Raw genomic sequence first — 72,089 nt, 5'->3', positions numbered from 1 at the left:
CGCACCCCTGGGTGACAGGAGAGCTTGGAACCGTGACAGAAGTCAAGGACCGCAGCCCTGGCCTCTGGTGGGACGTACAGTTTGTTCTTCGGACCGGTCCCCGGGTCCGGGCTCCGTGTCAGGGCCTCCCGGACGGTCTTCTCCACATCCCAGGTAAGGGCGGCCACGACAGTGGACTCGGGGATGATGGTGTCAGGGGGGTCTGACAGCTCGGTCTTGACCTCCTCTTCGTGCACCCGGGACAGGGCATCAGATCGTTGGTTCTTTGTCCCGGGGTGGTAGGTGATCCGGAAGTCAAAACGCCTGAAGAACAGCGACCAGCGAGCTTGCCTGGGGTTCAGACGCTTCGCGGTCCGGATGTACTCCAGGTTCCGATGGTCCGTGAAAACTGTAAATGGTACCGATGCTCCCTCCAACAGGTGTCTCCACTCTTCAAGAGCCTCCTTCACCGCAAGAAGTTCCCGATTGCCGACGTCATAGTTCCGTTCAGCTGGGGTCAACCTGCGGGAAAAGTAGGCACATGGATGGAGAACCTTGTCGGACTCCCCGCTCTGGGATAGCACGGCTCCTATCCCTGAGTCAGAGGCATCCACTTCAACAACAAACTGGCGCTTGGGATCGGGCTGCACCAGAACTGGTGCAGTTGAGAACCGGCGTTTCAATTCCCTAAACACGGCTTCGCACCGATCCGACCAGGTGAAGGGGACTTTTGTGGAGGTCAGGGCTGTCAGGGGGCTAACTACCTGACTGTAGCCCTTGATGAACCTCCGGTAGAAATTTGCAAAACCGAGGAACTGTTGTAGTTTCCTACGGTTCGTTGGTTGGGGCCAATCTCTCACCGCCGCAACCTTGGCCGGATCAGGGGCGATGGAGTTGGAGGAGATTATGAACCCCAAGAAGGACAAAGAAGTGCGGTGGAACTCACACTTCTCGCCCTTCACAAACAGCCGGTTCTCCAACAACCGCTGTAGGACCTGACGTACATGCTTAACATGGGTCTCAGGATCTGGAGAAAAAATGAGTATATCGTCTAGATATACGAAGACAAACCGATGCAGGAAGTCCCGCAAGATGTCATTAACCAATGCTTGGAACGTCGCAGGCGCATTGGTGAGGCCGAACGGCATGACCAGGTACTCAAAGTGACCTAATGGGGTGTTAAATGCCGTCTTCCACTCGTCTCCCTCCCGGATCCGAACCAGGTGATAAGCATTCCTAAGATCCAATTTCGTGAAAATTTGGGCTCCATGCAGGGGCGTGAACACTGAATCCAACAGAGGTAACGGGTATCGGTTTCGAACCGTGATCTCGTTCAGCCCTCTGTAATCAATGCATGGACGGAGTCCGCCGTCCTTCTTGCCCACAAAAAAGAAACCAGCACCCATCGGGGAGGTGGAGTTCCGGATCAACCCGGCAGCTAACGAGTCCCGGATGTAGGTCTCCATTGATTCGCGTTCCGGACGTGAGAGGTTGTACAGCCTGCTGGACGGGTACTCAGCGCCCGGTATCAAATCAATGGCACAATCGTACGGACGGTGCGGGGGCAGCGTGAGTGCCAGATCCTTGCTGAAGACGTCAGCAAGGTCGTGGTACTCGGCTGGCACCGCCGCCAGATTGGGGGGGACTAAAACATCCTCCTTAGCTGTCACACCGGGTGGAACCGAGGATCCTAAACACTCCCGGTGGCAGGTTTCGCTCCACTGAACCACAACCCCAGATGGCCAATCAATCCGGGGATTGTGTTTTAACACCCATGGAAAACCCAAAATCACTCGGGAGGTAGAAGGTGTTACATAAAACACAATCTCTTCCCTGTGATTCCCAGACACCACCAATGTCACTGGCTGAGTCTGGTGTGTGATTAGTGGAAGAAGGGTGCCATCTAGTGCCCGCACCGACAATGGTGACGGTAAGGCCACTAGAGGGAGCCCAACCTCCTTTGCCCATCTGCTATCCAGCAGATTTCCCTCCGACCCCGTGTCCTCCAGTGCTGGGGCGTGAAAGGCTAAATCCTCACTCAGGATCGTGACTGGGATTCGTGCAGATTTACGGGGTCTCCCCGCGTGGGTATTGTGACCCACCCTTAGCCCAGTCTCTAAGGACGAGTGCTGCTGTTTTGATCGTTTGGGGCATTCTCTCTGTGTGCTCAGTAGAGCTGCAGAGAAAACACTCTCCACGGATCAGCCTCCTTTGTCTCTGATCTGATCGTTTTTTGGCCCTGCTCGTTTCCATAGCAACGTCAGCAGGGGGAGCTGTTGTCACGTGGAGAGCCCTGGCAGTGGAGCGTGGGTAAGTCGGCTCCCTTTCAGACCCGGGAGGAAGAGGGACGGCTTGTGCCTGACCACGCCCTTCGTCTCGCTCCCGTCGGTGTTCTGTTAATCGGTTGTCTAACCGTATAACCAGGTCGATAAGCCCATCTAAATCCCGCGGCTCGTCCTTCGCCACCAGGTGCTCCTTGAGGACCAGAGACAGTCCGTTTACAAAGGCGGCGCGGAGCGCAACAGCATTCCAGCCAGCTTGCGCTGCCGCGATGCGGAAGTCAACTGCATACTTTGCTGCGCTCCAACGCCCCTGTCTTATCGACAGCAGCACACTTGAAGCGGTCTCGCCTCTATGAGGGTGGTCGAACACCTGTTGGAACTCCCTCACAAACTCAGTATAAACCGTTAGGAGCCGTGAATTCTGCTCCCAAAGCACCGTAGCCCAGGCGCGTGCCTCTCCTCGAAGCAAGTTTATAACGTAAGCCACCCGGCTGGCGTCTGACGCGTACATGACGGGACGCTGTGAAAAGACGAGCGAGCACTGCATCAAGAAGTCCGCGCACATCTCCACACAGCCTCCGTACGGCTCCGGAGGGCTTATGTATGCTTCAGGGGAAGCTGGGGGGGGGTCGTTGAACGACCAGCAGAATGTCTGTTTCTGGCACACGGTCAGCAGGAGGAGGTGCTGCAGCAGCGCCCTGAGCATGCGCTTCCACCTGGGCGGTGAGAGCCTCTATCCTGCGATTGAGAACACTGCTCTGCTCGGTAACTAAGTCCAACCGAGCGGCAAAGGCGGTTAAGATGTGCTGCAGCTCACCCAACACGCCTCCTGCCTGTGCACCTCGCTCTCCCATTGGCTGTTCAAGCGATGGTTGACGCCCCTCGGGATCCATGACGCTGGCCGAGAAATCCTGTTGTGAAAGTGACGTGACACGGACCCACAACAGGGGGCGTTAATGAACGGACAATGGATAAGCCAAAAAGTAACAATTTAATGTTGTGAATCGCACAACAACGTACAGACAATAACAATATGGTGGACTGTCAATCATACACCAGGTGACGTGTGGGCAGGCTCGACGATAGAAGACGCCTGGAGAGAGAAGAGCTGGATCCCCACACAGCTTCCACCACCAACGGAGCTGAAGAACACCGGAGCCGCCAAGCCCTGAGCCCCAGGTGGCCGCTGTCTTCAGCAGTCAGACCCGGTACTGCTGGCAGAGAACAGAGACAGTCCAGATGAGTGTGAGTTCGCACACTCAGTAATCCCACAGTCTGTATTAAGTAAAGGAGGGAAAACCTCCACCTCCAATCACACACACTCGTGCAGCTCCTGGTCAACCACTTATCTGAGTTGGGGTGTGAGGCGAAGCCGTCGCTGTCACACCAAACGCCAATCCTCCAGATAAGGCAATACTCCAGGAAAACGGCTGCAATAGAAGTTCAAGTTATTACACACACAGTGTTAGTCAGCAGAGAATTTACCTGAATGGTAGTTGATTTCTCGGCGAGGAGGTGGAGTTGCAGTCCGGTCTTTGTAGTGGTGGTGATGGGTGACAGCTTGTGTTGATTGATGACAGCTGTCACCTCCAGCAAAGCCGACGCCCTCTCGTGCTTGAAGCCCGCACTTCAAGCAGGGCGCCATCTTGTGGTGGTGGGCCAGCAGTACCTCCTCTTCAGCGGCCCACACAACAATTTTTCCCAAGAAATGATGCCGGTTTTAATCTTTAAATTTAACAAACTCTCACCTTGCTGTATATTCATAATTGAGTCAAAAGAGCACATTCTTGCCTTAAATTACTCACGGACCCCAAGTTTCTATTTGCTCAGTTGAAACACCTTTACCAGAATTGATGGCTGGTTTGACTTTTTAATGCAATGTAAATCCCCGTTGCTGTATTTTGGTAATTAATGGAGCTAGAGAGCAAATTTTGGTCTTAAATTGTTCAGGGACCCCAGGTTCCTAGCTGCTCCATTTAAACATTTTCCCAGAAATTATGCCGGTTTTGATCTTTAAATTGAACGAACTCTCACCTTGCTGTAGATTCATAAATAATGATTCAACAGAGCAAATTCTGGCCTCAAATTGCTCATGGACCCCAAGTTTCTATTTACTCAATTGAAACACTTCTACCAGAATTGATGCATGGTTTGCCTTTTGGATTCAGTGTAATCACCCCTTACTGTGTTTCAGTAATTAATGGTGCTAGAGAGCAAATTCTGGTCTTAAATTGCTCAGGGACCCCAAGTTTATAGTTGCTCTATTTAAACATTTTTCCCAAGAAATGATACTGGTTTTAATCTTTAAATTGAACAAACTCTCACCTTGCTGTATATTCATAATTGATTCAAGAGAGCACATTCTTGCCTTAAATTACTCAGGGACCCCAAGTTTATAGTTGCTCTTTTTAAACATTTTTCCCAAGAAATGATGCCGGTTTTAATCTGTAAATTGAACAAACTCTCACCTTGCTGTATATTCATAACTGAGTCAAGAGAGCACATTCTTGCCTTAAATTACTCAGGGACCCCAAGTTTATATTTGCTCAGTTGAAACACCTTTACCAGAAATGATGCCTGGTTTGACTTTTGAATGCAATGTAAATGCCCCTTACTGGATTTCAGTAATTAATGGAGCTAGAGAGCTAGAGAGCTTCTGATCTTAAATTGTTCAGGGACCCCAAGTTCCTGGCTACTCCATTTAAACATTTTTCCCAGAAATGGTGCCTGTTTTGAGCTTTAAATTGAAACAACTCATGCCTTGCTGTATTCTAAAAATGAATTAGGCTACAGACCAAAGTCTGGCCTTAATTTACTCAGGGACCCCAAGTTGCTATATGATCTGATTGAATATGTTCATGAAAATGACCTTCTTTGACTTTTTACCTCATTTAGCCATCAAGACACCTCGGACACTAATGTGGACCACAGCAAAGCTCCTTTTCTCCACTTGACCTCAAGCTCAGAAGGCCTACACGAATACCAAAAAAATGCTGAATTACAATGCTGCCCCCGTGTGGAGAAATTGAAGAAACACAACGGTGTCTTCAACATCTCAAAAAAAGTTCTCATGATTTTGAATGAACATTTGTCACACCAATAAGTCAGATGAACTGAATGGAAAAATTTAGACAGAAACATGTTGGTGCAAAACTTTAGCGGAAGTTACCACTAACAGCTAACTTTTAGTATTGACTGGGTTTAAGTTTAAGTGCCACAGGGGCTGCTGGGTAAATTCAAAGGCGGTCACAAACACACAATAACTAAAAATATAAATAATAAAGACAAAATAAAACCCCAAACACATCAACGTCATCATCTTTATCAAAAACAGTAAACTGCAGTATTAGAAGTCAGAGTTAATCTCCATTTTATATTTAGAAACTGCTAACGGTGTTTACGTTTGCAAACACAAAACAAATGCATGAAAATTAAATAAATAAAAATGCTGACTTTTGAGCTACTTACATACCGTTTTTGTCCACAGTGTAACTTCTTGTCTGTGTGCTTTGACCTGTGAACCGGAAGTGTTAGCTAGCAGGAACTAACATGTATGATTTTAGGGTTTGGAAATGTTTTTGACCATTTAATTTACTCACTTTACCAACAACAACAACAAAAAAAATGTTAGCAGACTGAAAGTTAGCGGAAGTAAATTTAGGGGAAGCTAATTGGTCTGCTGATGGTTTTCAAAGTTAGCTGAAAAGCTAATCTGCTAACGAAGACGTTAGCTTCGCTAATTAGTAGTTAGCAGATTAGCGAAACTGTGCCCACCACTGATTATATTAATTAATTTGATGAGTTTATGTTGTGTGTCCAAATGATTTTCTGAAAATAAAAGTAAAACCAGGGAGGGGGGCTGCACCCCCTTGCTCTCCCCCCCGCTTCCTCCGCCTATGTTTACTTTCCTTTCTTAATATCTCTACGTTGAATCGCTGCAGCACTAAGTCTAAAATGAACGTTCACATGTCGCGTGTTTTGGACGAGAACCATCTGCAGCTTATCTTCGGCGTGCACATTGCAGCATCCTGCATGCTGATTGGCAATTAAACACAGAAAGAAGCGACACATCTTTTTTGGTGGAATTATAGATGACTGCATTTGCTCACCACCCTCTGCTACAGTGGTAAGTTTTTAAAAAGCAATAATTCTAAAAAATAAAGTAAATTCTAATTTGTTTTCGGTTGGTGTTTTCTTTCCTCTTGTGCAGGACATGTATTCATGACAATTCTGTCAAGATAAACCTTTGTTGGAAATATGGTTTTTGGATGTAAATGTATTGTTTTTCTATGAATGCATGCATGCATGCATGCATGCATGCAAAAAAAAAATTTGCCTGCTTTCTGCGGTGTACATTTTTTTGCATTAAGTTGCAGCAAAACAAACTTTTGTTTTTTTTTATCTACTACTGAATTTAAAGAAATATTTACTACAACTTTTTTAAGGAGATCTTGTAGTTACTAACCCATGTTTAATTGCACACAAACTACTAATCTCCTGTTTCGTCTGCAACATTTTATTATGAATTGAATTTAGTAAGAGAGGGTAGTTGCGGTGACATCTTGCCCTGTTGCCGGCCTCTCCGGGGCACTTTGGCTTATTTTGATAAGGAGCCTGGTGGGTCTTCACTGACGTCACCTTATCTTTAAAGCCATTTAAAGATTAAAACTCCAAACTTGCATTTTCTCTTTAATTACTTACATTTTCATCAAACTAACTGGAAAAGATCTGTTGAAATACGCTCATGTAGGATGCGTTGGAAAATATGTTAATCAAATACACCCACTAAAAAGATTCCTTACAACATTTTCAATGGCAAAATATAATTTTACAAACTTTGCTACATTGTTACCAAATTAACAGAACTCCTATGTATACATTAAAGAACAAATATGTTAAATTTGCAGTGCGATTTTCTTAAAACAGGGTTAAAACTGTAAAAAAATGATCAAGTTGATTCTACTTAAGCACAACACAAAGAGTTAATTGATAAAAATGGTTTAATTAATGATCACTTACAACTTAACCTTTTGCAATAAAACAAAACTTATTCTGTAGTTGAATTTACTCGTGTTTTTAGCCAGCAAACTTTTAACTAGAACCAACTTAATCATATTTGCAGTGCACTTATATAGATTTAAATGTTATTTAATTTGTTAAAAATTGTGCCAAATAATGTTTTCAAAAATGTCAGCTACAAAATAGAGTTCTTCTAAGGTTACTAATAGTGAAAATAATAAGAACAAAAAAAATAACTTTTTTCATGTTGTCATTATGGGGTGTTGTGAGTAGAATTTTGAGGGGGAAAATGAATTTGTTCCATTTTGGAATAAGGCTGTAACATAAAAAAATGTGGAAAAAATGAAGGGTTGTGAACACTTTCTGAATGCACTGTAATTAATTAATTAATGTATCAACCTATAAATAACTAGACAAAATTATAAGGAATTAATTATTTGTCATTTTAATGGCAATAAAAAGAGGAATTATGAAAATAATTTACAAATACATTTTAAACCTTTGAGCCGTAGTTCAAATTGCAAATGAATTAAACCAAAACAATACTAAACTATTTATTTAAAATGCATAAATCAACTCATAAATAAATAATGAATTTAGAAACCTATTTGAAAATGTATTTTAAAAATAAAAATACATGACTGAATTCACAAACTGAATTATTGGGACTGCGCAATAGGCCCTGTGACCGACTGGCGTACACCGCCTTACGCCCTATGACTGCTGGGATAGGCTCCAGCCCCCCGTGACCCTTAAATGGCGTTCAAGATGAATGAGTGAGTGAGTGGACTGTGCAATAATCATGCTGCTTAATCGGCATCAGGTGGATGGATTATCATGGCAAAGATGAGACAATCACTCACATGGATTTTTAGCAAATGCGTGATAAAAATGTGAACATTTGTGTGCATCAAAGAAATCTTAGAACTTTTACTTCAACAAAAATGCAACAAAATGCAAAAATGCATTAAATGCAACAAAAATGTTGCATTTATGTTGTTGATGAGTGGATTTGTGTGTTTTTTTTTTTTTTTAAGGTAAATGTAGCTTGAAATAAACTTCATTTCCAACAGTCTACTTGTCTGCTGGAGCAGTGTCTATGTTGGGAAGCGGAGACTTTAAATGATAGCACACGGTACATGTGCAGGTAGCATTTGTGCATATGTGTGTCAGGAGTTCGTGAGGATGGCGGTTAATCTGTCGGACCGATACGGCGCGGAAGAAGTTACACTGAAAAAAGAACCAACTTAAAAATCTGTTTCAGTTGGTAACACCTGAATGAATTAAGTTGTTTGAACTTAAGGTAGTAAATTAGAGTTGATCTAACTTACTAACTTAAGATAAAACAACTTAATTCATTCAGGTGTTACCAGTTGAAACAATTCACTTAAGTTGGTTCAACTATTCTCTTTTTCAGTGTAAGAGGAGGGAAGGAATGCACGATCAGATGTCCCCCATGCAGCAACCTGCATTGTGGTGCTGCTCAGGATAGCTGCCCTAACTGGATTATAGGGCAGCACATGTCAGTGAAAGAGTGCCTGGATGCACATGTTCATCCAGAGAAGATTAGTCAGGAGTGTTCACCCCAAGCAAAGCGCTTAAAGCTAGCTTGACAGGCTCACAGAGACAGAAAGTGTTGGTGCATCTTTGACGTTTGTCAGCATTTCAGCTTCTTCTTCGACTCCTCTGATTGTGATCTATCTGCTAAATGACTGTTTGTTTCTTCCAGATCTCTCTTTTAGTCTGACTGGAGCATCAGGCAGTCAAGGAGATGGAATCCGACCCAAACGTTCCGGAGTCCGGGGCCCAACTCCCAGATAACTCCCAGCTGGAGGATCTGGAAACAACTGGGTTTGAGGTGACCGCTGAGCGTCTGGAGCAGCTGATGAAGAGCATGGAGGTGCTGCTGTCAGACGTGGAGCAGCTGAGGAGCCACTGCAGCCACCAAGCCACCGAGCTGATGCGAGTGGCGGTGGATCTGAGGCAGCAGCAGGAGGAGCTGAAGGAGAGTTACACCGAGCTGTCCAGGGAAATGCAGGAGATCATGGACACGGTAGATGACCTTTTCAGCACCAAGAGCGCCTTTGAAAGCAAAGAGAAGCAAGTGCAGAAACTTAATCGGCAGCTGTGAGTGGACAAAAACTTACCGTTTCACCTCAGAGAAAAGCAAGACTGTGGAAAAAAAAAAAAAAAAAAATGTGTGTACACTGGCGGAGCTAGGAGGTGGATTTTGGGTTAACCCCCCCCCCCAAATGATTTCGTACATCATGATTGAAGAAATGTGGCTTTTTGACACAAATTAACCACTCTATTTGAAAGCAGTTCAATAATTTGAAACACTTAAAAAAAACTAAATGAAATAATTTAAGAAAATGAAAACATTAAACAAATTACTGAAGAAAAATATGAACTGTTTCAAAATGCTGAAAAAATTAAATGCAACATATGCTGTAGAACCCAACTAACGTATTTCAAAGTTCTGAAAACTAGACTGCCTATACACTGCGAGTGGTGACATTGGCGTCCCAATGTTTTGATAGACAGGTACCATATTGTTTCCAACTCGAGCGTGATCGCACGTTGATCGTACTGCACATCAAAAACATTTCAAGGATGCCAGCTGTTGGATGCATTGTTTTACTCCAAAACATTTCAAAAACTGACAGGATGTTGCGCATATAGATGCAAAAACAATCTGAAATGGATAAACTGTATAGCGTTCCTACAGGTACAAAAAGGACAGAAATACTGAAAAATAAAATCAAAAGACTTGGATAAAATCAAGAGAATGCGATATCTCTGCCAGGCAGGTTCAAGTTTATAGATAGTGTATAGGCTCAACCCTTCATGATATAATTATCCGAAGCCATCAAATATGGCCATCAGGTATTGTGAAGGCTTTGCGTCGGTCTGTCTGTCCAGTCCTATTACTGCCACAGTGTTCCAATTAACAGGGAAAACTGTTGGGATACAAACCTTGGACAATTTCAAATATGGCTAACCTTGACGTATTTTAAGAGGTTTAAAAACTCACATTCTGTTTGAATCTGTTCAAGTTTATTTTTTGAGTGACGGGGGTTACAGCCAATCAGAGTAGAGCTGTACCTTGACGTCACAGTGTGGTTGCTAGCTAGAAACTCCATTTTGTTTGTGTGTAAATATAACCTCTTTGTCATATATTATGTAAAGGCTAGTGAGAAATAAACATTTCTAAAGCTAAAAATACTGTTTTTGGAACCTGATAACACTTTTGAAGTGATTTAAAAGATATTTTGCAGACGTTTGCTAACTCAAAGCTAACTTCCACTATTTTCAAAAGCTCATGTACATGTAAAAGCCAGGTACAAATAAACACTTCTAAAACTGAAAACAATGTTTTTGTAACCTGATAACACACCTATTTTAACATATTTTAACACACACACACACACACACACACACACACACACACACACACACACACACACACACACACACACACACACACACACACACACACACACACACACACACACACACACATATACATATATATATATATGAGAGAGAGAGAGAAAGAGAGAGGGGGGTTGCATCGCAATTGTACCTGTACAAAGTATACAAAAGACAATAGGGTCTTAATAATTACTGAAACAACTGCAAATTATAGAGAGCACAATGCTCATACGGCCGAGGGTATTTTAGCATTGTGTTATATTTTTTTTATATATTATGACTATAGCTGTCAAAATAATGAGTTCATTTAGGTAAAGTGATCATAGAGCCAAAACACATCAAAACACATGCCAGGTCAGAAATATATATATTTTTAATAGCATCAATGAAAAACAAGTAAGTTGGGGACAGAACTGTAAGATGTAACTGTAAGCCTGTCTTATTTTCACCAAAAGTTAACTTTTCAAATGAATAAACATTCAAGATCTGGCCTCACATTTGAGCAGATTTTGTCACCATCTAGTGGGCCATGTGAGCATTTCAGGGCTTGTGTACATTTCCTATTTGAAACCAAAATTTCAATAAAAAAAAGGCGCTTTTTTTTTGGTGAGTAGATCTTTGACCTTTGGATTTTAAGAGTTTTACAGTTCTTGAGTTTTAGGAAGTGGAAGACTTTGCCAAACAGACGGACTGAAGGACAGCAATTTCTCTTGGCAAGCAAAACTTACAGTTGTGAATAAGACCAAATATTATTCTGGAAGTGATTTTAGCACATCTGCAGAAAGGTGATGGATAAACAGCTCCATTTCTTTTCTGCTGCACTGCCGAACACACAAAATAAGACACACGTCAATTATTTTTTTTTAATATATAGAAATAACTTGCTTTAAAATGTCTAAAATGTGTTTTATTAGATGTGTGTCTATTCCATTTATAGTGGACTTTTGTGTTGAAACACTCTTTAATTAAATGCATCAAATGTGTAAACTTTGTAAAAATGTTTGATTCATGCTGTTTTTAATCCAGATTTTATTGTTAAGGGAGTGTTGGGAAAGTGTAGGAACACGGACCCACAACAGGGGGCGCAAATGAACGGACAATGGAATAGGTCAAATAACAACACTTTACTGTTGCGAACGTGCACAACAAAAACAACAAATTACAACAATGGACAAAGTTCAATTCACAAAGGTGTCGTGTGGGCAGGCTCGAAGATAGGAGACGCCTCTCCAAAGTAGAACCGGAACCACACGGTTTCCTCCGCCACAGGACCCCGGGAATACTGGAGCCGCCAAGTTCCGAACTCCCAGGTGGCCACTGCCTCCGCGTGTCGGACCTGGTACTGCTGGCGAGGAACAAGAACACAATTAAACGTGGGCGCGTTTGCACCCAGCAACCTGCATGGCAGGGAAGCTACCTCCACCTCTCGTTGGAGAAAAAAAGTCTGCAATCACTCACAAAAATTACAAAGGTTACTGTCAAGCAGTCAGCTGAGATTATTACCTTCCAGGTAGAACGATATCTCGGCGATGAGGTGGAGATGCCGTCCTGCTGATATACCCCAGTGATAATTGCCGTCAGCTGTCTCAGGTGATGGGTGACAGCTGTTACCGAGGCAGCTCCTGTGGGGCGGCGGCGCCCTCTGGTGCCTGGAGCCCGCACTCCAGGCAGGGCGCCCTCTGGTGGTGGTGGGCCAGCAGTACCTCCTCTTCAGCGGCCCACACAACAGGACCCCCCCCTCAACGGGCGCCTCCTGGCGCCCGACCGGGCTTGTCCGGGTGGCGACGGTAGAAGTCGGCCAGGAGGGCCGGGTCCAGGATGAAGCTCTTCTTCACCCAGGAGCGTTCTTCGGGACCATACCCCTCCCAGTCCACCAGATATTGAAAGCCCCGGCCCATCCGACGGACGTCCAACAACCGGCGCACTGTCCAAGCCGGCTCGCCATCGATGATCCGGGCAGGAGGTGGTGCCGGACCGGGTGTACAGAGGGGCGAGGTGTGATGGGGCTTGAGCTGCGACACATGAAACACAGGATGGATCCGCAGTGAGGCTGGAAGCTGAAGCCTCACTGCGGCGGGATTGATGACCTTGAGGATTTTAAACGGTCCTATGTACCTGTCCTGTAGTTTAGGGGAGGCCACTTGTAGTGGGATGTCCTTTGTGGACAACCACACTTCCTGCCCGGGGCGATACGTAGGGGCCGGGGTCCGCCGCCGGTCTGCATGGGTCTTCGCCCTCATCCGGGCCTTCAACAAAGCAGAACGGGCGGCGCGCCACACCCGACGGCACTTCCGCAGGTGGGCCTGGACCGAGGGCACACCGACCTCCCCCTCAACCACCGGGAACAACGGGGGCTGATACCCCAAACACACCTCAAAGGGGGAGAGGCCGGTGGCTGATGACACTTGACTGTTGTGGGCGTACTCGATCCAGGCCAGATGAGTACTCCAGGCCGCCGGGTGCGCGGCTGTCACACAACGCAGTGTTTGCTCCATTTCTTGATTGGCCCGCTCTGCTTGCCCATTGGTCTGGGGGTGATACCCGGACGAGAGACTGACCGTGGCCCCCAGTTCCCGGCAAAAGCTCCTCCAGACATGCGAGGAGAACTGGGGACCGCGATCGGAGACGATGTCTGATGGTATCCCATGCAGGCGGACGACGTGGTGGACCAGGAGGTCCGCTGTCTCCTGGGCCGTAGGGAGCTTCGGGAGGGCCACGAAGTGGGCCGCCTTGGAGAATCGGTCCACTATCGTGAGGATCACGGTGTTTCCCTGGGACGGCGGGAGGCCCGTGACAAAATCCAGGCCGATGTGGGACCAGGGGCGATGAGGCACGGGCAGCGGCTGTAGCAGTCCCGGAGCCTTGCGATGGTCGGCCTTGCCCCTGGCTCAGGTGGTACAGGCCTGGATATAGTCCCGGACGTCGGCCTCCAGGGACGCCCACCAGAAGCGCTGCCGGACAACTGCCACGGTTCTTCGCACCCCTGGATGACAGGAGAGCTTAGAGCCGTGACAGAAGTCCAGGACTGCAGCCCTTGCCTCTGGTGGGACGTAAAGTCTGTTCTGTGGTCCAGTCCCGGGGTCCGGGCTTCGTGCCAGGGCCTCCCGGACGGTTCTCTCTACGTCCCAGGTGAGGGTGGCCACGATAGTGGACTCCGGGATGATGGGTTCCGGTGGATCCGACAACTCCGCTTTGACCTCGTCTTCGTGTACCCGGGACAAGGCATCCGACTTCTGGTTCTTGGTCCCGGGCCGGTAGGTGATGCGGAAGTCAAAACGGCCGAAGAACAGTGACCAGCGGGCTTGCCTGGGATTCAGCCGCTTGGCGGTCCTGATATATTCCAGGTTCCGGTGGTCAGTGAAAACCGTGAATGGCACGGACGTTCCCTCCAACAGGTGTCTCCACTCTTCAAGAGCCTCTTTCACCGCAAGGAGTTCTCGGTTGCCGACGTCATAGTTCCGTTCAGCCGGGGTCAACCTGCGGGAAAAATAGGCACACGGATGAAGGACCTTATCGGTCTTCCCACTCTGGGACAGCACAGCTCCTATCCCTGAGTCCGAGGCATCCACTTCAACCACTAACTGGCGACTAGGATCGGGCTGCACCAGAACGGGTGCAGATGAGAAGCGCCGTTTCAACTCCTTGAACGCGGCATCGCAACGATCCGACCAGGTGAAGGGGACTTTTGGTGAGGTCAGGGCTGTCAGGGGGCTAGCAACCTGGCTGTAGCCCTTAATGAACCTCCTGTAGAAATTCGCAAAGCCGAGGAACTGTTGCAGCTTCCTACGGCTTGTGGGTTGGGGCCAGTCTCTCACCGCTGCAACCTTGGCCGGATCAGGAGCGACGGAGTTGGGGGAGATGATGAACCCCAGGAAGGACAAAGAGGTGCGGTGAAACTCACACTTCTCGCCCTTAACAAACAGCCGGTTCTCCAATAACCGCTGCAGGACCTGACGTACATGTCGGACATGGGTCTCAGGATCCGGAGAAAAGATGAGTATGTCGTCTAAATATACGAAGACGAATCGGTGCAGGAAGTCCCGCAAGACATCATTAACCAATGCTTGGAACGTCGCGGGAGCATTTGTAAGACCGAACGGCATGACCAGGTACTCAAAATGACCTAACGGGGTGTTAAATGCCGTCTTCCACTCGTCTCCCTTCCGGATCCGAACCAGGTGATACGCATTCCTAAGATCAAGCTTGGTGAATATCTTGGCTCCATGCAGGGGCGTGAACACCGAATCCAACAAGGGTAAGGGGTATCGGTTACGAACCGTGATTTCGTTCAGCCCCCTGTAATCAATGCATGGACGTAATCCGCCATCCTTTTTCCCCACAAAAAAGAAACCCGCACCCATCGGGGAGGTGGAATTCCGGATCAACCCGGCAGCCAAAGAGTCCCGGATGTAGGTCTCCATTGATTCGCGTTCAGGTCGTGAGAGGTTGTACAGCCTGCTGGACGGGAACTCAACGCCTGGAACCAAATCAATGGCACAATCATACGGGCGGTGCGGGGGAAGGGTGAGTGCTAGATCCTTGCTGAACACCTCCGCAAGGTCATGGTACTGCACCGGCACCGTCCCTAGATTGGGCGGGGCTCTGACCTCCTCCCTGGCCTGGGAACCGGGAGGAACCGAGGAACCTAAACATACCCGATGGCAGGTCTCGCTCCACTGGACCACTACCCCGGACGGCCAATCGATCCGGGGATTGTGTTTCAACATCCAGGGAAAACCTAAAATCACACGGGAGGTGGCCGGAGTTACAAAAAACTCGATCTCCTCCCGGTGATTCCCCACCAGTAACTCTGGTGGTGTCTTGTGGGTGATTGGAGGGAGTAGGGAGCCATCTAGTGCCCGTACCTGCACAGGCGAGGTAAGCGCCACCAGAGGGAACCCTATCTCCCTGGCCCATTTGCTATCAAGCAAATTCCCTTCTGAGCCCGTGTCCACCAGTGCTGGGGCCTTCAGGGTTAAATCCTCATAAAGGATTGTAACTGGGAGTCGTGTGGCGATGTGGGTGTGTCCCACGTGAACGTCTCGGCCCCCCCCTAGCCCAGTGTCTAGGGGCGGCGTTGGTGTTTAACCGCTCGGGGCAGTCTCTTACCTGATGCTCAATCGAGCCACAAACAAAACACGCTCCGCGGGCCAGCCTCCTTTGTGTGACCGGTGCCCTAAATGTTGCCCTACTCGTGTCCATAGCTTCGTCAGCAGGGGGAGCTGTGATCGCACGGAGCGCAGGGGCCGTGGAGCGTGGGGAGGGCGGAACGCGGTTGGAACCGGAAGGGAGAGGGACGACGCGTGCCTGGTCACGCCCTTCGTCTCGTTCCCGACGGCGCTCATTTAACCGATTGTCTAATCGTATGACAAGATCGATAAGCCCATCCAAATCCCGCGGTTCGTCCTTAGCCACCAGGTGCTCCTTGAGGACCAATGACAGTCCGTTTACGAAGGCGGCGCGGAGGGCAGTGCTATTCCAGCCGGACCTCGCAGCCGCGATGCGGAAGTCGACTGCATAGGCAGCTGCGCTCCGGCGCCCCTGTCTCATTGACAGCAGCACGGCTGAAGCGGTCTCTCCTCTATTAGGGTGATCGAACACTGTTCTGAGCTCCCTCACAAACCCATCATATGTCAGAAGGAGCCGTGAACTTTGCTCCCAGAGCGCTGTAGCCCAAGCGCGTGCCTCACCACGAAGCAGATTTATCACATAAGCTACTTTGCTAGCGTCGGTCGCGTACATGACGGGACGCTGTGCGAAGACGAGCGAACACTGCATAAGGAAATCTGCGCACGTCTCCACACAGCCTCCGTACGGCTCTGGGGGGCTTATGTATGCTTCAGGGGACGGTGGGGGGGGTCGTTGGACAACCAGTGGAACGTCGCTGTCACGCACAGGGTCTACGGGAGGGAGAGCCGCAGCGGCGCCCGGAGGGCGCGCTTCCACCTGCGCGGCGAGAGCCTCCACCCTGCGGTTCAGGAGGGCGTTCTGCTCGGCCATCAAGTCTAACCGAGTCGTGAAAGCGGTGAGGATCCGCTGCAACTCACCGATTACCCCTCCTGCGGACGCCTGTGCGCCTTGTTCTTCCATTGGCCGTTCAACAGCCGGTTGACGCCCCTCGGGATCCATGACGCTGGCCGAGATATCCTGTTGGGAAAGTGTAGGAACACGGACCCACAACAGGGGGCGCAAATGAACGGACAATGGAATAGGTCAAATAACAACACTTTACTGTTGCGAACGTGCACAACAAAAACAACAAATTACAACAATGGACAAAGTTCAATTCACAAAGGTGTTGTGTGGGCAGGCTCGAAGATAGGAGACGCCTCTCCAAAGTAGAACCGGAACCACACGGTTTCCTCCGCCACAGGACCCCGGGAATACTGGAGCCGCCAAGTTCCGAACTCCCAGGTGGCCACTGCCTCCGCGTGTCGGACCTGGTACTGCTGGCGAGGAACAAGAACACAATTAAACGTGGGCGTGTTTGCACCCAGCAACCTGCACGGCAGGGAAGCTACCTCCACCTCTCGTTGGAGAAAAAAAGTCTGCAATCACTCACAAAAATCACAAAGGTTACTGTCAAGCAGTCAGCTGAGATTATTACCTTCCAGGTAGAACGATATCTCGGCGATGAGGTGGAGATGCCGTCCTGCTGATATACCCCAGTGATAATTGCCGTCAGCTGTCTCAGGTGATGGGTGACAGCTGTTACCGAGGCAGCTCCTGTGGGGCGGCGGCGCCCTCTGGTGCCTGGAGCCCGCACTCCAGGCAGGGCGCCCTCTGGTGGTGGTGGGCCAGCAGTACCTCCTCTTCAGCGGCCCACACAACAGGGAGCAGATATAGTGTCAAGTGATCTATATACATGCATGAATTCTATTCATGCGCATAAACAATAAATTAAAACTGGCAAATGCACTGTTTTGTCACAAATTACAAATAAAATTATGAAAATAATTTCAATTGTGTTTTCTTGATGATTTTGGAGTTTTTGTGCATAAATACAGTAAATGCAGCATGTCACCGCTCTCTATACAGTCACTCAAAATAATACAGTTGTGACATCTACTGGGCAAAGGGAATTCCTTGATTCTGAAAATTAATCGCTGCTTGGCATTGCAGAGGGGCAATTCATATTTTGGGACATGTCATCAAAACTTTCATGCCATTTGACTACAAATATACTGATTGATAAGAGCATCTCATCATCTCTCTTGCCATATTGATTGCAGCGATATCCTGGAAAATGCGTTTTTTGTATAATATTTTTGATGACTTTGACCTTCACCTTTGACTGATTTGTTCCAAAAGTTAATTATCTGGAAACCCTCACTCAAGGAATATTCCTACCAAATTTGGTGAAAATCTGCCCGCCCATTTCAGAGGCATTATTTTGTACACACACCTGCTCACCGACACGCAGGGAAATAACTGCTTCAGAAAATTGTTCACCGATTCAAAAGACCCGAAATGTTGAATGAATTAATTGCTGAAGGAAAAAAAAAAGATTCCTTATCAAAATGCTAAACGTAACAAATGAAACATACTTGAGAAAATTATTCAAAAATTTTTTTGAAGCTCCAAATTCCAAATGAAACAACTGCTTTAGAAATCATTTAATTGTTTCAAAATGGACAAAAGCAATATGATGGTGACATTGAATGAACAATAGGAATTCCTTGGTTCAGAGTATCATTCACTGCTTTGAAATGCTCTGAAAACTACTTAATAATTACTTTAGAAAATGGTTCACTGTTTCAAATGGGAACCAGTTGCTAAAAGAATACATTCACTGTTTCACTCTCAAAAATCTCTAAACTAAAAGAACAATTATCAAATTCACTACTTTGAAATGTTTTCTGGTTCAAAAAACTTGCAGAAATCATTACTTTATAAAATAATTTACTGTTTGAAACACTCACAATATGGACTTAACTGTTTCATAAAAAATTGACAACTTCAAAAATGTTCAAAACAGTATGACAGTGACATCTAGTGGAAAGTGGGGATTTCTTCAGAAAATTACTGTTTCACAACATTTTTTAAAAATGCTGTCTGACTGACATTTTCTCAGCTTCAAAATGCAAAGGGAAAATATTGTTTTAGAAAATAATCAAGATTAGCTCAGCCTCTAACATGTTAGCACTTTTTTAATCACTTGCATATTCACACAAAAACACATATTTAAAGGGTTCATATTGTCCAAGATTAATTTTCATCTCCCTTTTTGCCATTCAATATGCTCTACATTCCATACACATCCTTGAAATACCACAATTATCTGTGCATGTAAAAACTATTGAGCTTCTACCAAAATGTACGACTGAAACAGCAGATTTCATACTTTTGCAGCATAAGTCACAGACACCCATATATGAACTGGTCTTATTGGATGGACGTTTAAACGCGACATGCAGGGGAAAGCACTATGAAGAAACTGACTGAGGTGAAACTTTGGCATTGCTTCCCAATAGATCCATCTTGTTGTGTTCTTTATGTAATTATTGTGTGAATATTTTGATGTTACGTTTGAAACCATTAAAATGTGAGGTTGATGTACATCTGTGTGTGTATTTTTTGGTATGGCAAAATGCAATCAATGAGCTAGATTTGCATACAAAATAGAAATGGTTGTAAATTGTTTAAATCTGCTTTTGCCATTAAATATAGATGTCATCAAAGTCCCAGAATACTTTGCCTGTTCATGTAGAAATTTCCCTGATGTGAGCAAAATGTATTTAATTGAATTAATTTTTATGTCTTTCTTTTTTCCAAAGCAATTAGTTTGGATTGTATTTATGTCTAAACAGTATTATATGAATAATTTTGCTTTGAATACTACACCACAATAAACCCGTAAATCGTATTTTCCACTCCGGTACTGTAGGGGGCGCGCTGCGTTTTTCACGATGGTTAATTCATAAAGTTATACAGAAAAGGATTATCTATAATATAATATAATATAATATAATATAATATAATATAATATAATATAATAAATATAAGATAAGATAAGATAAGATAAGATAAGATAAGATAAGATAATATATTTTATGATATAGCCGTATGTGTTAATTCTACTTTTTTTAAGAGAAGCACTTCCTGTTTTTTCTCTGACATAACGCGAACGCTTCCATTTTACGGGTAGTTAAAACACAAAAACTCCAAGTTTTTGCAACTTTACACGTGAAAAGCACGGACAAAGCCTGTAATTACCATAGATATGGTAAGTGTGGCTTGCTTTACATTTATTGCAGTAACAGTTTGCAGGTTTTCCTCTATTTAATGCCATTGTGGGTAAGCTAACAAGCTACATGCTAACGCGGACTTTCCGTTCTTTTTCTTTTTACAGTCTCCGGTAATGACACGTTCGGATGGGTTTTTCTTTTTGTATCTGCGTGTAATTCGTAACGCTTTATTTGGAAAAACTTGGGTCAAACTGAACACATTAAAACACGTTGTTTTAAATTATTATTTTTCAGTCTCACACAATTTTGCTCGTCCAGCCAACAAAGAGACCTGAGGGCCGCACGTACGCTGATTATGAGTCAGTGAATGAATGCATGGAAGGTAAGTCAGTGGCTATTTTATATATATAAAAGTACTGGCTACAGGTACGGGAGACCGAATGTATCTGATTGGCTGGTTGTTGTCACGTGACAACTCCTGTGCTGTCTGATTCCACAGGATTGGAATCTGTAAGTTCTCTGTCATCCAGGTGAAGCTCAGGAAACGTTTAGTCACTCATCCAAGTGACAAGCATTTCCCAGTTAAACAACAAGACCAGTTTCCTTTACTTACGACGGAGTTTTAGGGCCACATTGAATTTCTTTTTTTGTTTTTGGACTTTGAGAATAAAGTCGTAATATTATGAGAATAAAGTCATAATATTATATTATGACTTTATTCACGTAATATTACGACTTTATTCTCATAATATTATGACTTTATTCTTGTAAAATTACGACTATTCGTGAAGTCTAAAAAAAAATTCTATGTGGCCCTAAAACGCTGTCGTATTTACTAAACTTCAAGTAGCTCACAAACATTTTTTGTAGTTCTTTACTACTGTACCTGTCAAATTGATGCTTTGGGACATGTCTCCGATACTTGTAACTTCTTAATTTTTAAATGATTATTGTCTTTACCAACCTACAGCCAGAAGAGTTTGGCAGTTATGTGAAGGTCCCAGACTGTTTTTGGTTGTTTTGTCTTATTTTTGCTCTGTTGTTGACAAGTGATGATTTTCGGCAGAAGGCTTTTACAAATACTGTTCATTGATTTTGACCCCAAAATCAATAGGCTTCTTGGGGTCACTGTATGTAATGGATCTCAAAGTAATCTCTGCATGACTGGCTGAAATTTAAGATACTGTTTGCCAGAAAGCAACTTGGGCCTACATTTGATCAATTTTCTTATGTAAATCCTTGTTTGCTACTGGATAAGGTGATTGTAATTAAAATATTGTGTGTGTGTGTGTTTGTATGTATGTGTGTGTGTATATATATATATATATATATATATATATATAAACCGTCATCATATAAACCGGATCTTCACACTCCAATTGATTTTGAATGGTTCTCTGTGTAATAAACACCACATATAACAGATTTTATATAATGGATTTTTGCTCACATCAGACAAAAAGTCCCACCCCATCGTAATGCATTTCCATTGAAAAACCCCTTGCATGTACTGGACAGAGCAGTCTGGATGTGATTAGTAACAATGGTATGAAATGAAGTTCAGCACTGACGATCGCCGATTCGAGGGAAGTGGGTAGCGTATTTCCTTGCTTAAAAGACTGGACGTTTATTTTTTAAAATTGCTCTCAGACACGGAAACTAAATGAGGCAGGAAGGCCAGTGATTATTAACAAAATGCTGTTTGCTGCCTGCAGTGTAATATGGTGTTAGGTTCACACACATCCCTGAGTGTGACAAACCAAACCACTTTAGCTTAGAGAACTCTACTTGGCTGCGACCCCCCCCCCAATGACGTGCACCTGCTAAATGCTAAATGACTGAGACCGCAAAAGGCTGTGATTTCTCACTTTTACGTTTTCACTCCTTCCTCTCCCATCATATTTTAATAGATTTGGCAGTGCGTCTGCTGATGACCATGGATCAAATACGTTTGGCAGAAAAGTCCACAAATATAACCAACTTCACAAAACTGAGTTGGAAAACCCGCAATTCATGGAGGAAATTGTACGTACCATATCGTTGGTTTGGAGGTTGATGCGCACGTTAACATCATTGCATGGCCATGGAGTTACAGAGCTGGAGAAGCGTAAATCAGACTTTAGGATTTTAAGGAACCACGCTGCAACTGACTTAGAAAAAAAGAGTGGACCAAATGTAATCTTTTTAATGCACATAATGTCTGGCACTTATTTAAGGCAGGCATTCATTTTTTTCAGAAGTTTTGACCTGGCCATTAAATGAGGCAGTCCCCTATTCAAGGTCAGGCATTTAATCAAGGAAATACGTAAGCCTAATTGGTGCTGGGGATTCCCCATAGATCATTTGGCACCTCCTGACTGTAACTAATCTGTTACAAATATATAACGGATTTTGTCCATTTTGTATATACAGCAGATTTCGATTATAACAGACAAAATTCACTGTTCCAACTGAATCCATTATATGAGAGGTTTACCGAGTATATGTGAGTGTACGTATATGTAATGGATTTTTGTGTGCTTTTTCACAGATCTCTCATTTTGTCTGTCTCTCAGTAAGGTTAATAAAACTAAGAAACTGATATGATAGTCAGTACAAATATTGGTTGTTATGCAGTAAGAGAAAAAAACCTCATAGTTTTTGGCAGTGTGTTGATTACTTGATTACTGCTGACAGCCATCAAAGCAGAAAGAGACGATATGTGGTTTCCCTTGTCCATTTGTAGAAACAATATCTCAAACTAAAGTACAGTAAAATTCGCATATAATGGATTCAGGTGGACCATTGAATTTTGTTTGGTATAATCAAAATCAGGGCAGCACGGTGGTTTAGTGGTTAGCACTGTTGCCTCACAGCGAGAAGGTCGTGGGTTCAATTCCCGTGGCCTTTCTGTGTGGAGTTTGCATGTTCTCCCCATGTTTGCGTGGGTTTCCTCTGGGTGCTCCAAAGACATGCAGGTTAAGTGGATTGGACTCTTTAAAATTGTCCGTAGGTGTGGGTGTGTCTGTGTTTGTTTGTCTGTTTGTGGCCCTGCGACAGACTGGCATCCTGTCCTGGGTGTACTCCGCCTCGCGCTCTATGACTGCTGGGATAGGCTCCAGCCCCCCCGCGACCCTTGATTGGATTAAGCAGCAGAAGATGAATGACTGAATGAATAATCGAAATCACTGATGTAACATGCGTCGTGAAAAACAGTCATATTTGGTAACATTTTATTTCAAAAATAAACTTGTATGAAATTTATTTTTCCATCAGTAATCGAATGTTACAGAACATTTACATTGTTAAAGCCCCCCCCCCCCCCAATAAATTATAACAATTACCAACATTAATTAAAAAAAAAAAAAAAGGAAGGCACTTGTGTTTTACCACTGACAGTTTCAAGTCCAATTTGATTCAGGTTAAGATGTGTACAAATGTAGATCCGGTACCTGGTGGAATGTTTTTGCTGGGTATGAGCTCCACAAAGTGCTGCTCAATTTAAACTCATTTTGTCAAATAGATAGTCATAATTTTTGCTGACAACAATTTCATAAATCTTTTAATTGACCAACAAGACTAATCACTTTGTTTTAATAATTTTATTCCTAGTGATTATAAATCCTTTATATCATTTGTTACACTTGTTTTGAGCATTTTTATTAGTTGGTCTTATTTATTTGTTGGCGGTGCTATTTATAATCAGCATGACCTACCTGCATCTTTTGTTCCAGGTGTTTGCAAAATGTATGAGGAGCATTTGAAGAGGATAAACCCAAACAGTCCATCCATCACATATGACATCAGTCAGTTGTTTGACTTTATTGATGACCTCGCAGACCTGAGCTGTCTTGTGTAAGAGTCATTAACGTTGACGTCCTCATCGACTTGCATTAAATGTATTGATCACTTTAAATAAATGTTTGTTTTGCTCTATATAAAGTTACAGGGCTGACACCCAGACATATCAGCCGTACAACAAAGACTGGATCAAGGAGAAGATCTACGTGCTGCTGCGGCGTCAGGCTCAGCAAGCGGGGAGGTAAAGGAAAGACAAGAAGACTGTTCCTGTTACGCACCAGGAAGACATTCATTCGACACTCTATTTCCTGGTGTAGTTTGTGCAAGGAACATAGTGCAAGGAAGGGGCTGAAGCTGCAAATCTGCTGGGTAAAATGGAGTTCTGAGCAGCAAACTGTACATGGTTTATTATGTTACATCAGTGGTTGACAAACTGTGAAGTGTTAAGTCACTGAAGTTTATTCATGTGGTCCTTCTGAAATGTGAAATTGTCATGACTACACCTGGAAAGAACTGCTAACTTTTCTCTTCAATACTTCACCCATTAGAATTTACCAGAAATGATGGTGACATCTTCAATGTTTTTTATTTTTATCATTCTCTTCAGAAGTTCCAAAAGAGGAAATTTTTTTTTTCGTAAATTAGCAACAGTGGTTCTAGTGGCCACTGGGGGCACTGTGATTGGCAACAAAATTTCATAAATCGTGCAAACAAGCAACCTACTTTGCATGCACCTGCTTCAACAAGTCCAGACATGTCCCAGTGTGTCAACATTCTTACTAAACTTAAAGAACAACTGCACATTGTGTTTAAAAAAAAAAAAAATGGCCACGACGCAAAATATGTTTGCTGGTCCTCACATGTATCTGTCGGAATCCAAACTTTCAGCGTTGCTTGTGTCGGGTTTACGGAGTGACAAAGGTTTTGTGCACCCACTCGCTGACTAACTCCATTATTCCTGTGCTTCCCCAGCTAATCCCATTGAAAAAATACGACACTACTCCTCACTAAAAATAATTTTATGGTGCCTGATTGATTGATTGATTGTTTGGCTGTTTAGACAACTACTTATTTCAGCACTAACCAAGAAACAGTACCTTAGGAAATAGTTCATACACAACAAATTGGTTACTTTCATTTTACTGAAATTAAATTTAAAATTTTCTGTTAGTTATTTCCCTAAGATATACATTTTGGAAAGGGATTGTGCAGCCCCCCTCCCCCACAAGTTTTGAGAACCCCTGTACTGTTCTATGCTGAATCGAACTAGTCAGTTTGTAGTCAGTGATTCTTACTGAAAGATGTTTCCTGATTTTTGTGGTGCTTCAGTTAATACTTAAAAAAAATTTTTACTGAGCTTTTTGGTCTGACTAACATTTCTGTGAGATTTTAATACACATTTGTTGGGCTGTTGGAGTTGAATATTGTGACAGATTTTACACATCCTGTTATGTAAATTGAATTGATGTCCAAAGAATTCTACTGGCCTGTTGCTATTGGTCAGGAACCAGGTGTCGCATTTAAATAGAAGCTGTTGTTTTGGCACCTTTGGAAGGGTGCTATGTGCTTCTGGAATTGAGATGAGGGTCCAACTCGATGTCTCAGCTGCCTAGCAAGCTTGCAAATCATGTTTCGTTTAAGATGAGGCTTCAGTTCCTCAGAAATTTCACAAAATCTTTAAATTTGGTCGATGCTTCAGATCTGGGCCAATGTACGAAATTTGGAATTGCGCCGCTCCTACTCAGATCTCCAAAAGAGTCTGACACAATAGTCAGGTGACATTTATGCCTTTCGATTATGACCATCAGAGGGTGCTGCTCAAGTTGTTTTATTTAAAATCTTATGGTACCTGATGGAGTCTTGCTTTAGCCACAGCCCAAATCATTTTCCCCTCCAACACTGACCTGCTTCTATGACAGCTATGGCGCACGGAATACGTAGGCGCTCTCCACCCATTGTTCAGATTCAGTGGGTCTGTTGCCACTTAGCAATCAGTGAGTGGCTCCAGACCTTCTTTTTAGGTGACGGAGTTAGAAAAGGGGCTGGATGATGGAGACTGCGCACACACGACTTGTGTGGTCTTGCCAAAGTGGACCAGTTCCACTATTCTACAGAATACAAGCAGTGGGTAGCTACAGTTGGGAAGTTATTTGTTAACTTGTCCCTAATTCTGAATAAAAAAAAATGTCTGCAAAAGGTAAAGGGACAAAGGGAAAACCACAATCAACAGCAAGTGCAGTAAGCTACTTTGACTCCTAGCAGGCCACGTGCCTTTTTGGATCCAGGCCTCCCGCCAACCTGTTTGTTTTAGGCTGTTACTATTGATATGCCACCATATGCACACATCAAATTACTTACACTACCCTGTGTCACAGTTCATGCTCAACCCAAGGTTTTGAACTCGAAATTCATCAGTTGCCGCCTGTATAGCTTCGCCATTTTGGTGCAGTAATCGCAACGGTTTCTTACTGGATAGCATACGATATACTACATATGTGACTTGATTTGTAAATGTTTTGGTCTCGTGTCTGTTACTGTTTGATTTAAAACATGTTTTGACTCCACTGGTCGAACAATAAATGCTTTTTCCCCTCGACTTTCTGGTTTTTCCTGGTGTGTACTGTCTCTTTAAATGTGGCGAGCTGCCCGTGCCGTTGCTGCTTGCGAAACCCCGTAGCGACTCAGAAGGGACCCAAGATGGCGGAATACTCACGGGGGGGCAGTTGGCAATTATCTGAGCAATACGTCGCGAATGAATGGCAACTAGTGTTATAGAGTAAAGCATACACGCGAAGAGTTTTACGGTTCCAGTTTGTTGGTTTGCATCGTTTGTTGAGGATGCGGCAGCGCCAGTAGCGAGAGAGCGGTCTCTCCGCGGCCCCGAGCCAGAACATGGCGGAACACTTGGGGAAGATATAGCAGCTAATGCTAGTTGGCTAGCGACCGTGTTATTGAGCCGGTTTTAAACATTTTTGTCTGGAGTGAACGTGTCGTTTGGGGCTCCGCTGCTTTGAAACGATGTTGCCGATCCACAAATACTGCAGTTTCTCTGTGGAAGTGTCAACACTGAACCTATAAAGCGCTGGCTGCTAGCTGTTAGCCAGGCGAACGACTATCGATAAACAGGCGTAGTTTATTGCCAGCCAGCGATTGTAATTTTTATTTTCGTCCAAAAATATATATTCAAACTGCTCGCTTTGTACTGTCAGTCGGCTCTTGTTCTGGATTAACATGCTAATTTTGTGCCAGCGCCCTCCGTGCTGTAAATTAGCATTTCATCTTTGTTAGGATGCTCTTTGAGTGTCCTGTCGCTTTCATCATGGCTGTGATGAAGTTCAAGGTCAGCTGGCCAAAATAGTCAGATTTTGTAATTGTCGAATCGATCGGGATAATCGTCCGATTGACCCTTCAGACCAGGCCTTGCTGCCCCTGTGGTAAACAGGTGCATAGAGTCGAGTGGTGGTGTTACAAAGTGAAAGTCATCCTTAAAAAAAACAAACAAAAAAAAAAACGACAAAATCCCAGAGGAATATAAAACAAGTTACACCTGCCACGATGACGGACACTCGTCGACGAGTCAAAGTGTACACCCTCAATGAGGACAGACAGTGGGACGATCGTGGGACTGGACACGTCTCATCGGGCTACGTGGAGAGATTGAAAGGCACATCTCTGCTAGTGCGGGCTGAAAGTGATGGTAAGTTTAAACGAAAAAGTTAAAGGTCTGTCCGTGCTTTAGTCTTGTACCTGCCAGACACTGGGGAATTCATAGAATGAAAATTGACAAACTTGTTTTCATCTTCGTTGTTGAAATACATGCATGCATAGTGAGGCGTTTTGAATAGTTGAATAGTAGAGTTTTTCACGTTTAAACAGAATATCTGCTTGACCTTATTTGAGGATGAAAGTCTTTAGTCTTGCCATATCCTTGTTGTATAGTTGTGAGACCTAAGGCCTTAACTGTCTGTATAGGTCTACTAGGTCTAGGTCTTTTCAGAACATTCTTGGGTACTGCAGGAATGACTTGGCGTCAAATGAACAGTTACTTCAGGAGACTAAAATGAGTATTGCTGTGAGATAGTGCACCTGTAAGGTGTTGGCCATGTTGTGATCCAGCACACAAGTAAGTGGCTGAATGTTGAGGAACTTTGTGGCGAGAGAAGGTCAATGCCTGGCTCCGGCAGATTGATCTGAACATTTGTACTGGCATACTGTGTAGTAGGCAAAAGTAGACATAATCCACATTCTCAGTATGCATTTATTAGTAGTTAAATACAGTTTATCTAACTCAATAGTGCATGAGTTAGTGGATGATTACTATTACGTTGCAGCTGGAGCCTCATAACCCAAGAAGAACCTCCCTGGAAATTTTTTGCTGTCATTCCGAGTGAATACGCGTGATAATTTGAGGTAGAAAGTATTTGTAAATATACATATACCCAAAATCACTCATCTGTCGTACTACAATGGGGGGGAGCATCTCTTAAATAGTTTCTAGTTATTGCTACAGTAATAGTTGGGTATAATGTGGAATGCAGAGGTGGTTCCTTTCAAAAAGGGTGGATGTACCAGCTGTCAGCCTGGGTGGTTTTCATCCAGGACACGGCGGTTCGATAGTGGAGTGGATGCTTTGATGCATAACACTACTGCATGTCCCCAGAGCTGACCTGTCCAAATATTGGTACCCTTCAAGCACTTGCTTCTCTGGCCAGCTTGCCTACAAATACAGTCCTGCGTCGACCATTGAGAATTATAAATCAGTCTGGAGTAGGCACTTCTCAAAATCAGAGTGACTACGCAAGAAGGGCACTAGTGAGGGAAGCCACCAAGACACCCATGTCAACTTTCAAGTAGTTGTAGGGTTCTTTGACTATGATTGGAGAAAGTGTACAGAGTGCAACTTTTATCTGTTATACAGCATTCACAGAAGAGTGAAACACAAATGTTTTCATAAAACGGAGATGTAAAGTTTCAGCTGCAGTTTCCCAGAAGGCACTTTGTAGATTGTCTGAGATTTGAGCTGTTGTCTTTATAAAAATCCTATTTTCAACTCTAGCATGAAGCTCAAAGCAAACAAATCTTGCTCACAATGCAGTTTTATTGCTTTATCTTTTCTTTTTTTTTTGCTCTGATCCTGCCCGTGGTTTGATTTGTGCCGTCATTAATGCGGGTGATTGATTATGCAATTGCATTGTTTCTTCCCAACAGGTTCTTTACTGCTGGAGTCCAAAATCAACCCAAACACGGCCTACCAGAAGCAACAGGTCTGTAAATGGCTTGCTGCAGAATGCATTGTGTGCTTTTTTTTTTTTTTTGGCTCTTCTTTGTGATGATTGTGAATATGATTCTCGTTCCATTAGGACACGTTGATAGTATGGTCTGAGGCTGAAAATTATGACTTGGCTCTCAGCTTTCAGGAGAAGGCTGGCTGCGATGAAATCTGGGAGAAAATATGTCAGGTAAATGCAGTTTGCTTGGTCTAGTGTTTTGTATTTGGTGACAGTTTCTGTAACTCGTGACATCTTGTCTCTTATGTTTGCCTGATTATCAAGGTGCAGGGAAAGGACCCATCAGTGGACATCACGCAGGATGTGGTGGATGAGTCAGAGGAAGAGCGATTTGACGACATGTCATCACCAGGTTTGGAGTTACCGCCATGTGAACTTAACCGCTTGGAGGACCTAGCTGAGCTGGTGGCCTCCTCACTCCCATCACCACTGCGGCGTGAGAAACTGGCACTGGCGGTAGAGAATGAAGGCTACATTCGTAAGCTTTTGGAGCTCTTCCGAGTGTGTGAACATTTGGAGAACCAGGAGGGACTACACCACCTTTACGAAATCATTAAGGGCATCTTCCTGCTCAATCGTACTGCACTGTTTGAGGTCATGTTCTCTGATGAGTGCATCATGGACGTCATTGGCTGTTTGGAGTTTGACCCTGCACTCCCACAGCCGCGGCGGCATCGGGAATTTCTCACCAAGACGGCCCGCTTTAAAGAGGTGATCCCTATATCGGATCCTGAACTGCGTCAGAAAATACACCAGACGTATCGAGTGCAGTACATCCAGGACATGGTGCTACCCACGCCTTCTGTTTTTGAAGAAAACATGCTGTCTACACTGCACTCATTCATCTTCTTCAACAAGGTGGAGATTGTGGGCATGCTACAGGTGAGACCAGGCTGCTACTATGTATACTGCAAGGTTTGCCAGCATCAAAAAAAATAATAGTAATATATATTCAGCATCATTCAACTCCTCCCATTTTGAGATTGAAACATTTCTGAGATATTAATGTCCATCATACACAGGGGTTTTTTTAGGAAAATTTAGCAAGGGGGTGACACCAGATACGAGGGAGCGGAGCGACCGAAGGGGGGGGTCCTTCTGTGGTGTGGAGTGTTTGAAAATTTGAGGTCACAATGCAGCATTCTGGGGCTTCTTGAAGGACCACGATAGTGACTCAGTAAGTAAGGGCGAGTAACTGAAATTAAGTTATCACAGACACAGAACTCTGTAACACACGAGACTATGCGTTTCGCAATCAAAATGGTGGCGTGAAATAGTGAGGCAGATCGGAACAACGACAACAACAGAAATAGGACATGTTTACGCATTCTTACTGTCATTTTGCCACGATTTTAGTATTTTGGAAAAAATATGCTGTTTATGAACGGGCTTGCTATTTCCTGGCATAAATGTTATGTATCTACAGAAGAATCGAGCGCTGAGGGGAAGTTCCAAGTTTAGAAAAAACCTCAATACACACAAGTGTTGTGAACATGGTGAGAAGTGTTTTTCATACTAAAGAATACCCAAAGACTAGGTGCGTGTGCACCAACTTTTTTCTTAAAAGCTTAAATCCAGACACTCTGATAAAGCATGTCAGCAAAATGGAGACTAGGCAAATGTGGGGTACCAGTTAGTAACCCTCATACGCTGCACCACGGCAGACTTTCTGTCCTACAAACCGTCACCACCCACAAGAGTTACTGAGAATTTTATCACTTCAAATAGCGAGAGTGCGATTCATGAAAATGAAGTGGATTTGACGGGATTCACCAAGGTCTGAACACAGATGTGGCTACAATCCGTGTAGCTTGGGGAATATGGCATCATATTTCCTCACTACACTTGTGTGCTGACAGAATCCTTCACTGTGACGGCGTCCATTGCAGCTGCAACAGCGAGGACAGCAAGCAGCCTTCTTTCTCTGAGTTGCCTTCTTGCTAAGAGAGTCTGCCGAGTGCGCATACCCGCGTCGGAGCTCTGGCTGATCAGATGCCCAGTCTCACTGCACATCAGCTGACAAGGAACATGTTTAACCAAAGTGAAAAGGACTTGTACAGAACAAAACACACACAAACAGATATCAAAATTTTGTATGTGTTACTCATACGCTTACCCATTCTGTCATAGTGTGACTGACAGCTTAAAAGTTCAGTGATGTGTCATATCATGAAAAGCTTTCTATGGTACCTTGTGGCACATTTCACTTTAGATAATGAGGAAAATATGCAGATTAGGAAAACAGCTGTACATTCACATTGTTTCTGTTGATTGATTGTATTTTTAGCACAGCGTCAAGTATCAGCATAGTGGTTTCACTTACATTAGGAAAGACGGGTAAAAGACCTTTCACGCTTCCTTGTCAGTTTGAAAGTTTAGGAAATAGTTGCAAGTAGTGTAACGTTTGATCTTTTTCTTTTGGGTCCTCAAAAATCAACATGACTGGCCTGGTTCTGTAATAACCTTATGACACACATAAGAGTAATTGTTTAACGGTTGTAAGTAGTACGGTTGATATTAAAAGGAGTAGAAATAAACTTGTCAGATTGTAGAACAGTTTTATTTTGGTCAGATTGTTTTGTATCCAGTCTGAGTATATCTGCTAGTCTTTTATGGGCATGCAACCTTTGTGTTTTGTACTATGTCAACTCAGCAGTGTTTATGTATGGCTGTCTCCATAGAGATGGAGAAGTATTGTGCAAATCAGTTCGTGTGGTACAGGAAAACCACAACTAGCTGTGTTGTTGATTCTGGTACACTTTGCTGTGTGAGGTTAATAAGTCAAACACCACTGATAGGAAAAATGATTTATTTTTAACCAGCCTTGAGGCTGTCTGGCTAAGCCACATACTTGAGTCTTTACAGAGTAATAAATCAAGTGTTCATTTGAAGTAGAAGTTTGTCGGTGCTTAAATACAATTTAGAATTCTTTATCGTTGTGTCTTTAAAAATATTTATAATACATTCAGCAAAATCCATGACACTCTGTATATTTTGTACTAAAAATTGTTTACTAGTTTTAAATAGCTGTGAACAGAATGTAAATCTGCCAGGAATTATGCATTTTGCGTATCCTGGACTGTAGCATGAAGCGCTCCCAAAGTACAGAAATGGTAAGCAGAGGGATATGCCATTGGGTTTCCCTGCTGTTGTCAGAAGATCCAATCAAATTTATTTGTAAATACAAAAAAGTTAAGACAATGGATAAGCAGACAAGAACATGACAAATAGTTGAATCCATAAGTACACTAAGATTTGAAAGCAAATAAAACACTTTGTCAATTATAAATATCAGACAAGAAAGAATTCTTAACTATATTTAAACATTTTAACTAAAGTCCCCTATATTGGCTGGTAAATTATTTCATAAAGTATGAGCATAATAATTTGATTTATTTATTCAGCACAACATCACAACAAAAATCACCCCAATGTGCTGTACAGAAGCAAGGTTCAAAGCTTACCCACCTTGACAACAAGCACACCAGCAACAGTGGTAAGGAAAACTCCCTCAGGCATTTTTTTTTTATTATTATTATTATTATAGGTAGAAACCTCAAGCAGACCAGATGATGACAGTCAACCTGCTGCCTTTTACTTAAACCTAGGGTGAGCATGCCACAGGTTTAGGGCCCATGCTGACACTCATGGCACAACTAGTTCTGCAAGATGAGGAACACAACCACTTGTAGTTTAGTATGTTACAGTTAAGCCTTAATCTGCTGTCACATGGGGAGGTTGCTGGTTAGAAGACTCTAGCACCAGGGGTCTACGATTGAATTTCCTCTTCGTAGTCAAAACACGAACATCCAAATTCTAGATCACTTGAAGACTTCTACTACTACCACGTGATAAGAAAACAAGTAACAAAAAAGTAAAGTGTGTCTTTATCAGTGATAGATGGAATTGTTCTTTTCTGCAGTATTGCACAAATATATGAATGAAAACTGCACTGATCAAAAATGACATGGATTTTTAACTGTGACATTAGGTGGGTTTCATTTCCCTCCAACTTGAAAATATGAAGCTTTAGAAAACAAGTTGCTAATTACAAAATTACAAACTACGAAAACCTGTGTGTTTAAAAAAAAAAAACTCAAATAGCGCAAAAAAGTTTTTACACTCACGAGGTGGTTTTGCAGGCAATTTGAAAAAGCCGTAATTAAAAAAAAATAAATCACAGTGGAAGCCTTCTTTTGCTATTACAGGTCATATGACAGAAAATATGACATGCCATTCTGAAATACACAAAGCAGTATGTGTGGACAGACAAGGAGGAGAGCTTGCTAAACAGTATAAAAGATGATGTTACAGCAATATTAGACTAAGAAAAATGAATAAAGGATTATTAACCGAGTGAGAGGTTTGTACGGGGAAATATCTGACCGAGGTGTTGACAGTACGGACCCAGCGTCAATGAGGGCCGTGTGTAACACCAAGGTCTGATTTCCCTGTACAGACCGAGCAAACAAGGTTAATAATTCATTTATTATATGGCTGTAATACATATAAACACGCAAACTTACAGTATCACCTCAATATGCTGCTGATGGTGTTCAGCTTGTTCGCTTTCTTCACCTCCATGAAGAACTTGCTAATAGATGGTCCGGTCATTAGCTGGTTAGCTTTCACTCTGTGTGTTTTTTATGATGCCGTTTAGGTATTTATGGAGTATGTTTATGTCTGATTTGGTTTTTGTAATTGTGTTTTTGGGTTCCTGGTTTGTAACGAAAGTACGCGTTGTGGGCCAGTTGTCATGGTAACTGGTCCGGATATTGGAAAATATCCGACCGGTAATCAGCCAATCAGAGCACCCATAGTGTTGCAACCATATAATAAATGGCAATACTTAGTGTAAGAGTGTATGGTAACCCTGTAATGTTGCGATCCCTAAACTTTTGTGCAACTCTGTAATGGAAACCCAGTGAATGTTGAATTACACAGTTGTAGTGTGTCTTTCTGTAGCACTGCTGAGAACTGTCATCTCAGTTATGTCTGAATTCAAAAGTAGAAAATTGTATTATCTGTCTTGTCAGTCCAGTCCCACAGGTCTCCAGCTTTGTTGTGATCTGAGATAGGGTTGATTCAGGTAAACTGGACCTGTTTAGTTCCTTAACATAGTTTGCTGTTCATCCAGAAAACCTGATCACAACTGACATTGTGACCTGGATGATTGGGAATCTCGACAGACAGCTTTGCAGTGAGTTTCTTTACCTGCAAAAACATCTGTGTGTCATCAGCATAACAGTGAAAGTTGATTCCATGGTTATGAATAATCTGACCAAGCAGTGAACCCTGGGGTACCTCAGGGTTCACTGCTTGGTCAGGCTGACAGGTAAGATATCAAACATGGCAGTATTTGTTCAGAAATGCTCAATGAATTGTCAAGTCCCTCCAACAGTACAATGTGATAGAGTGCATCAAATTCAACACCCTGGTCTAATCGCAGTAGCACTGATGTGAAATCAGCATCTTTATGGGGCAACTGACTTTTACCATTTTGGTGGGCAGGGTTTCCATGGAATAGAGCACCCAAGATGAGAGGAGGTCCAAAAAGGCCTTTTTGTCTTAGAAATTGATCAGAAATTGATTTGAGACCACTTTATTAAGAATTTTTGATGCCTTAAGAAGTCTTGCCAGTTTAATGCAAAGCGAACAGCTTCAGTGGTGAACATTTATTTAGCAACATTGGCGATGGATCAAGAAAGCAAGTAGTGCATTTTTTAGAAGTACATAACTACGGTATCTTCTGTGGATGAAATCTGTAAAGGTACTTCTGATGATATTTCTGTGAACGTGCTTTACAATGAGATCACTTCAACATCAAAGCAGTGGCAACGGCAATTAAAACACATTTATGCAACTGTAAGAAAATTAACATGTTAGGGCACTGACTTGTTGTTGACTAATGGGACCAAAATGACAAATTTTTGTAAAACAGATTAAGAGATTATCAACTGGGATTTGTTGGGGAGAGTTCGTGTTATATTGCTCATCCAAAATTGCTAATATCTCAAGTGTGACAAAACATAATAAAGTAGAGTGGATCAAGTTGGCAATATATGTCTATCGGTATGTTGAAAACAGGTGCACACATGAAGTGTTGATGAATGCAGACATTTTTTCTGCAGTTTGTGAATTTACACTTTCATTAAGTGATGAAGATGACTAAAACTTTTGACTTTGTCTAACAGTGTTTGTACAGAATATGTTGCAGCTTGTATATGAGTAAATGTCTTGAATGCAAGAAACTGTGACTTTAGTGATCGCCAGGACCCTGAGATTTACAACAAGGCTTCACAAGGAACTTGATCTGTCAGTCTGTCTGTCCTTTGTTCATTTTAAAATCACCATTAAAAGGTACCAACATAACTAAAAATAAGAGGTTCGCTGGTCCTTGGCTATATCACAACTCAAAAATTCAGAGCCAGGCATGCAGTATTTTTATTTATTTATTTTTTTTAAATGGGGAATGTACATTTTGTGGACTCACTAAATGATTTGCTCATTGACTGGTTCCACTGATCATATGCTTACTTTGTTAATTGCAGCCAATCAATTTGACATCCTCTAATTGGTTAGTAGTGAAGCATGTGATGCCTCACATTTGTTAAAACAGTTTTAATATAATTTCGTAAGTAAGTCTGTTTTTCACTTGGGGTCACCAGAGCAAATCCATGGCGGATCTGCATATTGAATTGGCACAAGTTTTATGCCGGATGCCCTTTCTGACGCAACTCCACATTACACGGAGAAATGTGGCAGGGGTGGGGTTTGAATCGGGAACCTTCCACACTGAAACTAACTGCACTAACCACTTGGCCACCACCCCTTTTAATAGAATTTTGTAACAGAATAATTGTTAAATGACACTGAATGCACAATTACAGATTCACACATGCTCACTATTGGTTGCTATGGTGCTTAAATGTAGATGCTTGCCAAATATGTATGTGTTGGCAGGGTTGAAAATGTACTTTTTGGTTTCATGTTATTATTTATAGAATTGTTGGTTATTATAAATAGCTGGTATTGTGTTTATTTCCCTTGGTAATTTGGTATCAACCCAAAAATGATCTATTTCTGTATTTTTGCATCATTTAACTTCAGTTATTTCAGTGAAGTACCCAGCTGAACTTTGGTAAGTATCAGGGATGCAGCAAAAGTTCCAAAGCAGTATTCTGGTGTGGTCTTCACTCAGTTGATATGTCTGTTTATTAACTTGATAGAGTTTAGTGCCAATTTAAATCTTATGAATGTTTGTTGCACAGTCAGTTTCCATATACACAACCTGAAACTTTCTTGTCGGAGCAAAAAACAAAAGTGGAACAATGTCAAAAACCAGCTTCTTGCAGATTGATTTGGTTGTTGTGGTGTCCTCTGGTTTGTGCTACGCTCACATTAGTAGGACGCAGGAAGTGATGTCATAGTTGCTGCAGAGGGCTATGGCACGGTCTTTGAGGTGTATTTACTTGTGGATGGAATTCATGCTGCTTGTCACTGTCTTGTCCGCACAACCACTAAATAGTGGAAGCATTCACACTGTGTGCCTGTGTGACCAATACCATTTGTTCTTTTCATTGAATCATGCCATCCTACTGTGGATGTTCATTCATCATATTTCAGAAAGTTTGGTCATTCGAACGCCCCAAAACATGAATTCATAAAGATCATCATTTACTTTGCTGCATCCACTATATTCATTAAGGAATGTTTTTACTCTTGTAATTTTTTTCCTCTGTAAATTTGTTCTGGTCACTTTCTCCTATTTCATTGTCACTCCTGTTTCCCTCTTTTAATTTCAGGATGATGAGAAGTTTTTGACAGACCTCTTTGCACAGCTAACAGACGAGGCCACAGATGATGACAAAAGGCATGAATTGGTACGCTTCACTGTCAAACACTTTCCTAATCCCCCCCCCCCCCCCCCCCCCCCCCACGCCGAGTGATGGCGAGTCATTTTTTTTTTTTTTTTTTTTTTTTTTTTTTTTTTTTGTTTTGTTTTTTCGTCCTTACAGGTGAACTTCCTGAAGGAATTTTGTGCTTTCTCACAAACATTGCAACCTCAAAACAGAGACGCTTTTTTCAAGACGTTGTCAAACATGGGCATTCTACCAGCACTGGAAGTCATACTGGTGAGTGCAGCCGACAGAATGAACTCACTCATTCATTCGTTCATTTTCTGCTGCTTATCCGGGCAGTAGCCCAAGGAGCTTGACCCACACTTCCCTGTCCATCCTGAAAATTAACATAGGATTCAAATATAACGATTGTTTTTAACTATACAGTTTTATATTGTGTGGTTTGCAGTACATTGTGCGCTGGTAGTAAGATTACTTATGTTAATTACCTGTAGTAGGGATAAACTGGCTGTTGCAGGTGTAGTAGTATTCAGAGTGCAGTAGAAAATATAGCAGAAAAGATGAAGTCTGCAGTTTCAACAAAGCATATACACAGATTACCAAAACGCTGTATATTCAGATATATTATCACATTTACACCTATAACTCTGTAAACAGATATTTGCATTGTAATATATCACAGAAGAAAGAAAAATGAGTGCGTGTATAAAGTGGTGGTGGTTGTTTTTGTGTTTTTCACCTCAGATTATGCTGTAGTCTAGTGACTGATCTAATGTGCATTCATGAAACAGGGAATGGATGACGTGCAAGTGCGTGGGGCGGCCACAGATATCTTCTCTTATTTGGTGGAGTACAACCCATCCATGGTACGGGAGTTTGTAATGCAGGAGTCTCAACAGAATGATGACGTGAGTACATGAACAAAGGCAGCCAGATGTCTCGGTTGTTTTGTGAAGACATCAGTGCCTTAATACAATTAGATTTAAGTTTAACACAAATATATTGCATATGTTTAACCTAAATCTAACACAACCACAAAAAAATCAGTTTTACTTGTACCTGGTACTCACTTGGTTTTGAAACTAGTGAAATGGAGATCAGCTGTCTTTAGAGGTTTGTTCGTTTTTAGGCTTGAGGGTTAAATGAATGAAGCAAAGTACTCAAAATGCCTGATACAGTCTGCAAGAAATGTAAGATTCGGTCAAAGTTTTTATTCCAGCGAAACAACAACCCCAAAAATGAAGTCGCCTTCACAGTGATGTCTTAAAAACTGCGATGTTTGTGTCCTTGAGTGACCAGTTCAGAGGCCAACTCTCAGTCCTACTGAGGGTTTGTGGTCAGACTTGGAAATGGCTGTTGACTTGTGATCCACACACATCCTGATGCAGATTTGAGCAATTTTGCAGAAGAGAGTGGGGAAATTTCTGGTGTCCAGATGTGCAAAGCTGACAGATCAATCCACACCAACTAAAGGTGCACAAACATTTGGAGGGGATGAATATTTCTGTTTGTTTTGCATGGATTAATTTTTGGTTCCAGATAAAAGAACGTTGTTTGTAAAATTGTACCAAGAAGGGCAAATTATTACATAACAATATCACAACATTGAATAGGGATAAAAACCAAAATACCTTTCAGAGGCCTTGTACTTCAAACCATGTTAATAATTTGGCGTGATGGTTCAAGGTGTCTAATATTCTGACCGTGATGCATCAGAATGTTGCTTGACTAACACACAGGTAAACAAACCCTTATTCACTGTTGATGATGTTGATTTGTTGTTCTTTCAGGACATCCTGCTGATCAACCTGATCATAGAACACATGATCTGTGACACAGACCCAGAGCTGGGTGGGGCGGTGCAGCTGATGGGTCTGCTCCGGACTCTGGTGGACCCAGAGAACATGCTGGCTACTGCAAACGTGAGTGTGTACTCCTACACACGTGTTGATTATGACAGTGACTTCACAGTATGCCAGACCAAAGTGTCTGCTGGTTGGATCCGCAGTACTTACTGTACCCTGAAAGCATTAATCTATCAGAGTGATCAGATCAGGTTTGATTTATCGGAAAACAATGTATTTCAGAAAACTGAGAAGACAGAGTTCCTGAGCTTTTTCTACAAGCACTGTATGCACGTACTGTCTGCTCCACTACTGGCCAACACAACAGAGGAAAAACCTAGCAAAGGTAACAACTATCTGCATGCTGCTTGTCTACCTGTGTTCATGTTTTTATGCGTACATGATTCTAATGACCTTGTCTCGTTCTGGCAGATGATTTTCAAACATCACAGTTGCTGGCTCTGATTTTGGAACTGCTGACGTTCTGTGTTGAACATCACACATACCACATCAAGAACTACATCATCAACAAGGACATTCTCAGAAGGGTCCTGGTGCTCACTGCCTCTCAGCATGCCTTTTTGGCGCTATGTGAGTTCAGGGGTGATCCACAAAGACAGAACGCACTGCACTTGCATTATGACAACTAAATCTTAGTTATAATACTTGTTAACTTACTGAAATCATAGCTTTTGAACATGCACGTGCCTACTAGTTCTGCCTTTCTATCTTCCCAGGTGCCCTGCGATTCATGAGGAGGATCATTGGTCTAAAGGATGAATTCTACAATCGTTACATCATGAGAAACTTTCTGTTTGAGCCTGTCATCAAGGCCTTCCTCAACAACGGCTCACGCTACAATCTCATGAACTCAGCAATCATTGAGATGTTTGAGTATGTCCGTGTGGTGAGTATTTCCCCCTGTCATTTATTTTTCCTCCTTTCCACTATGGTTTCTTTTTTTCATTGTTTTAATGCTTAATATAATCCTGTTGTGCCAACAGAATAATTTGGGGCACCAGACTTTTATTTGACCAGTGCATTATTTGTCCACAGGTTTTCACTTGAAGCATGGTCAAATTCATTGTGCCCATGTTTCAAATTAATAGGTTAAAAGAATGAACGGTATTAGCAAAGTTATTTACATATAATGGTAGAGGAGTTGATGATGGCCCTTTGCCCACCTAAGGTGAGTAAAAGCATAAAACAGGGCTGTGAAAACTGCAGGATTCCACGGATTTCATCGTGGGGAGGGTGGGGGTGGGGGGGTGTTAGTGTTGTACTCTTTAATCGTGGTCGTTACTGTTTTTAAAATGCTTATCGAAAAGCGTTCTTTTTTTTACGACATCATGCAAGTTTTATAAGTCCGTGGACACTGATCTGTGTGTTACAGATACATATCAGTTTCCTCGGATCCGCGGAGTTTGAAGGAGAATAAATGCCACTCAAAAACTGGCTGTTACGACAGTTGTCATAAAGCGGGACTGGTTGGTTGCTGCAGTGACACTGTGGCTCCTGTGCGAAGCTTAGCTAAAAGTAGCATGTGGACATCGCAAACTTTTAGAACTTTCAAGTTTTTAAAAGAAGAACTTTGCAGCATGTCTGTGTCACGGAGCGACATCAGACAGAGCGAAGATGGCGAGAAAGATGGTTTGAAAAAGTGTGATAAGGACAAGAATCCATGGAATTGTTGCTGGCTTCATGAACACACCTGAAAGATAAACGGGAAAAGTGAACTGGTAAGAATTTTTTTTTTCTCTCTCTGGAAAATAAACATTGTCCTGTTCAAACAGGATTTCAGAAAGATTATGTGCCTTTTTTTTCTTTCATTAATCAAGACTTCTTTCATTGAGAAAAAAAGACAATGTACCTTTGAATGAATTTAGGCTTCATGAATTTACACAACAATGTAAATTAGTTTTTATTAATGTAGACTTTTTCATGGGAAAAAAGACACTGTGGCTTTGAGTGGATTTACAGGAATTTACACAAGAATGTGTGGCTTTTTTACTATAAGGTATGTTACTGATATTTTACCCTGATTTTTAAAATATTCTACAAGCTTTAGCTGTGGTTTTTGACATGGTTTAACAGTCTTTTCAGTCTTCATGAATTTTATGTAGTTTAATTGTTCTGAGTTAATGCATAATTTGGTTTACAATTAAAAGGAAAATCATTCCAGGTCCTGCTTCCACGTCGTATTCTGTTATTTCAACATGATCATTGATGGTTCAAATGAAAGGTTGAATCTAGGATAATTTAAATATGCACTAATTTTGAGATTTGTTCTTCCAGGAGATGTTGAAAATGTATCAGTAGATGAAAATTTTATTTGGTTTCTGGGGCCCCACAAGGCCCTAGACCCCTGGCTCCAGACCCCCTGCAAATTTTCCTCCGATTTCACAATTTGCATTTCACAGCCCTGATAAAAGATCCTCCATAACAGTGAAGTTTGCTGATAATGCCGTCACCAAAATATGCCAAATGTGCAGTGATACAGATGTAATTGTCCTTCGTGTTTTAGTGTGCGATTCCAGTGGAAGAATGCAGTATAAATATTCACAAATTTGCCATTTATCATTTGTTTGTGAACTGAAGTTAGTAATTTAATTCAGTGAGTTTGGTTTAACATTGCCAGAACCCCTCCAAGGAAACTTTGACAGTTAAGCAACAAGTCATTCAACATTAGGCATTGGCCTCCACTTGGTTTTGAAGAGTGGAGGAATATAATTGTTTCAGTTCTCCCTCTGCACAGTAACTTGAAATTTCAGAGTGGAGCAGCTTGTTGAACCTGTACAACATAAAACCTTGTATCCAGTTGTGTCTTAACTTTGTTGTGGTGACGGGTGTAAATTACTGTCGTATGTACAGTACAGTCATGAAGGCACAATGTGCGCTGTGTGTCTTAAAAATACAAGGCAACTCCACAACTATTTTGATCCAGAATCATGACATAACTTTGGGGACTGACTTTAAGACTCACCAGCTCTGGGCGTAACGTTAGAGAGACTACATTACATCTCTGTGACAGCAGCACAAACACGTTCCGTTCCACGCTTTTGGGAGTAGCAAGATGCTTTGTTAGAGGTCTGCTGGCCACGCGACTGGAAGGGATAGCATCCTTATTTAGGCTACAGTGTTTGTTGAAGCCCATTTCTAGATGCTGTGACAGCTGCTTTATGTGCAGTCTTTCTAGGAGGACTGGACAAAATGCTCCCATTTCTCCCTTAGAAATCTTGCCCTCAGGAAAACTGTGCACCTGATAGCCTCCAGGACGGGTGTTGCTGGACTCTCCCACAACACACCTATTCAGCATGAATATTTACCTAATTGCAACTGTAATAAATTGTGTTCTTGTGTTCTTACACCCCAAAATGGCTCTGGAGTGAGCCATTTTGGAGTACACATGCCAAAATGGCTCTGGAGTGAGGTCCCAAAGGTGATGGCATCCAAATCAGCATTTCTTGCAGGCTAACAAATCTTAGCATTTCAAATCAGGCTAATAGTCAGCTCATCTGACATTTCATTTGCCAGAGATATGCACTTTAAATTTATTTTTAAATACTGTCAAAGTTAATGAGTTGTGCGTGGGTTAAATATTAGAGAATATTTTGACCTACATTGTATTGGTTCATTTTAATTTGTTTGGTTTGATTTCTGTCTCTCTCTCTCCCCACCCATCATCCCCCCATTCCACACTCCATCCTCTGTTCCTCCCCTCTTCTCCCTGACCCCTTATACTCCCCTGTCTCCTCCCATTGCTCCCAGGAGGATGTGAAGTCTCTCACAGCTCATATAGTAGAGAACTACTGGAAAGCTCTGGAAGACGTGGACTATGTTCAGACATTCAAGGGCCTAAAGCTGCGTTACGAACAGCAGCGAGAGAGGCAGGACAACCCAAAACTCGACAGGTGAGAAAACACATATGACTCCAAATACGACAGTCTCCCTCACAGTTTTGTTCTTTCATGAGATACAGAAAAACAGTCAGTGTGAGATCTTCATTCCAACACCAGTGTTGCGTTTTACTCTGCTAGTTGGCCAAAACCAAATTCAGTCAGCTCTTCATATATGGAAGCAAGTAGATTTGATGAAGGGCTGTATACAGCTGATACTCTTTGATGCAGGTTAACCCCGTTCCACTGCTGTACTGAGTGAATTACTCTTGTCTGTGGACAAGTAGATCACTGTGATGTGTAAGAAAGATGGTCTCAGTTGGTATAAAAACAGATCCAAGTTGACTTGTAAAGACTGCTCTCGGTTTAAAAAAAAAATTGCATGAAGAATTAAGCCTTTGTTTGGCATCTCAGAATACGTGTTCTACTTGTGTGTGTGCGTTCTCCAGTATGCGGTCCATCTTGAGGAACCACCGTTTCCGGCGTGATGCTCGAACACTGGAGGATGAAGAGGAAATGTGGTTCAACACAGATGAGGATGACATTGAGGATGGCGAGGCAGTGGTTCCACCCTCTGACAAGATGAAGAGTGAGGATGACCTCATGGAGCCTATAAGCAAGTTCATGGAGAGAAAGAAGTGTACGTACAGGCAAACAGTTTGATCAGCTTTGAGCATAGATTTGTGGCCAAACTGTAGTTGCTGCAGGATTGTGTGATTGGTGTGTTTACAGGACAAACTCTAACTCAGAAACATAAGAAATGTTACGTTTGTTGGTCTTCCTCTGTTCCCCAGTGAAAGACACGGAGGATAAAGATGTGCTGGGGAAGTCGAGTTTGTCAGGCAGACAGAACCCCAGCTTTAAGCTTTCCTTTTCCGGCTCCACCAAAGCCAGCCTGTCCAGCCCTCCTTCATCTGCCTCATTGAACCCGGGTTCTCCGGGATCGCCAGGTTCGCCGGGATCACCAGGATCAGGGACGCGAAGCTCACCGCCTACCACCGCCATAACCACAAAGGTAGCTCTCACCATGATGTTTAATCTGACAGCTTCTTTACATGTGCAAATGCAGAAGGGAATTTTTAATTCTTAGCATTTTAATAGGGTCGAACTAAATTCAAGTATAGCAAAGAGCTTAAAATTGAGCTGTAATGATTTTCCCTGAGCCATTTTGCAACAGTTCGATCAGTAGACGGTGTAAATGACATACGTTCACTTGGTGTTATTCCCTTTCCTTTAATTTCACTGAATGGCACCAAGTCTCTCACCTCCATGAATTGAACTATTACACTTGTGGTAGCCAACTTGTTTTAGAAATTGTCCATCTGTGGTTACAGCTGACAAATTCACTTGTAAAAAGGAGGAAACTTACACTTAAACTTACAATTTAAAATTCTTTACTGGTACTACATATTAATTCTTCAGGAAAGCACGGTTACCTCATAGCAGTGAGATCATGGGATCGATTCCCACTTGTGGCCTTTCTGTGTGGAGTTTGCATGCCTCAATCCCTCTCATTAGTGACAATGAGGTGCAAACTGGCACTCTCAATGAACAGACCAAGTTTGACCCGCATCTGATCCATATTATGGATTTGGAAGAATTTTTTTATTTTCCCATCAAAAAGCCCTTTTGAGCTCTATTTAATGTTACATTTTAGCTTATGAAATCCACTTCTTACAGGACTTTGGCCTTGAAACTTTGTTTCAAGCTAAAAATTTGTACAATTGTAAACTAGTGCTGGTGGAGGTTTGCGCCCTAGTTTACGATGTAATCGTGCATCCCTAGTTGTTGATGACTTTGTATTGTCTCAACCAGATATTAAGCAGGATAACTAAATGATGGGTCCTTTCTGCTGCAGGGAGGTTTAGTGGGACTGGTGGACTACCCCGACGACGATGACGAGGAGGAGGATGAAGAGGATGGGGACAGTAAAGAGGACCCTCTGCCACCTTGTAAGAAGTCCAAACTGAGCTCGTAGAGAGGCGTGGGTGCCGCTGCGCTTTGTGAGTGTACGGACTGCACAGGAATGATGAAAACTTGTAAACAAATTGAATGAATGAAAACCACCCGTCGCCGTGGGCAGCGGAGCAGCAGACTGAGTGGATTCCAAATCTCCTCTGACTCGCCCGTTCATACAAGTGCCAATCAGGAGACCAGGAGTGAAACTCGACAAGAGCGAAGGGAAAAGATGGCCGTCGGACTCGGTTGAGGATGAATTGGAGGAAAAGACCACATAAAAAAAAAACACATACTGAAACCCCCCAGAGCCCACAGGCTCGGACCACAAACCCACTGCCCCACCCCACGCCCACCACCCCCCGCCCCCACTCAGGGAAGAACATCAGTGACCCAAGTAGGTCAGCCAATTCAGAACCAGAACCACCCCCCATGCCCTTCACAGAACCCTCTCTGTTCCTTTTCTGCTTTCTCTTTCTCTTCGTTTTGCTTCTTTCCTGATAAGCCCCGCCCTCTTTGAGTTAGTAAATAGGATCAGACGGGAAGCAGCAGGTGACACGGAGCTGTCCTTGTTGTCATTCTATGATGTCATCAGTGTCGTCATTCTTCAGTGGACGTTCTTTCTCTGAAGAGAGAAAAAAAAAAAAGCCAGCAGTTTCATCATTTTCTTTACATTCTTTGTCTCAATCCTTCACCTGTTTAAAGTTTCTTTTTGGGTAAATGACGACAACAAAACAAAAAAAACCTGCCTTTAAATGTTCAGGACGTTTTCAGTCACACTTGAACAGGTTTTTAAAGACCTCAGTAGGTGAGCTAGTTTTACCCTTCTTTTGCCCTTTGAAACTGCAGATTTTTTGGAGAATTTGTAATCCCGTCTTGATTAAAGATTTGAGTGGAATTCTAGATGTGACGAATTTTGTCATATCTTCTCTTTTTTTTTCTTTTACTTGAGTGTACACTTAGTTGTTGAGAATTTTGGGACCATTAAAATGTTCTTTGCTGTAAGTTGACCTTATACCCTTTGTCCTACTAACTTGCTTCATCTTACTGTTATTGATTGATCTGTCGCGGCTTTCCTGTCGCCATGAGAAAGAAAGTGACCCAGGTCTAAAAAATAACATTTCAGCCTACTATCAGGTCAACCGGTGGGGGACTGAATATAGAATGATGGAATGACCTGCAATTACCACTTAAATTAATTGGCATCAAGGACATTGCAGTTTGGGGAACTCAGCTGCTGTTATCTTTAGATTCCACCAGGTGGTGCCATTGGTCTACAGCAGAATTAACCTGAAGCCTGAATGCAGTTGGATTTGATGAATCTGTTTTTATGTATCTGCTGTGTCCTCATCTCATCACAGTCCTCATCTCAGTTTACTGTCCAACTTTTGGCACTTCTTTCTGCTTTTCTAGCAAAATGAAGTCATTGGTCATTGCCAATGATGGGCACAGCAAACCTAAATATTAGCTTCATTAGCTTATCTGCTCATTGAAAAGTTGGCTGTAATAATGGCATAAAGGTAAACCACTAAAAGATTTAGTTAAAGCTGCACATAACTGTTATCTTTTATTTAATTTAATCTTTGGCTTGCTTATTTTTCCCCCTCTAAGGTCCCGAGAAACGGGCCTAATGAGCTGATTTTAATAATGTATGTTGAAGTATAAACATGGAGGTCCTCAAAAGGGTTCCGTCTGCCAAGATCAAATGATCAAATAATCATATGAACAATTAATGTGTCAAAACCATGTCAAACACATCTGACTCCAGATCATTTCACCTGCGCTTACTCTATTAATTCTTGTCCATCCTCGTCACTTCCAGAGAAAATCACAGCATCTTGAGCTCTGCTTCCTATCTTTTTCCATAGTGCCACCACCTGCCAACAGTACAACACAGCTGGTCTCACTACTGTCTTGGGAACTTTCGCTTTCATTCTTGCAGATACCCTTCTGTCACAAATCACTCCCTGACATGTACATGGTCAGTCTTGCTGCTATTGACTTTCATTCCCCTTCTTTCCAGAGCATATCTCCACCCCTCCAGGCCAGTCTCAATCTGCTCTCTAATCACAAGGTCATCTGCCAACATCATACTCTATGGTGACAGCAGTCTGGTTTTGTCTATCGACATGTCCATTGTCATTGTAAACAAGAAAAGGCTCAGAGCCAATCCTTCATTCCAAAAATCTCACCTCCATGTCATCTGTAATGATGTTTCCCGGCATGAAACCATATTGTTGCTTGTAAGTCTTCACTTCTTTTCTAAGCCTGGTTGTCATTCCTTTCCCCACAACTTCATGCTGTTGCTGGTCGCCTTTATGCACCTGCAGTCCCTTACATTCTTAAAGACAGGTAGAAAAGACTTCTCCATGCCTCAGCCATCCTCTCACATTTTAAGAATTTATTAAACAATCTAGAGGATATATTTCTCACTGAAATATATCCATGCCTCCAAAGTTATGTCATCTGGCTCAACTGTCTTTAACCTGTTGATTCACATCATAGCTGTCCTCACTTTATCTTAACACAGTGGTCTCCAAACTATTCCAGAAAGGGCCGAGAGAGTGCAGGTTTTCTTTGCAGCCACTGACTCCAGCAGGTGATTTCACTAATTAACATCACTTTGAACAGGGGGGATGAGTTCATCAGTGAAATCACCTGCTGGAGTCAGTGGCTGCAACGAAAGCCTGCACCCTCTCGGCCCTTTCTGGAATAGTTTGGACACCACTGTCTTTTTTTTTTTTTTTTTTTTTTTTTTTTTGGCACTGATTAATCTCCCTATCATTTTCTTCATTCATGAGCACCTCAAATTACTCCCTCCACCTTCTCAATGATATCTCCTCACTTGTAAACAAGTAATATTAAGAAATAAAAGTACACATGGAAAGTAATTTCAGTTTAATTAACACATTTACTTTGGATTTACCTCCTGCTCCTCGAAGCGAGGCAACGCATCAATTTAGCTTATTTTATTAGTGTTTAAGCTCCAGCAGGAATTAACATATTACAGGGTTTGCAAATGTTTTTGACAGTTACATTTTATTTTTAAGACCAACGGTAAGAGACTTAAATTTAGCAGAACTAAAATTAGCAAAAGCTAATTGATTCCCTTATGGTCTCCATAGTTAGCTGAAAAGCTCATGTGCTAAGGAAAAAGTTAGCTTCACTAATAGCTGTTAGCTGAACTGCACCCACCATTGGTCAGTGCACTGGTTTAACAGGCACACTGAATGATTTGAAACTCTCAAAAGTTGCATGTATTTAAAAAATATATATACATTTCTAGCAATACAATAACCTCAAAAACAAGTCAAGATTGTCCTGGGTAAAAAAAAAAAAAAAAAAATCTTAATAGGGCATTTGTTTAGTAGCTTTGTGTGTGCATGTCTTTTTTTTTTTCTTTTTTTTTTTTGCAATTATGATTAATTTTGATGAACTCTGTTATAATACTCTTGCATTATTGTAACTGCACTCTGGCAGAGCCAAGTCAAAGTTTATGGATGTTGGTGCCTCCTGCCTCATGTGGTCACCCCAGCAGCTGTTCAAAAACCAACAGAATCAAGGCCACTGAAGAGTTGTGCCGTTATCCCTCCAAAGGCTTCAAGCATCGTTTATTAATTAAAACTCAACAGAAGATGATCACTCGGCGCTCAGTGTGTGGTGAGAACCATCGCACAATGCTTATTAAGGGTCCCATTTACATGAAAGTTATCTCCAGACAACGGGAGCTTTTCAAGCGCAGCCTTCCCCTGCCAGCCTCCACTTGCTCCTCGGCAGGAGCACCGTAGTGTGCGTTTCTGTGATCTCCCCCCATTTTACCGGGGGAATGGCCGGTTTGCTCCCAGTGCCAGCCACTGATCCGCCAGAACGTCGACTCCACTCGCAGTGCCAAGACATTCACCCGTCTCTGCGCGTCTGCCAGCCTGAAGAGTCTCCATCGGGGACACTGCCATCCAGCTTCCTGCTGGGTCAGTGAAAAGCCTCTTTGACAGCTCTCTTGATTGGCTCAGCTCCGTCAGCATCCAGTCTGTTGGGTATCAAAGACCTGGATTGAAAATGTTAGTTGGAAGCTATCAGTGGTGTCAAAAGTACACAGATTTGTTACTTAAGTAGAAGTATAGATACTGCAGTTTAAAAACACTCTGGTAAAAGTTGAAGTATCAACTTGACCTCTTTACTCAAGTAAAAGTGAAAAAGTATGTGCTCCAAAACCTACTTAAAGTATAAAGTAACCTTAAAAAAAAAAGGTAGATGCCACTATATGAATTGAAAGCTTAATTTAAAATCTGATTTGTTCTATATTTCAGACAAACTGCAGTGAGTGCAGCATCCATTTAGTGAAGGAAAAAAAAAAAAACTTTCCTTATTCAGATTCATTCCAGTAGTATTCTGCTCTTACTAGGATGCAGCAGTTTTCTAGTTTGGCAGAAAGTTTGGAGAAAATCACTGAAGAAATTAACAAATTGAAAATATGGTTTGACTGAAAAAAAAACTCATTAAATAAGACAGGGATGAAGTGGAGGTGTAAGAGTCACTAGGTGTTCACAGGAAACGTATGTATTTATGTATGTTCATTGTTAGTTGTTTTTATATTTTCTGTTGTGTTTCTATTCAGGTTCTTTTTGCCTCTTTCTCTAAAATTGTATATAATAATCATTACATTATTAATATATAAACAAAAATAAATTTAAGAAATATTACAACTTGAAAACAACCCGAACGTGATGAGAGCTGCAATTGCTTAATGCTAAGTTTTAACATTGAAAATGCCATAGACATGCTAACGCGTTAGCATCACTCCCGTTTTTAAGTTATAAAATACATCTATCAACTGTTTCAGAAGACCATAACAGGTCAGTTTAACATAGAAAAGGCAAATAATACTCACAGAAGTATGCTCTTTAGGGTTTTAGCGGGGGAAAATTAAGCGAAAGAAAGAAAGAATAAACGAAGCAATAGGTCGAAGCATTGCTTCAATCTGCGAACCACTGCTTCGATTGGTTCACGGTTCAAAGCAAAGCCGTGCTGCAGAAAAGTTGATTACAGGCGCACATGACGTGAAAAAAAAAAAAAAAATATATATATATATATATATATATATATATATATATATATATATATATATATATATATAAAACATTAAACTGAAGCCGAGAGTAACGAGGCTGTTTGTTTTAAAAATGTAAGGAATAGAAAGTACAAGAAAGTTGTGTGAAAATGTAATGAGTAGAAGTCAGAAGTAGGCAGAAAAATAAGTAATGGAGTAAAGTATAGATACCTAAAAAAAGTGTACTTAAGTACAGTAACGAAGTATTTGTACTTCGTTACTTGACACCTCTGGAATCTATGCAAATGTAACGGGGTATAAAATCTACAATAAGCGAATAACCATCCTGTTGACATCCAGCACAAAAGAATGTAGTTTTTGTCCATATTAGCATCTGTATCACGCCGAGGTAATGCACATGTTCAGGTGTTATTGTCCTGATAGTGCAAATTGCTTTTGACCAGTAGTCAACTTCGTCAGTGTGCATTTGAATTTTGCACTGGAAAATCAAATGCACAAATCCTTTGTTAATCCCATTTTGTTTGAGATCGCTTTGGCTATATTTATCTGGCTCAGTCAACGTTAAAATACATGAGAGAAACGCCAAATTCATTCTCCTCGTAGCACATTTGAGCTTTCTCCGTTCAGGAGTCCTACAATCATGACAACCTTTTATATCATGGCAGTGTGCCAGATTGTCAACTGACCGTGTTCTTTCTCAGAATCAGTAATTCTCATTTTGTCGTAGTGACGTGAGAACATTCAGTGGAGATTCTACAGTCTGTTGGGAGCTGAGGCAAAAATTCACGGGGCAGGCATTGATTGGGCTTCACTTATATGTTTATCACCATTACAAGTGTAGCCCATTCTTTTATTGTCAGTAATCATATGTCACCTCTATCTTTGTCATATTGATCAAGTAATAATATGAAAATAGTACAAATTTGCTGAAAATGTTGGAGACTTGTTGCAACATGGAACATCACGCAGACTATATTTTCGGACATGTTAAGTTAAAGTTTACTTTGATTATTCCGTTCAATTGCAAAAATACACTCACCGGCCACTTTATTAGGTACACCTTGCTAGTACTGGGTTGGACCCCTTTTTGCCTTCAGAACTGCCTTAATCCCTCATGGCATAGATTCAACACAGTGTTGGAAACATTCCTCAGAGATGTTTGTCCATATTGACATGATAGCATCACGCAGTTGCCCATTCAGCCAGTCTGCCCATTCTCGTCTGACATCAACAAGGCATTTTTGTCCACGCAACTGCTGCTCACTAGGTATGTTCTCATTTTTTTGGACTATTCTCCAAAACCCTAGAGATGGTTGTGCTTGAAAATCCCAGTAGATCAGCCTGTCTGGCACCAGCAACCATGCCATTTTCAAAGTCACTTAAGTCCCATTTCGTCCTCATCCTGATGATCGGTTTGAACTTCAGCAAGTCCTCCTCACCACATCTAGATGCCTAAATGTATTAAGTTGCTGCCATGTGATTGGCTAATTGTGTTAACAAGCAATAGAACAGGTGTTTCTAGTGCATCTGGAAAGTATTTACAGCGCTTCACTTTTTCCACATTTTATGTTACAGCCTTACTCCAAAATGGAGTGAATTAATTTTTTTCCTCACAATTCTACTCACAACACCCCATAATGACAACATGAAAAGGTGTTTTTTGTTTTTTGTTTTTGCATATTTATTAAAAATGAACAACTAAGAAATCACATGTACATAAGTATTCACACCCTTTGCTCAATACTTTGTTGATGGACTTTTGGCAGCAATTACAGCCTCAAGTGTTTTTGAATATGATGCTACAAGCTTGCTGCCTCTATTTTTGGGCAGTTTTGCCCCATTCCTCTTTGCAGCACCTCTCAAGCTCCATCAGGTTGGATGTTCAGTTGGATTCAGTTCTGGGCTCTAGCTGGGCCACTCTATAGTCCAGTCAGAATGGGCTAAAAGGTCAGAAAAAAATAGTCAAAATCTGAAAATTGGTGTATGCTCACCCCGCAGTAGCCTTGATAACATACAAAGAGAGAGTCCATGCGTATCCTCATTGAGCTTTTACCATTATGACATCATAGCTTATATTTACGAGAGAAATGGCCTCATCCGGATATATAATTTAGTATACGAGGGTATATTTTTTATTACTTTTTTATTAAACGGCCATACAATGCTTTGGAACATTGATGTAAATGTAAATAAATGAGATCGTGATGTCATGACCTCATTTATGACATCATATAATGTCATAATATGATGCCTAAAAAACTTAAAAAGCAAAAATACTTTCATACTCACTGAAAGAATACAAGTAACTTTGAGTAAAGAGCACAGCGCCAAACTGGAATGCTTACAATCATTTCATGCACTTTCCCTTGCATTGTGATGCACTACATTATGGGAAATAAGAAATTAGTCAGTTGCTTTGGATAAAGGGTATGGTTGAAAACTTATTTTGTAGCAGGCATAGAAAAAAAGTTTTACATCTTGGGTAAGTATGTTTGTGAAAGAGTCCCCCATCTAGTTTTATATTTACCAGTGACTTATCATCAATAGGGGGCGCTATATATATATATATATATATATATATATATATATATATATATATATATATATATATATACTCAACAAAAATATAAACGCAACATTTTTGGTTTTGCTCCCATTTTGTATGAGATGAACTCAAAGATCTAAAACTTTTTCCACATACACAATATCACCATTTCCCTCAAATATTGTTCACAAACCAGTCTAAATCTGTGATAGTGAGCACTTCTCCTTTGCTGAGATAATCCATCCCACCTCACAGGTGTGCCATATCAGGATGCTGATTAGACACCATGATTAGTGCACAGGTGTGCCTTAGACTGTCCACAATAAAAGGCCACTCTGAAAGGTGCAGTTTTGTTTTATTGGGGGGGGATACCAGTCAGTATCAGGTGTGACCACCATTTGCCTCATGCAGTGCAACACATCTCCTTCGCATCATCCGTGAAGAGAACACCTCTCCAACGTGCCAAACGCCAGCGAATGTGAGCATTTGCCCACTCAAGTCGGTTACGACGACGAACTGGAGTCAGGTCGAGACCCCGATGAGGACTACGAGCATGCAGATGAGCTTCCCTGAGACGGTTTCTGACAGTTTGTGCAGAAATTCTTTGGTTATGCAAACCGACTGTTCCAGCAGCTGTCCGAGTGGCTGGTCTCAGACGATCTTAGAGGTGAACATGCTGGATGTGGAGGTCCTGGGCTGGTGTGGTTACACGTGGTCTGCGGTTGTGAGGCTGGTTAGATGTGCTGCCAAATTCTCTGAAACGACTTTGGAGACGGCTTATGGTAGAGAAATGAACATTCAATACACGAGCAACAGCTCTGGTTGACATTCCTGCTGTCAGCATGCCAACTGCATGCTCCCTCAAAATCTTGCGACATCTGTGGCATTGTGCTGTGTGATAAAACTGCACCTTTCAGAGTGGCCTTTTATTGTGGGCAGTCTAAGGCACACCTGTGCACTAATCATGGTGGCTAATCAGCATCTTGATATGGCACACCTGTGAGGTGGGATGGATTATCTCAGCAAAGGAGAAGTGCTCACTATCACAGATTTAGACTGGTTTGTGAACAATATTTGAGGGAAATGGTGATATTGTGTATGTGGAAAAAGTTTTAGATCTTTGAGTTCATCTCATACAAAATGGGAGCAAAACCAAAAGTGTTGCGTTTATATTTTTGTTGAGTGTATATCACAGGTAGCATGGAAACGCTTGATTTTCGCACAATTTCAGCGTTTTCTGTTTGCAGAAAATCCTGACGGATCAAAGTATGAATGAAAAGGTGATGTATTTTTGTATTTTGCTTGAAAATCCACGGGAAATGTGGCACACATGCGGTTTGCGGAAACCACACCGAGGTTGTGAAAACACCCGCACAAAGTGCACCTTCATGCCGCCCCGTGGAGCAGACAATGACCTGTGTCTCCCCGACACAAAGTTCTCTGTGTGTCAAGTCGGGGATCCCCCGCTTTAATGGCGGAGACTGGCCGTGTTCGCCGGTGTGTGATTAATCACCGTGTAAACGCTGGAGCTCTGCGGCCCCTCGAGGCGCGTGTGGCAGCAGGCGGCCTCGGCGGGAACCGCGGGCAGCCATGACAGGCCGCTCAGAATCCTCCTGCGGCCTCCGCGCATGTGTTTTACATTAAAGGAGGTAAGATACAATAAAAACACACACACACACACAAGACGGCTTTTCTCTTCCATGAATAATCTCGTCGACTCTGGGAATTTAAATGTCTTTTTTTTTTGTTTTGTTTTGTCTAGAACCTTCAATTTAATATATAAATGTCTGAAAAAGAACAACTACAACAAAAAAAGCTTGTCAATCCATTGAACAGCCAACAGCAGTTAATCACATGTCATTAAAAGGCAGATAATTTGACACATTTCGAGGAATTTTCTGTAAAATAGCCATGGTTTTAGTTACAGGGGTTACTAGGGCAACAAACCCCCATATTAAGACAAGGGACCCCCCCCCCCCCCCCCCCCCCCCCCCCCCCAAAAAAAAGAGTTTAAAAACAATGGTTTGGGTTTGAGTTATTGTGCTAACAAGCTTGAGAGGATGCATTAATTCATTAATCTATCTATTCATTCACTCACTGCATTTTTGAATTTACAGTGTATAGATGGTTTGATGTAAGCCTAAATAATTAGGCCATAGAGCTGTATTTTTTCCTTATAGAGGGTTTTCATGTGACGTATCGGTCACATCATTTTGTGTCCCGTGGCTATTCTGGATTACGACGTGGTGGCCGCTGTGTTACGCTACGTGCATTTGGCGAACAATTGCAGAAGCTTCAACATTGGTGTGAAGAAGCCTCACGGCATTGTGGCACTAAGAGTGATCCGCTGCTACCAGAAATCCACTGCTCCCAGAATTTTATTTTATTTTATTCGTCAATAAAATCATATAAGAATGCATAAAAAATACTGCCGAGGATAACACAAGAACGCTTCCAATACGGATGCTTATTTACATTGTGGTCCTCGAGCACTGAGCTGCTGATCCGCAAGCTGCCCTTCTAGCACCTGGTGAGAGAAATTGCTCAGGACTTCAAGACGACCTCCGCTTTCAGAGCTCTGCTGTGATGCTCTGCAGGAGGCCGGTGAGGCTGACCTGGTTGGCTGCTTCCTAGCTCACAATATCGCAGTGTGACACTGTCGGCCAGTTCATTACATCACCACTAAATTCACTATCTGGTATAAGTTACGGATCCACTGAACCAACTGCTACACATCTGTCACGATAAATAGCTTTATCTTGAGCATTTAAAGCATCGTAATAACCGGACATTCTCTTCATTTTTCTATCACTCGCCAGCCTCCTTGTAATCCAGAATGGAGATGGCACCTGTCCTGCAGCAAATCGGTTAAGTGATTGAAAACCCTCTATAGCGTAAGAAATAGCATAGCGCAACCTCGTTTGAGGGTGGGCGCTAAAGAGGTAAAATATGACGCATATGACGGAATTTCTCTACTTGTGGGGACAAAAACATGGTATTTTCTCTGAGTTTTGGGGAAAATTACATGCAAACAATGTGAAAATCCGAAGAAAATGTGACGATGCATTGGAAAGTGGACATGTGTTGCGGCTTGTTTATAACCCAGAGCACAAACATGTTGAGGCACTTTTGCAGGCGAGACAACGTAGCTACTCTGGTTTGCTGTGTAGGCTAACACTGACACGACATCTCCCATTTGCCTCATCTTCCTTTCTCCATTGGAAACCGAAAAATAAACGCTTTTCACGACTGCTTCGGTGACTGCAGCCGAAAATAAAATAGTACACCATTTGTCCATGTGAAGTTATGCTGTATATATATTGCGCATTGGGAATGGCTGTCCCCATAAGCGGTCAAATCCTGCAGTATCACGCAGGGTTCAAACAAAACTGCACTGACCTATTGCTTAGCACATTTAAATGAGTAATTGCAGGATTATGAGAGTTCGGAATGGTTCATCAGTGTCCTTCAGAAATGAGCAGCAGTGCCGTACTTTTATTAAGATTTGAAGGAATTCAATTGTAAAAGGAGAGATTGTGGGCTCATTTGTCTTTGCTGAAGGTGAAGTGGTGGTGTTCTATCTCAAGAAATGAACCCAAATGGAAGAGTGCTTGGGCTGCAGTGCGAAATAAAGGTTCTTGAAATGGAGCAATATCTCCACCTGGTGGGCATTTACAGTTGATGCATTTACAACAGAATTTTGTCAGTTAATCTAACTATAAGTTTTGCTTTCCAAGAGCAATTCTTTTCCTTTCGTCTGTCTCTACGGTAAACCTTCCATGTACTAAAACTCAAGAACCATAAAACTCTGAAAATTGAAAGCTTGTTTGTCTGTATGTGGGTGTACCTCACCTCATGCTCTATCACTGCTGGGATAGGCTCCAGTGCCCCTGTGATCCTTAATTGGAGTAAGTGGGTATAGAAAATCTATGTATGTATGTATGTATGTATATATGCATTTTTCAAGGGTTGCTATTTATTGATGCGTCAGTAATGTCCCACACTGGAATCTGACAGAAGAAAATGCCCCACCTGCCTGAATATCCAAGCCGAGTAAAAGTATTTAAACTCATATTGAATACTTTATAACCAACTGCGCCAAAATAAGATTGTGCAACAGAGTAGCGTAAAACACAGTGACAGAAAACCAGAGGTAGGCAGGTATCTAGAACGTTGACAAGAAGGGCAAAAAGGCAATTGACAAAGCGGGAGTGCTCGGGCTATTGGATTTACGTCTCATAATGTAGCATGAATGAAATCCTTAAAGGTATCTGTTTCCAGTCAATAAACACTGGAATCAGATGGATGTTCACTGGGAGTTGAACATGTGGGACCAGTCACATGTACGTGCAATGCCTCAGTCAACCAGGAGGCAAGACGGTTCCTACTGGCGGGGGGGGGGGGGGCTTACTATTCAACTTTTTTACAAATCAAATCTCAAGCTCCACTCTCAGAATACAGTAATGGTCAAAATGGTGTTTACTGTTTACAACCAGATGATCTGTCTGCTGACTTGACCAGAATCACTGATTAAGTCACTGACCTATCGAATTAAAGGACAAATTTTAAACACATGCTACATTATTCTCCAGATGTTTTTTTGTGGATGACATATCTTCAGAAACGACTTATTGTATGAATGACATGATGGCATCACGTTACTTTCAAAATCCACCTTTTCTGTTGGTTTTAGTGAAACACTTTGTCGTAAACCTACTTGTTGCCACGGCAATAGCTAAAATCAATAATTTCACCTGCTACTCAGATCTGAAAAAGCACTGATGTTCCTTCCAACTTTGTATTGGTTGTGTAATAACCAGTATTTAACCAATGCAAAGTTGGGTGGATGGTTAGTACATCCTGGATTGATGATGGATTAGGAGCAGGTGTGGTTGTCATTGAGAGAAACCGATAGTTTCTGCACATAATTGTACTTAATCAGAGATGTAAACTATTACTTTCTGATTGCTTCACAGTGGTTATGTTCAAAAACTCAACTAATGAGGCCACACCTCCACACAACCCTGCTGAAAGGATTTTCTACTGAAGTTAGTCGAGGGAGATGGCTGAGCGACAGCGCTCATCTTTGAGAGAGATTGGCTATTTCTGCACAGAATTTGAACACATTGGAGAAATAAACCATTACTTTGATTGTTTCAACAGTTTTGTGCTAAAACTCAAATAACTTGATCTCAAGTCCACACACTGTTTCCTGGTCTGTGTCCATATTAGTTTCCAGGTGGTCAGTTTCTGTGAAAGCCTGTCTCATGAAGTCTTTTTTTTTTTGGAGCAGATGGCTCCTGCTGCTGAAGTGTCTGAGGCTTTGATGGCGGCTCTGTTTTGTGCAGCGCTGGTGTTTGCACTGTGCCAGTTTGGTCACGCCGGACTGGCGGCGTGTGTGGTTACCAGGCGACGGCAGCACCATAGGGGAGCAGGAGTGATGCTGATCGAGACTGAAGACCCTCTGGTTCAAGTCAGTGGTTCATCTGCTTCCATGTTTCCTCTTTTCTTTGACGTTGGTGTACCTGTCACCTATAAAAATTTGGGGAGTGGGGTCGGGGGGGTCATATACGAATTACCAGTCTAATCCTTGTAAGTGCAACTTCTTTTATTTCAGTGAAACTTCACACACTGGTAGCGCACCATGTCAAGATGTGCCTGAAGGATCATAATTCCAGTCCAACAGCTTCAGGAATTTCGTGTTTTAACTGATGAATCATACTTCTTTACGCAATTCAAAAAAACTTTACACAGTGATAGCACACCGTATGAAGATGTGCATGAAGGAAAAGAATTCTGATCCAGCATCTTCACTGGGAGTTAAAGGAATTGTGTGTAATTGATGCATCATACTGTTAGGGCTGGAACGATACATTGCGTATCATGATAATTATATTGTGCGGCCTGTATGAAATCGTATTATTTTTAAAATCGTGATACCATGAAAAATAAATGATGTCCTATTACAGAAGTATAATAAATGATTTATAAAATATACAAATACTGTAGAGCAGGGGTGGTGGCCATGTGGTTAGTGTGCTTGGTTTCAGTGCTGAAGGTTCCCGGTTCAAACCCCACCCTTGCCCATTTCTCCATGTAATGTGGAGTTGTGGCACGAAGGCCATCCAGCATAAAACTTGTGCCAAATCAATATGAAGATCCACCTTGGATTTGCTGTGGTGACCGAGTGAAAACAAGGGAGCAGCCAAAGAGACTTACTTTACTTTTTTATAAAATACACAAACAGGAACCAGATAACATCAAGGATTAACACATTCACCACAGGTTACTTTCTACATTAGTGTGAACATGTAATTATGTATTGTGATATATATGGGATCGTGATACATATATTGTGATATGTATTGAATTGTGGTAGGTGCATCGTGATATATATTGAATTGCGATATGTGTATTGAATCGTGACAGACATATGATAATATGTATCGAATCACGATTAGTGTAATGTGCATTTTGCATCAGGATAGGTATGTCGTGATATATATGGAATCAAGATAGGTGCATCGTGATTCTTATCAAATTGTGAAAGGTGTATCATGATATCTATTGAATCACGATAGATCTATTTAACTGCTTTAGGTGTATCGTGATGCGTATCGCAATTGTATATCATTTTATATATATGGAATCAAGATAGGTGTATCGTGATTCTTATTAAATTGTGATAGGTGTATCATGATATCTGTTGAATCACGATAGATGTAATGAACTGCTTTAGGTGTATCGTGATGCTTATCATGATTATATATTATGATATATATGGCATCAAGATAGGTGTATCGTGATTCTTATTAAATTGTGATAGGTGTATCATATCTATTGAATCACGATAGATCAGGGGTGGCCAAGTTCGGTCCTCGAGAGCCACATTCCTGACACTCTTAGTTGTCTCCCTGCTCCAACACACCTGAATCCAATGAAAGACTCGTTAGCAGACTTTTAATGAGCCTTTCATTGGATTCAGGTGTGTTGGAGCAGGGAGACAACTAAGAGTGTCAGGAATGTGGCTCTCGAGGACCGAACTTGGCCACCCCTGCGATAGATGTAATGAACTGCTTTAGGTGTATCGTGATGCTTATCGCGATTATATATCGTGATATATATGGAATCAAGATAGGTGTATCGTGATTCTTATTAAATTGTGATAGGTGTATCCTGTCTAGTGAATCACGATAGATGTAATGAACTGCTTTAGGTGTATCATGATTATATATTGTGATATATATGGCATTAAGATAGGTGTATCGTGATTCTTATTAAATTGTGATAGGTGTGTCATGATATCTATTGAATCACGATAGATGTAATGAACTGCTTTAGGTGTATCGTGATGCGTATCGCAATTATATATCGTGATATATATGGAATCAAGATAGGCATACCGTGATTCTTATTAAATTGTGATAGGTGTATCCTGTCTAGTGAATCACGATAGATGTAATGAACTGCTTTAGGTGTATCGTGATGTGTATCGCAATTGTATATTGTTTTATATATATGGAATCAAGATAGGTGTATCGTGATTCTTATTAAATTGTGATAGGTGTATCATGATATCTGTTGAATCATGATAGATGTAATGAACTGCTCTAGGTGTATCGTGATGCGTATCATGATTATATATTGTGATATATATGGCATTAAGATAGGTGTATCGTGATTCTTATTAAATTGTGATAGGTGTGTCATGATATCTATTGAATCACGATAAATGTAATGAACTGCTTTAGGTGTATCGTGATGTGTATCACGATTATATATCGTGATATATATGGAATCAAGATAGGCATATCGTGATTCTTATTAAATTGTGATAGGTGTATCATGATATCTATTGAATCATGATAGATGTAATGAACTGCTTTAGGTGTATCATGATTATATATTGTGATATATATGGCATTAAGATAGGTGTATCGTGATTCTTATTAAATTGTGATAGGTGTGTCATGATATCTATTGAATCACGATAGATGTAATGAACTGCTTTAGGTGTATCGTGATGCGTATCGCAATTATATATCGTGATATATATGGAATCAAGATAGGCATACCGTGATTCTTATTAAATTGTGATAGGTGTATCCTGTCTAGTGAATCACGATAGATGTAATGAACTGCTTTAGGTGTATCGTGATGCGTATCGCAATTGTATATTGTTTTATATATATGGAATCAAGATAGGTGTATCGTGATTCTTATTAAATTGTGATAGGTGTATCCTGTCTAGTGAATCATGATAGATGTAATGAACTGCTTTAGGTGTATCGTGATGCGTATCGCAATTGTATATTGTTTTATATATATGGAATCAAGATAGGTGTATCGTGATTCTTATTAAATTGTGATAGGTGTATCATGATATCTGTTGAATCATGATAGATGTAATGAACTGCGTTAGGTGTATCGTGTTGCGTATCATGATTATATATTGTGATATATATGGCATTAAGATAGGTGTATCGTGATTCTTATTAAATTGTGATAGGTGTGTCATGATATCTGTTGAATCACGATAGATGTACTGAACTGCGTTAGGTGTATCATGATGCGTATCGCGATTATATATCATGATATATATGGAATCAAGATAGGCATATCGTGATTCTTATTAAATTGTGATAGGTGTATCATGATATCTATTGAATCAAGATAGCTGTATTGAACTGCTTTAGGTGCATCATGATGCGTATCGCGATTATATATTGTTTTATATATATGAAATCAAGATAGGTGTATCGTGATTCTTATCAAATTGTGATAGGTGTATCATGATATCTATTGAATCACGATAGGTGTATTGAACTGCTTTAGGTATATTGTGATGCGTATCGCGATTATATATTGTGATGTTATATTTATATATTATGATTAATGTATCATGATATGTATTGAGTCGTGATAGGTGTATATGATATCTATTGAATTGTGATAGGCCTGTTGTGATATATATCTAATTGCAATATATCGTGATTACACATCGAATCGCAACAGCTGTATCATGATATGCATCAAATCACTATAGGTGTATGGTGATATGCATCGAATCTCAATTGGTGTATCATGAGCTGTATTGAATTGTGGTGCTTTCATTCCACCCCTACATATGGTATGATATTGAGTTCATAAGCGCAATTCCTCTGAAACTGCTTCACAGATTTCACTGAAACTTTACACTGGTAGAACAACGTGGGAAGATAAATAATAAATCATTTCAGTCTGACATTTTCAAGGGGAGTTAATTATAATTTTGTGTGTAATTGATGCACCGTGCGCTTGATGTTTTTAAGCAGTTTAATAAGATAGCTTTGTTCCAGCCTCATTTTTGAGCTTTTCCGGAGGTATCTAGTTCTTCGTAGTTCTGTCTCAAGTTCAGGCTGATCTTGAATATCTCCTGAACCGTTTGGAATTTTATTTCAACTTGTCACAAAAGCAAACGTGCAGAATTTGTAAAACAACACTTCAGTGACGATCTCTAGGGGGCATTGTAGACCCGTCGCTTTCTCCGGGATGGTTTTTGCGGTTTTGATGGGCCAGAGATAAGAGGATCGTGTCTGTTTTGTGGTCCTGAACAAACTCATCTTTCATTCCTGGCTTTCTTCTCTCCTCCCCTGATGTTCTTACCTCTTTGGTCTCCGTGACGGCTGGCTACAATTAGAAGAGTGGAGAGAGTTGCTGTTCTATTTGATGGAGAGGAGACGGGGGCCTCAGATACTTCGTAGGAGTGAGGATGGGGTTTGGGGAGAGGACGCGGGGGGCTGGTGAAGAGGCAGATCTCCTCCTGCTGCTGAATGAAAGACCCTCTCTTTCCTCCAGCAGCGCACATCAGAGGCGTGCGCACGTCACTTTACGGAGGAAAAAGCGGTTTTCACCGAACTCTGCTTCCATTTATCTTCGGCTCACTCATCCTGCTCGGTGTGCACGTGCACATACGCACATTGGTAAATGCTGACATTTGTGTGGCACAGGCATGCACAGTCGCGCGCGCACGTTAGGTTTGCTTTGATTCCTGATTGCTTTGGTTTCTGCGGTGGCTCGATCAGGTTACTGTTCAAACTCTGTGCCAAAACTGTGTGTGTGTGTGTGTGTGTGTGTGTGTGGTGGGAATAGCACAGTTTCAGCTGCTATTATTAGCCCTCTGTTCCACAGGCCCAATTCTTTCCCCTTGTCTCCTGTCTGACACCAGCATTTTATTATAATCTGGCTCCGCTGCAGAAAGTCTCTGCTGTTCCAGCGAGCTGCAGGGACGACTGTCCCACTTTCCTTTCCAGCAGGGCTTTTTATAGCGTCGGTTACTGCTTCATACTTTGACTTATTTAGTGCATCAAAGACCCAGGGTGTGAACGGTGACCTACTCAACTCTTTGTTGTGTTGACAAATGAATTCATAGCACTTCGTGATGCCTCATATTCACCCGTTCACATACTTCTTCAGAGCCTGTGTTGATTTTCGCAAAGCGTTTGATTCGGTTGATTGGACTGCTTTCTGGTGTTCATCAGGGGTGGGTTCTGGGTCCTACACTGTTCAGTGCTTACATGGACTGGGTGTTTGGCAAACTTGTGGAAACAAGCGACTTAGGTACTGGGATCTTTACGGAATCTGTGGATACCCTGATTCAAGCACTTGAGAAGCTGAGTGAAGGTCTTTTCAGCCTTTTAATAACATCTTTGACTTGGCCATTGGAAGTGTATCTGTATGCGGTGAAAGTCTTGAATTTGTGGAGACGTTTATGTTGTGTGGGCCGCTGAAGAGGAGGTACTGCTGGCCCACCACCACCAGAGGGCGCCCTGCTTGGAGTGCGGGCTCCAAGCACGAGGGGGCACCAGACCCAGAAGAAGTGACAGCTGTCACTCATCCTCTGCACCAGCTGTCACTCGTTTATCATCACCACCATAAAAGCCGGACTGCAACTCCACCTCCCCGCCGAGAAATCGACTACCAGTACCAAGGTAATTTCTCTGCTGACTAATACGTTGTCTAACATTGTTCTGTGTGCAGTCGCATTCCTGTGAAGACCCAGAAGAGGGACAAACAGGAGCTGCACGACTGTGTGTGATTTGGAGGTGGAGGTGCTCCCTCCTAACGGTGTCTGGACTGTAAATTACTGAGTGTGCGGACTCACACTCACACATCATATTTCTGCTTTCTGCCAGCAGTACCAGGGTCGACAGCCGAAGACAGAGGCCACCTGGGGACTCGGGACTTGGCGGCTCCGGTGTTCTTCAGACCGTTGGTGGTGGAAGCCGTGTGGGACGCGGCTTCTCTCTCGTCGGGCGTCTTCTATCTTCGTGCCTGCCCACACATCACCTGGTGTTTATTGACTGTGAAAATTACGACACGTTTCGTTGTGTATTATCACAACATTAAATTGTTACCTTTTGGCTTACTCATTGTCCGTTCATTTGCGCCCCCTGTTGTGGGTCCGTGCTACGACACCTTCCCAACAGTTTACTTATCTCAAACTCTCGCTGGGTGCTTGGCCTTTAAGATGAGACATCTGGGAAGAACTTATGGAGCATTGACGTCATTGGACAGCGGTGGTTGGCGTTGCCGATGTCTTTACAGAAGAATAAAGGTCCAAGTCTTTAGGCTTCCATATGGTTATGAGAGTTGGATGCAAATCAGTGACCAAAGGTGATGACTGGATGTCTTTGGTACTAGGTCTCTTTGAAGGATCCTTGGGTACTTTGTGTCAAATGAGCAGTCTCTGCGGGAGATCAACTTGCATTGTAAAGGATTGGCAGCTTCAACATTTTGGCAAGGTGGCATGTTTCTCCGTGGCTGGGGACATAACCTGCACTGGAGTGGCATCCTGTCTAGCGGAGTCGGAGACTCTCACCCACTTCATGCTACGGAATCCAGGAATAAGCACCGGTACCAATGGGAATGGGCATCTGGGTCTATATAGGATTTTTGTGTTCACCACCACCAAGTTTTTTGGGGGAGTGGGGTATAGGAATCGCCATATCCGTCTGTATATTAGTATTGTAAGTGCAGCTTCTTCTAAACCGAGTGGCGGTTTTCTTGCGCAGTACATGAAAATGTGTGTGAAGCACAGTAGTTCTTGTCCCACATATTCATTGGGTAACACTGAACAATTTGTCTTTTGACTTTAAACAAACTATGTAACAGTGATTAAGCCAGTAATCCACCATGCATTTCACTCAAACATGATCAAATTTGTATAACTTTAAAGAATTTTTCATTATCACCCAGATTTAGTATCACCCATCTGAATGATCCGATTGCTCTGGTCTGCAACGGGTCTCCATTACTCTTGCTTGTGGGGCCAGTAGAAGTCAACAGGCCTTTCATTCATTGGCAGGTAAACCTTCTGGGGATGTAACCTGCACTTCACCTATTCTAGAGAAATTATGGTTTCACAAAATGCAAAATCAAGAGAACTGCACCCTACTTTTTGTAGGTAAAGCTCAAAACTTCTCAGTAGCCTCTTGTAAAAGCAATACCTCCAGAACAGATGGTTATCAACTTATTTTTACTGTCATCTGTTCACAAGGCTCAATCTTATCAATGCTTCCGGACGCTGTCCAAAAATACCGTAACCCGTCCCTGAATCAGAGGGTCTAAGTACCCATTTCCGATCTGACGTCTGTGTGACTTTTTGACCGCTCGCACAAAAGAACCCCAGTGGCCAGCAATGATGCGAGTTCTGGACCCATCCGTTCATCACAGCAGGGGGAGATAGGAGAAGAGTTTGGGGGTCAGAGGTCGAGGAGATGCCACATGTTCAGCCGTCTGTCACATGACTTGGCCCTCTCATATGACAGTGGATGGCTTTGAGAGCAGAGCCCAGTCCCTCCTGTGGGCCACCGTGATCGGATGGAGGTAATTCATTGGGGCTACCATTTCATCTTGCCAGCATGGGACATTAGGGACAGTCCACACCGGACAAAGCAGATTTAATACAACAGAACACAACCACAGATTGATTGGTTGACTTTAGAGGCAATTTAGTCTTTTAAGTTTCACATCATTGCACCAAGATCCAGAAATCTTTAGGAATAAGCTCATGCATGGTGGAACAGAGTGAAAAGATCTCATATTACTGTTGAATATTCATCTCCTTGAAGAAAACAGTTCAATAGCCCATATCTCTGGATCTGTCTCATATAGAGGTGACCTCGTCCAGACGGGATATAGGGCTTGGTTCCATAGAAAAGCATCGATGTTACTGCTGAGGAGGTGAAACATGAGCCGGCTCACTGTCCTGGATCGATGGACTTGCCTCTTCTGCTGTCCCAGGAGTCCGCATGCTCTCTATCACTGTCACCACTCGCCATCTCTCCCTTATTCATCTGTTGTTATCTCTTTCTTCACTCCCCCATCCCGTTCTGGTTCGCGTCTTGCTCTTCCCCTTGTTGTTTTATTTCTGTCTGCTTGTCTTTCCATCTATATAGACAGAGATGGGTGACAAATTACAGGAAAACCAGAATAAATCAGTGGAGAAACACGAGTGACCCCATCTGTAGGGCACCTGGAGAGGAGGGAGTGACTCTGAATAATTTGATTAAAGATTGGAATTAAGATTTTATTGATTTGTTTTGCTTTTTGATCAATATGGATTATTTTTGGGGGGCAGGAGGAGAGGGGGTGATGCCAGTGTTATAGATTAAACAATTTATGATACCGATATATCTGTCGATTTATACATAAAAATAGCTGTGATTCCTAACATTTTGTTATCAAACCCTAATGACAAAGAAATACAAAATATAATACAGCTGTCTGGGAATGTATGACTCCATCTTGGATTATTTTGTTCAAGCAGCCAACCAACATGAGTCACGCTGCCTTCACTCAGATTGGCGGCTGCCATGTTGCATCGCTCAGCATTTGCATAACGTAGACGTCCGTTGTGGCCCTACCTATCTGGCGGCATAGTGACCTGTTGTTGCTGTAAAAGGTCCACTCATAGTAAAAATAAATGGCAGCTGGTCCCTTTGCCTCTGTCTCTTGTAACTAATGTGACCAATGGGTGACATGGTCCCAGCTATGCTTGACAGCATTTTAACAATGCTGTTGAGGCACCCTCAACAAACTCAATAATGATGTAAAAGTGCTTTTCTGTATTGCTTATTTGGTAAAATAAAAGTTTCCATATCTGCAAAAAGAGCACCAATACCGATATGTACGTGAAATCACATTGCCTGATAATATCGGCCAGCTCATGTATTCATCAGGCTTAGTTTTCTGTGTGTGGGGAAAAAATGTAGCCCTACAAAGGTTTTTTTTTCCTTGTTCCTTGAAGCAGTTTGACATCATGACGCATGGGTTTTTGCAAAGCGGAAATGTCAGGAAAACATTCAAGCGCTGGAAATGGGAATAACATCCAAGGCATACAATTGCGATGGTTTGAAAAATTTGAAATTTAGGAATTTGGCTCTCGATTTGCAACTCAAATGGCTTTTGCAGTCACCAACTCTCATAAATGGATCATTTCTAAAAAGCCTGTGGGATAAATGTCTTCTTGGTCCTGCTAAACCCATCCCCAAACCCGCCCACACCCACTGATGTCACTGGTTCTGACTGAGGTTTTAACCCACTTGGCCCAGCAAGCAGTTGCTGCTACTTTGGAACCTATTTGGAACCAGATTTTGGCTTTAGAACCAGTTCTTTGTCTGTAGAAATACAAGGAACTGGTTCAAAATTTGACACTTTCTCTGAACTACCACCAAAGCTGTGTCAGTGGGAGAAGACCCTGTGTGCACATGCAAGTCAGTCAGGCAACATTTCACTTGTGAGCAAGATTACTTGGTATATGCATATTGATTTTGTGGTCAAAAGGTCAAAGTCACTGGAGTGCACGATGTAAAAATCTTGTCAGGTGCAGTAACTTTTTTCTTAATTGCCCAATTTTCACCAAACTTGGTATCTGTGTTAGGTATAGTGGCCCAAGAAGCCTATTGGTGTTGTGATCAAAAGGTCAAGTTATCAGGTTATCATTGGAGGATGCTTTGTCACAAACCATTCAACAAGGCAAAGTTCCAGCTTTCACCTTATGAAATATTTGTACCATTGAACTCATAAACATTCATTATTTCTATAATGACCAATAGAACGGTCATATACAACTTCGTATTCTTGTTGAAGGCCAACCAGTGGTGTAGCAGCGTGCATATTCATAGAATGTTTGTGGCAACACTTGGGGAACACTTTGCATCATCGTTTCCGTGACTTCGACCCCGTGTTGAATACAGAAGGAAACCGAATTCCAGCCAGCAGTATTTTCCCATAAACCTCCTCCTCTGGAAGGATTTAACCTCAAAAATACAGATCACATCCAATGAAAACGGGCTATTGTTGGCTTTCCACCACAGCAGGACACACGTTGGATACCACTCGCAAGACCCTTACTGCAATTGTGCTGGTGCGTGAGAGAAACGCGCAGGTGAGGAGAGAAACCCTTGTGTCTAATTCGTTAATTTGCCCGGGAGGAAAAGCTTTTCCGTCGTACTTTCTCAACGGCATGGAACTTTCATCTCTTAACATTGTAATTGCATCCTCGTACCCAACCGCTGGGCCGCGTGCACACAAGAAGGACGCCTGATCTTCCCGACACATGTTACTGCGCCTTGTAATGGGTTGAAAACTCCCATCTGTAGCCGGCGCTCTGTTCTAGACGTTTTTTTTCCCCCCTCCAGGTCAGAGAATAAAAGCCATTAATCATCACCTGGGTGTGTGACAGCCAGCGTTTGATTGGAGGTTTGATCCCAGCTCTTTGACAGCGCCTGCTCTGTGGCTGGTGTTGCTGCAGGGGTAACATGGGAAAGCAGGGAAGCGGCGTGCACTGGGGGGTTTGAACGAACATCACAGGAGGCATAATCGGCCTCCCTGACTGAGCTCTGTTTGTCAGCTGCCCTGCACCCTCTCCGAGCAGCAGTCAGGGATATTTTTAATTTACCTCCAAACATCAGGCCTCAGGAATGACCCCCACCACTCCCACCCTCCACCCGACCCCATCTATAGATACCATTCCCCAACCCATATGCGTCCATTCGCTTACATTCACTCCTGCTCTGCTTCCCATTATCTTTATTTGAAATGCAGATCTATACTGACTCATCAAAAACACATGTTGCTGACACACATTGCATATGTGTGGGTAAGGCACACATGTATGTGCACACGCACGCAAATTCCCCAAATTTCAGACTGAAACTCTGTTACATGGGTTGCCTTTGAAATAGGCCCAAGGTGTACTCTCCGGAAATACTTGGACGCACAGTCAGGACGCGTGTTTTTATCCTGCGCATCCGGTCACCACATTTCAGACTTTGGTCCCATGCATTGGATTGATCTGGGCCTGCATTAATAAAACATCAGTACAAAATTTCCACTGAACAAATTGGAAAATGTCTCTTTCTTGCCTACTTGTAGACTTAAAACGACCGTGTGTAGGATTTAGTGCCATCTAGTGCTGAGGTGGCAGACTGCATATTCCATTGCCTTTCAGGATTTTGTTTCCCATCATGTCCTCACTTCTTTAGCAACTGGGATTTGTCCACCTTATTCCTGGGGGCACTGCTGTAGAAGCAATTATGGGTGCAACTTCCTGTTAGACACCAGAAGTAGCAGTGAGCCATTGTTTACTAGCGGTTTTTGTTTCCTGTACCGGTTTATTACTTTCTTTGATGATCAGCTCCTGTAGCATTTAAAAATGTCCTTGCACAGTTCGTGAACATGTTGAACTAACAACCAGATGACGTTATATCTGCGCCTAATATTGCAACGTTTTGAACATGCACCCCGGACTAAGAGAGTTTCCACCGCTGACCGAAGGATGAGGAACCCAGAAGGATGTAGCTGAAAAAACTCAACTTGAAAAGACCACTAAAACGTTATACATGTGCGATTATCACTTTTTTGATGAAAACCCCACAGAGGAACCCCGTACTTTGTGGTTTGGATTTGACAGACCACCGGAGAAGCTAACGAGGACTGACAGCGGCATCACCAGAATAACAGGTATGATTTCATGTGTATGGAGGACACAGCACTGTAGTATAATCATTAAAAACATGTATTACCCTTTTCTGAACAGTTAAAATTTAACATGCATTTGCCTAACAATGCCATAATTTCAGTACAGACATAAAATGTTCAACAGTGCAGTATTTTAATCTTAATCTGAATTTAATATTGTATCTGTTATTATGTACCAGGTTTTCTCTTGGTTTCTTCAGCACAGAGGTGATGGTGTTACCAATGGGAAGTAGTGGGGTTGATGGAAGGTTAATGGCGGAATTAAAAAAAAGTGTGTAAAGTGTGTAAAAAGTGTTGTAATGAAAACCCGATTGCATCACTTCTTGATAATCATGTCCTGTATTGCTGCTCTCAGACGAATAAGAATAAGATGAGATGGATCGGGGTGGAGAGCTTGTGTGCAACAGTGAAGTCACCATGTCAGACCCAGTGATGGAGGATCACACCTGTTCAAAAGGACCCACCATCACCTGTGAAATGCATCCACCACCACCACCAGGACCACCACATTTAGCTGACTGCATCTTAGAGAGTGATGCAGACTCCCTTCTGTATGCAGCTTCACCATCAATGCCAGTTGTGGACCAAATTCCAATGACTTTGATGAAACTAAGACAAAACTTTGTTGTAGCTGATTTGATAAAACATCACAAGCTCAGGTCAGCAGGACAGCGATGATGTGGGTAGACATTATGTATGAACACATGAAGGATCCCATGGTGGTTGTCTCATGAAACAATCAAAGCAACGTTGCCAAAGGTTTTTAAAGAGCATGTTGCTAACACCACCTGTATAACTGACTGCACAGTGAGACAATCTTATAAAATTATTGGTTGAGCTAATAGGATTAACAAATGGAATAATTTGACAGTGTTGAATGCTTGACCTCCAAAGTAAAGGTCAAACAAGGTCAACATCCATTGGATTCTATGATATGTGACATATTACCCCGTAATATAACTAAGCATGACACGTGGTGCAAACTATTCCTTTTTAAAACCGTATTAACTAAACTCCTCACAGTTTGCTTCACTTTTTACCAAAACTGGAGCAACTTTAACTTTTGACCCCTGTACAAACTGAAACTGACCTTTGTCACCATTTTTGCCATTTTTACCCCATAACTTCATAACATTCAGTCACAGATAGTCCAAACTATACCTTTTTGGAATCTTTATGATCAGACAAATAATGTGATGTAGATTTCAATATGATTGGAGCATCTTTAAATTTTGACCCCTGTGTAATTCTACAATTCACCTCCACGGGAGCGCCTATTGAAAATTTAAGTGGCCAATCATTTTTTTCAAAAGAGGAATATCTAAGGAGTATTTGTGCCAAATTTGATGCTTGTATCACCATTTTCAGGATTCCACTCTAAATATTCTCTTATCTGCTGCACTGCCATTGCTCCCCCATTGCTGCCATTGCTTTAGTTAAATACTTTATTTTTAAGCCCTCAAATATATAGATTAGTTGTGCAAACCAAAGATTTCCTGTAGGGTTGTTGTTGCCCCCCCATGACTCATAAAGCACATAAAGACTAATAAAGCAACAAAGCAGCTGATGACTCACAAAGCGATTAAAGCCACAAAAGCAAGAATTCTCAATGATATTTGTCCACAGTTGAGGTTGTTTCATTAGTTCAGTGTGATCTTCATCGTGCTGCAGCATTTGGAAAAAGGAAACCTTTGGAGGTAAGAAGATAACCATATTTTCAATGTGTTATTCATCTTAAAAAAAAGACAAAAAACAAAACCATTTTCATTTTTAACATTTTTTTAAATTTGTTTATAAATTAATTTACCCAGCAGTAACCACACCTTCTGACTGGTTTGGAACTGGGTAGCAACCCAATGACATTTTAGCTGAATATTTTTAAGCCCTCAAATATATAAATTAGTTATGCAAACCAAAGATTTCCTGTAGGGTGTTGTTGCCCCCCCCATGACTCATAAAGCACATAGAGATTAATAAAGCAACAAAGCAGCTGATGACTCACAAAGCAATTAAAGCCAGAAAAGCAAGAATTCTAAATGATATTTAAAATTTAAAAATGCTCCAATCATATTGAAAGTTATACCACATTATTTCTCGGATCATGAAGATTCCAAAAAGGAATAGTTTGGACTATCTATGAATAAATGTTATGGAGTTATGGGGTAAAAACGGCAAGAATGGTGTCAAAGGTCAATTTCAGTTTGTACAGGGGTCAAAAGTTAAAGTTGCTGCAATTTTGGTAAAAAGTGATGCAAATTATTGGTTGAGCTAATAGGATTACTAAATGGAACAGTTTTGACTGTGTTGAATGTTTAGTCTCCATAGTAAAAGTCAAACAAGGACAACCATTGGATTCTATGACATGTGACATATGTTGCTCGTAATGTAATAACTCAGCATTACACATGGTGCAATCTATTCCTTTTAAAACCCTATTAACTAATAATTTGCATCACTTTTTTTTTACCAAAATTGGAGCAATTTTAACTTGTGACCCCTGTACGACCTGAAATTGACCTTTGACACCATTCTTGCTGTTTTTGCCATATAACTCCATAACATTTATTCACAGATAGTCCAAACTATTTATTTTTGGAATCTTTATGATCAGACAAATAATGTGGAATAGTTTTTAATATGACTGGAGCATCGACCCCTGTGTAATTCTTCAATTGGCGCTTCCTTAAAATTCAATAAATTCTAATTGTGAACTTTATTTTTGTGAAAAAAGTCACCAGAAAACATTTTCAAGTAAGCAGATGACCACCACATTTTAAATATGTTGTTAATCTAAAAAAAAAAAGACAACAACAACAACAAAAAAACATTTTCAGTTTTGGCATTATTTATTTATTTATTTGCTTATTTTACACAGCAGTAAACGCACCTTCTGACTGGTTAGGAACTGGTCGGCAACCCAAT

The 72,089-nt window shown here is 42.1% G+C and overlaps 2 protein-coding genes across 3 annotated transcripts; both read left to right on the top strand.

Annotated features, from left to right (window-relative positions):
• Positions 1-19,803: 19,803 nt before the first annotated feature.
• On the top strand, positions 19,804-26,279 carry LOC117503374 (enhancer of rudimentary homolog). The gene is made up of 4 exons (XM_034162591.1): positions 19,804-19,941; positions 20,198-20,285; positions 23,617-23,737; positions 23,826-26,279. The coding sequence occupies exons 1-4, from the start codon at positions 19,939-19,941 to the stop codon at positions 23,926-23,928; spliced, it is 315 nt and encodes a 104-aa protein (XP_034018482.1). The 5' UTR covers positions 19,804-19,938; the 3' UTR covers positions 23,929-26,279.
• A 70-nt stretch (positions 26,280-26,349) lies between these two features.
• Positions 26,350-45,539, top strand: smek1 (SMEK homolog 1, suppressor of mek1 (Dictyostelium)). Of its 2 annotated transcripts, none has more exons than XM_034162590.1 (15): positions 26,350-27,380; positions 28,892-28,947; positions 29,044-29,142; positions 29,236-29,853; positions 36,777-36,854; positions 36,990-37,106; positions 37,625-37,741; positions 38,624-38,755; positions 38,921-39,023; positions 39,110-39,268; positions 39,415-39,584; positions 42,449-42,588; positions 43,023-43,213; positions 43,368-43,588; positions 44,432-45,539. In XM_034162590.1, exons 1-15 carry the CDS (start codon positions 27,239-27,241, stop codon positions 44,549-44,551), a joined length of 2,463 nt encoding a protein of 820 aa, XP_034018481.1. In that variant the 5' UTR covers positions 26,350-27,238; the 3' UTR covers positions 44,552-45,539. The 2 variants fall into 2 exon arrangements, with proteins under 2 accessions (XP_034018481.1, XP_034018480.1); XM_034162589.1 differs by having other exon boundaries at positions 42,446-42,588.
• Positions 45,540-72,089: the final 26,550 nt, after the last annotated feature.

This window comes from Thalassophryne amazonica, chromosome 21 (genome assembly GCF_902500255.1).
Source record: "Thalassophryne amazonica chromosome 21, fThaAma1.1, whole genome shotgun sequence".
NCBI classification, from domain to species: Eukaryota; Metazoa; Chordata; class Actinopteri; order Batrachoidiformes; family Batrachoididae; genus Thalassophryne; species Thalassophryne amazonica.
Note: the sequence above shows the minus strand (reverse complement) of the source record. Positions and strands in the feature narration are given on the sequence as shown.

What these genes read in the sequence shown, in the direction of transcription:
- LOC117503374 (XM_034162591.1), top strand. An exon ending in AGTGAATGAATGCATGGAAG is followed by an intron (nt 20,286 to 23,616) that starts GTAAGTCAGTGG and finishes CTTTTGTTCCAG; the next exon opens with GTGTTTGCAAAATGTATGAG. An exon ending in GCAGACCTGAGCTGTCTTGT is followed by an intron (nt 23,738 to 23,825) that starts GTAAGAGTCATT and finishes CTCTATATAAAG; the next exon opens with TTACAGGGCTGACACCCAGA.
- smek1 (XM_034162589.1), top strand. Translation starts at nt 27,239, where the DNA reads ATGACGGACACTCGTCGACGAGTCAAAGTGTACACCCTCAATGAGGAC. An exon ending in GCATGCCTTTTTGGCGCTAT is followed by an intron (nt 39,269 to 39,414) that starts GTGAGTTCAGGG and finishes CTATCTTCCCAG; the next exon opens with GTGCCCTGCGATTCATGAGG. An exon ending in GACAACCCAAAACTCGACAG is followed by an intron (nt 42,589 to 43,022) that starts GTGAGAAAACAC and finishes TGCGTTCTCCAG; the next exon opens with TATGCGGTCCATCTTGAGGA.